This window comes from Eucalyptus grandis, chromosome 2, assembly GCF_016545825.1.
Source record: "Eucalyptus grandis isolate ANBG69807.140 chromosome 2, ASM1654582v1, whole genome shotgun sequence".
In the NCBI taxonomy this organism is placed as follows: Eukaryota; Viridiplantae; Streptophyta; class Magnoliopsida; order Myrtales; family Myrtaceae; genus Eucalyptus; species Eucalyptus grandis.
Window position 1 is genome coordinate 41341882 of NC_052613.1, and position 69063 is coordinate 41410944.

At 40.8% G+C, this 69063-nt stretch overlaps 6 protein-coding genes, 1 non-coding gene and 1 pseudogene across 11 annotated transcripts; 5 read left to right on the forward strand and 3 right to left on the reverse strand.

Annotated features, from left to right (window-relative positions):
* The first annotated feature begins 1562 nt into the window (after positions 1–1562).
* On the forward strand, positions 1563–5778 carry LOC104432849 (E3 SUMO-protein ligase SIZ1). 3 transcript variants are annotated; one of them, XR_005548746.1, is made up of 7 exons: positions 1567–1933; positions 2127–2235; positions 3534–3613; positions 3963–4005; positions 4560–4629; positions 4723–4837; positions 5488–5778. XR_005548746.1 is itself a non-coding variant. In XM_039307838.1 (5 exons), the coding sequence occupies exons 3-5, from the start codon at positions 4568–4570 to the stop codon at positions 5680–5682; spliced, it is 420 nt and encodes a 139-aa protein (XP_039163772.1). In that variant the 5' UTR covers positions 1563–1933; positions 2127–2235; positions 4560–4567; the 3' UTR covers positions 5683–5778. The 3 variants fall into 3 exon arrangements, 1 of the variants encoding a protein (XP_039163772.1); XR_005548745.1 differs by having other exon boundaries at positions 1569–1933; positions 4723–4885; XM_039307838.1 differs by lacking the exons at positions 3534–3613; positions 3963–4005 and having other exon boundaries at positions 1563–1933; positions 4723–4885.
* A 16302-nt stretch (positions 5779–22080) lies between these two features.
* Positions 22081–22650, forward strand: LOC120290720 (glutamic acid-rich protein-like). The gene is made up of 2 exons (XM_039307095.1): positions 22081–22377; positions 22483–22650. Exons 1-2 carry the CDS (start codon positions 22081–22083, stop codon positions 22648–22650), a joined length of 465 nt encoding a protein of 154 aa, XP_039163029.1.
* Positions 22651–23684: 1034 nt separating this feature from the next.
* On the forward strand, positions 23685–26147 carry LOC120290721 (annotated as a pseudogene).
* A 1405-nt stretch (positions 26148–27552) lies between these two features.
* Positions 27553–38975, forward strand: LOC104432848 (E3 SUMO-protein ligase SIZ1). Of its 2 annotated transcripts, none has more exons than XM_010045405.3 (18): positions 27553–27923; positions 28122–28229; positions 29539–29619; positions 29969–30011; positions 30568–30637; positions 30731–30893; positions 31496–31614; positions 33244–33312; positions 33760–33847; positions 33949–34024; positions 34349–34422; positions 34620–34727; positions 35175–35330; positions 36023–36127; positions 36205–36285; positions 36372–37587; positions 37910–38280; positions 38360–38975. In XM_010045405.3, exons 2-17 carry the CDS (start codon positions 28206–28208, stop codon positions 38053–38055), a joined length of 2619 nt encoding a protein of 872 aa, XP_010043707.1. In that variant the 5' UTR covers positions 27553–27923; positions 28122–28205; the 3' UTR covers positions 38056–38280; positions 38360–38975. The 2 variants fall into 2 exon arrangements, with proteins under 2 accessions (XP_010043707.1, XP_010043708.1); XM_010045406.3 differs by having other exon boundaries at positions 30731–30845.
* A 495-nt stretch (positions 38976–39470) lies between these two features.
* TRNAK-CUU lies at positions 39471–39543 on the reverse strand. The gene has a single exon. It is a non-coding gene; the product is annotated as a tRNA-Lys (tRNA).
* Positions 39544–41904: 2361 nt separating this feature from the next.
* On the forward strand, positions 41905–46534 carry LOC104432853 (isovaleryl-CoA dehydrogenase, mitochondrial). Its single transcript, XM_010045414.3, has 15 exons — positions 41905–42015; positions 42362–42445; positions 42540–42597; positions 42857–42981; positions 43058–43102; positions 43498–43546; positions 43649–43758; positions 43949–44025; positions 44590–44640; positions 44733–44797; positions 45404–45558; positions 45638–45678; positions 45782–45836; positions 46044–46100; positions 46202–46534. The coding sequence occupies exons 1-15, from the start codon at positions 41905–41907 to the stop codon at positions 46346–46348; spliced, it is 1230 nt and encodes a 409-aa protein (XP_010043716.2). The 3' UTR covers positions 46349–46534.
* Positions 46535–46850: 316 nt separating this feature from the next.
* On the reverse strand, positions 46851–52914 carry LOC104432854 (auxin response factor 4). Of its 2 annotated transcripts, XM_010045416.3 has the most exons (12): positions 52155–52906; positions 52009–52065; positions 51601–51786; positions 51419–51503; positions 51252–51342; positions 50911–51075; positions 49746–49865; positions 49570–49645; positions 48748–48901; positions 47925–48658; positions 47653–47843; positions 46851–47310 (listed from the first exon to the last, which is right to left on the reverse strand). In XM_010045416.3, the coding sequence occupies exons 1-12, from the start codon at positions 52503–52505 to the stop codon at positions 47127–47129; spliced, it is 2394 nt and encodes a 797-aa protein (XP_010043718.1). In that variant the 5' UTR covers positions 52506–52906; the 3' UTR covers positions 46851–47126. The 2 variants fall into 2 exon arrangements, with proteins under 2 accessions (XP_010043718.1, XP_039161401.1); XM_039305467.1 differs by lacking the exon at positions 46851–47310 and having other exon boundaries at positions 47663–47843; positions 47945–48658; positions 52155–52914.
* Positions 52915–60639: 7725 nt separating this feature from the next.
* On the reverse strand, positions 60640–66024 carry LOC104432855 (MLO-like protein 3). Its single transcript, XM_010045417.3, has 15 exons — positions 65637–66024; positions 65421–65478; positions 64698–64975; positions 64411–64527; positions 63701–63761; positions 62821–62909; positions 62657–62731; positions 62416–62504; positions 62256–62305; positions 62119–62159; positions 61847–62020; positions 61712–61747; positions 61540–61607; positions 61381–61441; positions 60640–61133 (listed from the first exon to the last, which is right to left on the reverse strand). The coding sequence occupies exons 1-15, from the start codon at positions 65784–65786 to the stop codon at positions 60786–60788; spliced, it is 1695 nt and encodes a 564-aa protein (XP_010043719.2). The 5' UTR covers positions 65787–66024; the 3' UTR covers positions 60640–60785.
* Positions 66025–69063: the final 3039 nt, after the last annotated feature.

Sequence of the window (69063 nt, forward strand, 5' to 3'; positions counted from 1 at the left end):
GAATGATGTATTATAGCATGGTAGGTTAAGTCTGGTTCATTTTCGTTTTCCATGAAAATGGGGGTCAATCAAGCATTTCGATCATCGTTTGTTGTAGCTTTCTCATTCTTAATCGAAAGGTTCGCCCTAAATTTTTTTAAACATGGAGTATGGTTTGAAGTTGGTTTGGTCTTGTCAGTAACTTAATAAGATATGTTGTGCGGCAAAGAACGCCGCTCTAGCTATGGAAGTTGTTGGGGGATGAGTATGACGAGATTGTTTGTGTTGTCCGAAAGAGAAGATGTTTAGCAACTAGTCTAGGACTCGCCGCATTTGTTGAAAGCTTGGTGAGGAACGTTAGCTACTTAAATCACGCACTAATTTCTCTAGGCACGTAGGTGGACTTTTACCGATTCCGCCCGCATCCGAAGAAGAATGGTCTAAATGTCGTTAAGTGTAGAGAACGGGAAGAGGAGCCGATGAAGTCCACTATATTTCCCTTTTCTTCTCTCGGGGCTGTTTCGAATGGTTCTTTTTTAGTTGTCTCGTGCTATTAGTATATAAGACCCTGTCAAAGGAGATCTTTTGATGACTAATACAAGGTAGGGTGTTAGAGCATGGTAGGTTAAGTCTTGTTCATTTTCATATTCCATGAAAATGGGGGTCAACTGTTGAAGCATTTCGATCATCGTTTGTTGTAGCTTTCTCATTCTTAATCGAAAGGTTCGCCCTAAATTTTTTTAAACATGGAGTATGGTTTGAAGTTGGTTTGGTCTTGCTTTGTAACTTAATAAGATCTTTGTGCAGCAGGATGAGATGTTAAGACGGAGATTTATGGTTTATAATGGAGTTAGCTCAATTGATACGTCGCAATAGCTACCGAGTACATGCCTACGTGTAAATGGCTTCAAAGATAGACTCCAAGCTCATGAAGTGATGATGCTGAGCACCGAGATTGAAGATGGGATCAATTTAGATGACCGAGAAGTGAAGAACAGAGTTCCTTGTATAGCATTAGGTTGAGTAAAATTTTGGAGTTTTCCTTTGTGTATTTCGTCCTTTACTTCTTCAAGGAAAGTTAGATTGTATGCGGAGAAAAACGGAAAGGGAAAATCAAATCGTAAGTCTTTGAAGTCTTTCTCGATCTTTACTAGTTATGAGCGAACTAAAATCCTTTCTTGAGCCATATGTTAAACTTGATATAGCCGGTGAAGTTTGCTTATTGCAATTTACTAGCAAGATGTGAAATGTGCACGTTCGTAAAATTTTGCAAAACAGGTTCTAATATAAACGGGGTTGACTCTGTTCCCTGACCAGAAAACAGGGTGGGTCGGGAATACGTGGCCCAACGTCAAACAGGGTAGAACAAGGCCCAAAAAAGAGACCTGGTATAACGGGGTTTAAGGAGAATGCGGGCCCGCGCTTCTGCACTACCCACCCCTGACGATCACCCCTATGTGCCAGCCACCCCCACCACCAGCGTTTTGACCCTTATTTGATCTCATCAGTGACGTGGCGAGATCTGGGCCGCGAATCCACCTGATGCCGTGATCACCTTCGCCTCCTGTCGCTACGGCAGGAGAGAGAGGGAGAGAGGGGTCTTTCCCCGTGCGTGCCGCGATGGAGGGACGGGGGCGAGTGGCGAGAGACCAAAAACCCTGCACGTGGATGCAGCGAAACTAAACCCGGATTTGTTCCACGGTCGATAAGCTGGATTTCATAAACCGCCGATACGTCCGAGGCATTTTGTGGGGAACTTAGGGAAGGGAAGGATTCCGAGTTTTTGGTTTTTGGTTTCTTTGGTCAAAGAGGAGGATCCGCAGGGAGGAAGGAGGGCATCAGCGTCGCCATAGCCGCACCAAGCAGCCCAAGCGCAAGCGCACGACCTGAAGGAGGAGGAGGAGGCCGGAGGATTCGCCTCTCCCCGCGCGCCATCGACCTCGATCCATCGCGCGTAAGTCTGGCTTCTTCCTCCGGCGGCGGCGGCGGCGGCTCGCTCCGGCGATGCTTTGATTAGGGAGACCGTCTCGGTCGTCGCCATTTATTTATTGTTTTTTTTTTTTTTTGGTTTTGTGTTTTTTGTGGGGTCCAGTAATTTTGGTTCATTACCTGTGTTTGGTGAGCTCGTCGTTGATGTGTTTTCGCAGTTTTTGATCGGATCACCTGGAATTCGCGGCCACCTAGTCCGGACACTGCGGGTGCTCTCCCTTGCTTCTGCTGACGGAGGTGGAAATGGATTTGGTCTCTAGTTGCAAGGTAGTGTCATTTAAGGGCGGCGTTGGTGTTTGCAGTCCTTGAGAGTCTTGCGTTGTGATAGCCGAGACTGATTAGGCATCGGCCTTGTTCATCTCGGTCTTTGTATGCATTAATGCTCTTGCATCCATGGATGTCTGTTGTCGCGTCGCGAGTGGTATCAAGGAGCGATGGTCGGTCGGTGTTTCTGGAGGATGTGCTATTCTTAATAACATGAGCGACCTGACCTTTCATTGCCGTTCAATTGCATCGTGAATTCATGTTTGCATTCATTGCATGTATTCCGTTTTAATAGCTTTGACTCGTGTGGCATTGGGCGAATTTGGTAATGCTATTTGTCTATCAGAAAGGGATGTGGCTTGTGATCAAGCTTCAGCCAATTTCTGTTTACCGAGACCTCATTTGTATGTACTCAGCAGTTGATGTCGGTGGAAATAAAATATTTGAAAGAAGTTTTAACTTTTGTTTAAGCACGATCTCATCAGTCCTCTCATTCTTGCTGCTTCTGCGATTGAGCGATCCTTTGGATTTTTGCATGTCAGTGCGAGATGGGCCGGCTATTGCGCTGTATTTGCACCTGCATTGTCATACATTTCTAATGACTAATTGGGAAATTAGGAATGACAGGTTATACTGTTTGACTTAATTGTGCTTGTAGTAAGTGACCATCTTCTTGATTGGGTATTTGATTTTATGAATCCTTTTGGCGTGTCACTTGAAGGTCATGGGGAAGGATGAGCAGATTACTTCAGGAAATGACCTGAAGTCGTCCTAGTCCTTCTCCATTGCCTCTCCCCAATTCTATTTGCATTTAGCATCGTGCTTTGCTATGAAAATGATCTGGTCTTTCACATTGCTTAAACAATCTTTGTGTCTTTCATCGGTACAAGAAAGAGTGCATAGAATAATTGAATCCGTAAGTTCCATCCGTGCTAGTTGCTGCACAGAAAAAATTGCATATCGATGCTTTGCTTGCATGATTGATATTCTGGTGGTTCTTTCTCCTTGTCGGCTGCTTGCACCAATATAACAATATTATTTAAAAAAAAAAGAGGGTAGTATGCTTGATCATACCTTATTTGCATGAGTATCATATTTTACTCTTGTGGGAAGACATAAGTTCATAATAACCTTTTCTGTAATTGTTCCTCTGTGAAATTCCTTGACTCCCTTATGCAAGGAGCAGCAAGTTGTATCTGGAGGCCTGTCTAACTTTAGCTATTGTTGTATCAACCAATATTCCATTTGAGGTTAATCCCGGCTGTCCCGTTGCTGTAACTGATAGATCCTGTCATGTACAGGACAAATTAGCGTATTTTCGAATAAAGGAACTGAAGGATGTCTTGACGCGTTAGGACTTTCAAAGCAAGGGAGGAAGCAGGTTAGATCTTAAGTTGATACTAATGTTGCTGTTTGCATGCATCTCATTTATGAGCTTTTAGAGCTGTTGCAGTTCGTGATGCACTCATACTGTGCGGATTGGGTTACGACTGTTTTTCTTCACATGGAACTTTGTCTTGTACTTGTAAGTTGTTCTGCAAATAATTTTTTGAATCATTTGGTCCTGTGGAAGATGGCTGTTTCCTTTTCTGTCACACATTGGGATCCATGTTGTTCGACTATTTTCATTGCTGTTCTTGGCTTGGCTACTTCACTAGCTTGACATTTTCTTCAAGTAAATTCTAATGGGGAAACTGTTGGATTTCATTTTTTTTTCTTGGTTCATGTAGGATCTTGTAGAACGGATATTATCAGCTCTTTCAGATGAACAAGGTATGTGATGAATTTCTTTGCCAGTTGTACATTGTTTCTAGTTCTTTCAATTGACAAATATGATCGTTTGGGCTTTATTCACCCCTCTGAGTTTTGACGCAATCTTGTGTGTTGTAATATATGAATTCATGGGAATTTACATTAAAGTGTTATTTTATTTGTCATTTACTGATTTTCTGTGACTGTGCATTCTTTTACCTGTTTTTAAAGAAATGTCCACAAGTCAAATTAGCGTATAGCTTAGACTTTGTGCCTCTTATCAAAGATATTTTCTTATGTTGATATATGCCGCTTCTGACAGAGGTATGAAGTTGTCGGAATCTTTGTTTGTGTCGGTGCTTCTCTTACCATAAGCTGATTTTCGAGTTCTTCTCTCCTCCTTGTCAGTTGTCTTTCAAAGAGAGTGAACAATATTAGTGGATAACATGATTACTGAAGGCTCATCTCTCATAGTTGGGCTTATTGTGCTTTAATTGGTCAGAATGGGTCACATCTATTAATGCGTGATTTTCATGCAGCGTGGACTAAAATGTTAATTCTTGGTTTTTTTATAGTGTCCAAGATGTGGGCAAAGAAGAACGTGGGGAAGGAAGATGTCGCAAAACTAGTTGATGACATTTACAGGTCTTTTCTTGTTTATTGCTCTGTATCTGTATCATTTGTCATGATTTGCACTCTGCCTTCTATCTGATGTATGTTTCTGGGTTGAGCTTACAGAAAAATGCAGGTTTCTGGGGCCACTGATTTAGCTTCAAATGGTCAGGGAGCCTCAGATTGCAGTAATGTCAAAGTTAAAGGAGAGTCGATTGACCCATATCGGTCAGATGCAAAGGTCAGATGTCCTTGTGGAAGTTCTTTGGAAATAGAGGCAATGATCATGGTATGGATTGTACGAAGTGTTTGCATTTGGATACATCCTCATTTTGTCCTAGTTGTTGGCAAAAAGAAAAAAGTGCTTTTAGTTTTTACTTGGTTTTCATGCATCCTAAAGTGAACCAATCTTGGTTTGTCACAGTTGTTGAAATTGTTACTTTTACCATACAGTTAAATTGGTTTTTGAGAAACCTTGAAGCCAGCACTTGCACCTCGGCATGTTCACCCTTAATCCACCCTCTTGTGTTTTGATTTTCCTTTAAGAGTTTCTTCTGTTATGTTGAAGTTGTTACTCATGTTTGTTTTAGTGTCCAATCTCCCTTCTTTTGTGGTACGATATTTGTGTGAAAAATTACCTATGCTTTGAATGTGGCTAGAAAGTGATGTGAGTTGTCACTCATCATTAGTAGTCCACGGACTTGGTAGAACCTGCAAGTGTCCCTTTTGAAATTAATGGATTTCATTCTTGAAAAATAAAGGAACTGTGAGTAGTTTCATGTCATACCATCATTTCCGCTTTCGTTGACATATTTTTTATTTTACGTGCTTACCTATTTTCTTTATTCTTTTTTAAAATTATGTTTTGTTCTTTTATCTTTTGGTTGGCAGTGTGAGGACCCAAGATGCCATGTCTGGCAACACATGAGTTGTGTCATCTTTCCTGAAAAACCTGGGGAGGCTCCTGAAAATTTTTATTGTGAGCTGTGTCGTCTTAGTTGTGCTGATCCGTACGCATCTCATAGTAGCAAACCTTCGCATTTCATCAATATATCAACTGGGAAATGTGACGTTCGGTCTTCATAGACATGGCTTTTTGTATGGAATGATGATATTGACATCCCTCTTGAGAAATTTTATTTATTATTCCATGCGAAACGATGACCTAACTTCTCAGTTTTAGTTAGTTTCATCTGATCTTTAAATTGATCACTGGAAGTGCTATAGAGAAGGTGTTCTTATAAATTGAATCGATATTGGATAATTGACCTAAATTGTCATGGACAGACCAAGAGTATTACAAAGTAAGTAAATTGCATTAGTATAAGGATAGATGACTTACTTCACCAAGACAAATCGATGACAATCATATAGATATGCGCATGGTAAGTGGTTCGATTTCTTGTCTATAAGGCTTATCAAGGTGGAGCCACAAGGATGATCAGACTAGCCACAGGCTTGTGGACTATGTTGGGTCCTCATGACTCTGGCTTGGTCAAAGAGCCGACTCGAGTCGTGAGCATGCGGACCGAGATGGGGACTCTTGACACCATGAAAATTCTTCGGGATTGAGATGGGTGACTCGTACCGCGAGCATGCGGTCGGAGTGGTATCAATCTTAATACCATCCTAAATGATCTTATGCGGCCCAGGTCTGGCGGTAGGCTATGTGTGTAAGAGTGTAGTGCAAATGCAAGGCATGCACAATAGTTTATGTCAAACAACACTTCAATAATTCGAATCTAAAACATTTATTCTCAACTCCAACCCGCAAGACAAGGTTAGCAATCACTACTCCCTTTATACCTCACAATCTGCAAGAACATTTAACACCTAAATGTTAGGGATGTACCTGTGATTCTCACTGCAAAAAAAATATAAGAAAATTGGCTTAAGTCCACTAAGGTTTCAACTTAAGTCTCCAGCGGAATCGCCAAGCTGTTGCGATCAATTTTTCGGGTGAATCACCTAGGGTTTGGTTAATGGATTACTAAGCCTAAACTTAGCTCAGGCTCTCTCAAGTCCATATCAATTCACGACTTAGGTTCAAATTCTTTAACATGTAATTGATTCTTAATTAGGAGTCGTCACTAATTAGTTTATGGTAGGTCGATTAGACACCTGAGTAAAATAATAGGAGAATTATTTTACTCCTACGAACCAGAGAGTTTGGGTACGGGGATTTGATTACACTAGATTTCTCTAATGCCATTTCAGTACCATTCTTTTATTTTCAAAAATGCTTTTGCAGACAATTTTGATTAATTTTAAATTTATTTCCTTAACATATGAGGTGATCATACGGGTGCGCAAATTACCAATTTAACACTTAAGAAAGCGATGAATAAGTTACAGAACTTACCTCAAAGCAATGAAAGTATTTGCAATGTTAAATCAGAATTCATATCAACAACCCTAAATATGATTTTTAATTAACACGCAATTATTTGTTTTTTTTTTCACTTTTTTAATGCAATGTAATATAATTAAATGACCTAATTCTAATAACATGCAATTTCTAATTAAATGGACCTAATAACAATCTATAAATAACGTGCATTTCATGAATCTAATCATATATGACATTTACATGACTTTTTTTATTTTTCCTAAAATATGCAATCTATCGTAATATGCAATGACGTGCAAAGAATGCCATAATTCTAATTTTTTTCTTTTTTTATTACGAAATTCGAAATGAAAATTGTCAAATAATTAAACATGCAATTCAAATTTAAAACTAACATCCTAAATGATTGCATTTTTTTTTTTTGGATTTTTTTTTAAGGAATTCGAAATAAATAAATTTCCTATTCTAAACAAGCAAAATATATTCTAACATGAACCTAATCTAACTCAAATATATATTTTTGGGTTTTTCTTTTACGGGAGCAATCAAATAAAGGCATCAAGAAAGCACGGCACCAAATCAAGCAAGATATCATCCATGTCCATTTAATTTTGGGAAATAAATTGACAAATCGTATCTTGCGCATAAGATCGGATTGGCCAATTTTTAAATAACATCACAAATCATATCTCGAGCGTGAGATCGGATTGGTGATTTTTCCGTATGATTGCGGGTGGTATTTCGAGCATGAAATCGGACCGTTAATCATATGTACGTTGCATAATTAGGAATATTTCCCAATTTAAAAAGATACTCGATATTTTGTGAATACGATAGCATCGTTTAAAGATTCATACGAGATAGCAATTTCACAAATTAGGCAATAAAAATATACGAAGATCAATTTGATGAAAATTATTACTTAAATTGCAATATCGCTCAGATACTGTTTCCAAATTTGAATGATGGAAGGCTCGCAAGGGGTGATTGGGATTGCAACCAGCTCCACAATGTGGCATGACCAGCAGTGAGAGAAATGGCTCACGTCGGGGACGTCATGGTGGAGATCGTGTGTGAGGTGGGTTTTGCTTCATTATCGTCGAAGAGAGAGAACCGCCAACGTGGGAACTAGACTTGCGACTGAAACCTAATAATAGATTTTGGCGACGGACGTGCTCTTGATTTGCAAACGTCACGTTGCTTAATGCAACTGAGATCTCCAATTTCCACCTTCCTTGATGTTGTCATTTTCTTTGGAATTCATTGCTCTGGATCACGTGGCCATGAATTTCAATTGAAGCTCCTTATTTTGGCCAACATGTTGTGATAATGGAACAAAATTCGTCTCCTGTGACTCACGATGATTCAGCATAGGCACAACCAATCTTTCTTCTTTTCTTTTAATTGGCCTTCACTGTTGGCTCCATGAATCCACAAGCTCAACAAAGCTTTTCCTCGTAGAACCTTTGATCGTGTGCTCTTGTTGTGGCTGCCCCAAAGAAGTAATTCTTGCTCGTCCATGTGTTGGTCTGGCGAAGTGGACTTTTGCTTTGTTGGGTGATGGTCAGCAAACTTTAGCGATGAAGGCGTGAGGGGATGAATCTGTTGGTCGTTCCGTCGGGCACAATTGCGAGGCACCAAAAGGATGTGATGAGCGCGAGAATTGCTGACTATGAGCAAGAACGTTGGTCTCTGTGTCAACGAGGGCACGATAGCAAGAACTGGTTGCAGCGCTGGATCTTCACTAGTGCAGGTCGACTTTGAGGCAAGAGGAAGCAGCCGGGGTACTCGATGAGGGACGGTAGATGTGATGGAAGAACTAAGTTTTGAAACTTCTCTGGATGTTCTCCCTTCTTCTCAATGGGATACCTCTCGCTATGGTGTTTCACATTTGGCCGTGTATTCAATCTGTGTGGCCTTCTGAAACCCTACAAGAAAAACCTTTTTATAGGTTGAAGATTAGGGTTTTAATTTCCTTTTCAAATTAACATCCGTGAATATTTCTTTTTCGCACGCAATATCACTTTTTTTATTTTCTACATCTCCTGATTTTATCGCCTAAAGATAATATTGCAACCCGATTTTCTTAAATTTCAAAAAAATCCATCGTAATATCATTTCAAATCTCCATTTAGATAATTTTTGTCATTAAAAGAAAACGGGCTCGGGCCAATTTATTTGCTTCGTGGGCTTAGTCCAACCTATCAAATTAAAGCTTAGAACCATTAAATCAAACTCATTTGTCACCAACCCAATGTAAATGCAAATTAAATAAATGCACCTAAAACTATATGTTATGCAATTAATTAATTAACTAATACTTTTTTAGAGGTTAAAATTAATCTCTAATTTTTTAATACGATAAATGACTAAACGGGTTACCAAAATTTAGGTGTCAACAAATATATTCTAAGAAGAAATATTGTAATATCAATCTCATCGATCTCATAAGTATCATACCAAATCCCATCCATTGAATCACTTTTTCAAAAAAGACGAGACATCTAAGTCATACAAATAAAGAGATCTATTCATTGATAAGAAAAAGAAAAAATGTGAACGGTGATTGGATTGATGATAAAATAGAATCCTGGGTCGTGAACAATGATTCGATTGATGATAAAGAAAGAGAATTATTGGTTCAATTTTCCACCTTAATGACAGAAAAAAAGGATTGATCAAATTCTATTGAGTTTGACTCATAGTGATCATTTAACAAAGAATGACTCTAGTTATCAAATGATTGAACAACCGGGAGCAATTTACTTATGATACTTAGTTGACATTCATAAAAAGTATCTAATGAATTATGAGTTCAATACATTCTGTTTAGCAGAAAGACGGATATTCCTTGCTCATTATCAGACAATCACTTATTCACAAACCTCATGTGGGACTAATAGTTTTCATTTTACATCTCATGGAAAACCCTTTTCGCTCCGCTTAGCCCTATCCACTTTGACCAACGGGATGGTCTTGGTGTGCAAAACCTGCTCCTTGCGGTCCACGATCTGAACCGGGCTTTCAATGTACGACACCCTGTTATCCACGTCTAATTCCTCAAAATTTAGAACGTGTGTCGGATCTAGTTCATACTTCCTTAACATCGACACGTGAAAGACATCATGCACTTGTGCCAACATCGGCGGTAGTGCAAGACGATACGCCAGTCCCTATTTTTTCCAAAATCTCAAAGGGACCTATGTACCTCGGACTCAATTTCCCCTTTTTGCCAAAGCGGGAAGTACCTCTCATCGAACACCTTCGAAAGACGTGCTCATCAACTTGGAACTCCAATGGCCTTCGACGCTTATCGGCATAACTTTTCTGACAGCTCTGAGCAGTTTTTAATCTGTTTCTGATGACTGCAACTACCTCCACTGACTGTGACATCCTGAAATTCGACCCCGTTTCGATAAAATGAAATGTGCATTTCTTCGACGTGCCTATGGTCCTTTTTCTCTGAGTTGATCACTCACGACTTAGCTAATCTATTGGGTGAAGCCGTTAAGGGATATAACCGCGGTAAAATCCCTAAAAGCTACCTAATTGGTTGAATTTGACTAAAATCGCGTCCGGTCGATTTTAACCATGAAATTTAATTCGGTCTTGGGAAATCGAATATTCAAGCGTGTCACAATTCATTTTTAGGACCGTCTCATCGTCTGTCAATTTATTGACGAGTCCGAAATTTCAAGAAAGAAATTATCGGAGGAATAATCGAAGACCGGAAGAAAATAAAAGGGAATGAGAAAAGGAAAATAATATAAATAAGAAAATTGGGTTTTCTTATTAAAGTGTTATTTTCTTTCCTTTTCTTTTCTCTTTTCTCTCTTCTTTCTCTCTCTCTTCTCTCTCTCTCCCCTCCCCCTCGTGCGAATTCCCTTCCCCTTTTCCACCGAAGTGTGGGCTATCACCCACTTGCCTTTCCTCTCTCCCTTTGACCATTCAAACCCATCTTTTCTCTCTCTTATCTCTTCTTCTTTCTCCTCTCTCTTCTCCCTCTCTCCCTCGTAACCGACTTCTTCTTCTTCCTTCTTGTCTGTGCGAACCAGCGAACCAGAAACGGGAGAAGCTGAGACAGCAGCCAGCCGCTGCCGTCACCGCCCATGCACCGCCGCAGCTCGCCCGCCTCGCGCTCCGCCTCGCTCATCCGTCGCTCGCCGCCGCCTTCCCCGCGCGATCCAGCGTCGTTCGGCCTCTGTTCAGCCACCGTGAGCGGCCGAGCAAGCCACCGGAGCCGCCGTGCAGCCTCGTCAAACCACCGCCTAACTTCCCAACCCCTTGTTGCCCCCAACCGTCTCTCTTTCTCTCTGTTTTGCAGCCGAACCAGCAAACCCGCGAGTGGGTTTCTAGCCGGTTTGTGGGCCGTTTTGGGCCGTTTCCGGGCCCCGAACCCGAGCCGTGCTTTGAAAAGAATTGTTCCTCGCGTCGCCCCCGTCGGATTGATCCGATTTGCGCGCGATTTGGTGAGTAATCTCACTAATCCCGGATTAGTTGGCTAATTATGCTTAAGGTTGGTTTAGTTTTAATTAATTATGTTTAGGTTGTTAGATTAGAATAAATTAGTCAATTGTGATGCGATTTAGATAAATTGAATGTGTAATTAGCAAGTAGACGTGGTCTACTATTTATTGGAAGTGTCTCGGGATTTTTCCCGACCCTTAGTGGGCTTCAATTAGGCTTTTCGGGCCTAAGTGGAATTTTTGTATTTAAATATTAATTTTCGGAATTTAATTAATTAATTAATTATTTTCCGAAAATTCAACTGGGATGGCCAGTGATCGGAATATTATGCTGATGACTATGGTGAAGTAAATAATGCCCTTATTTTGAGCTAAACAGAATTTTTAATATTTAATAATTAATTTTCGAAATTAATTAATTAATTAATTAATTAATTATTTTTCGGAAATTAAGATTGAGATGGCTGACGACCGAAATTTCATGCCGATCGTCGTGGCGCAGTCCATTTATTTATTTGAGCTTTAATTTGTGCTGAATTGATTTAATTGTGGATTTTTAGGATATGTTCCTAAATTGATTATTTGGGTAAATTGAGTATGAATTAAGGTTGTGGATAATTACTTTAGAAATGGAATGAATCATCATGAAAGGCACGTGGCTCGGTGAATAGTACATCATCTCGGAGAATGCACGTGGCTCGGTGATTTGGTATACCGCTTCGGAGAATGCATGTGGCTCGATGATTAGTACGTCGCCTTGGAGAATGCACGGGGCTTGATGATTAGATATATCACCTCGGAGAATGCACATGGCTCGGTGACGAAATATGTCGCCTTGGAGAATGCATGTGGCTCGGTGATTAAGTGTGGCATCTTGAAAGAGACGTGGGCTCGGTAATTTGATGCATTACCTCGGAGAATGCACGTGGTCTTAATGAGTACATTTGGCATCTTGAAGAGACACGTGGACTCGGTGACTTGATGCATCACCTCGGAGAATGCACGTGGGCTCGCTGATTCAGAATGGCATTTTAAAGGGCACGTGGGCTCGGTAAAGTAATGCATTAACTCGGAGAATGCACGTGGCTCGATGATCGGTTCCATCACCTCAGAGAATGCACGTGGCTTGGTGATAAATAATATCGCCTCGGAGAATGCACGTGGCTCGGTGATTGGTTTTATCAATTGAGATTGTAAAGCAATGACTAGAATGATCTAGAGATAGTCCGTCTGACATGTAATCAATTAGGTCGATTGATCATTACTTTGATTTGACGTTGTGAATTAATTGACTGAATGGAAATGACTGTGAGTGGTCTTGTTGGAATATAATCGACTAGGTCGATTTGATCGATGCTTCGATCGGTGATATGATTGCTTGGGTGCCTATTATGAATTGTACTACTTGCAGGTGAGATCCGAGGCCAAGGTAAGTCCTCTCGCCCCCGTGCGTGTTTAGGCAGCCTGTAGTATAATAGTTTACTAATCTGGCCTTAGTGGGGTAGAACTCGCTGAGACGTAGTTTCATCCCGGTTTGGGGAAATCATTTTAGGACCCCGCTGAGGAGATGAGGAGGAGGAGTCTGAGAAGGATTTTTGGGAGAATAAGATAATTCCGAGAGGGGCCTTGAGCACGGCCCGGGTGAACTAAAATTCTATCTTCTTTTGAGATCTCCATTTTGATGTATAGAGATAGAGTAAAAAGTTGTGAAGTACTCTCTGGTTTATGTTTTGTATAAAAGTTTAGTTATAAGTTTCAATATGAAAAATATGGCCCTGCTTTTCTATCCCATCGTTTTATTGTCTGGGGATTTTAACTGCTTCTGCATGTGCTTAATAAATGAAAAGGTCGGCGATACATAGTCCTGGGATATCGCATTATAAAATCGACCAAAGGAGAAGGATCTGTGTGTGCTCGAGGATCGGGGCGTGACACTGACCGCTGAACCAACTCTGGACCGGTGATCTTTCTTTCCCCTACTTCATCCCAACACACTGGCGTTCTGCATGCTCTGCCATACAACACTTCAAAAGGAGCCATTTGAATAATCTACTAATAACTGTTGTTGTAGGCAAACTCGACCAGATGAAGCTATTCTTCCCAGTTTCCTTTGAAGTCCAAGACGCAAGCTCGCAGCATATCCTAAAGAGTCTGAATTGTCCTCTCAGACTGGCCATCAATCTGCGGGTGATAAGCTGTACTGTATTGCAGCTTCGTTCCTAAAGCGGATTGTAAGCTCTTCCAAAAAGCGGCGGTGAACCTCGGGTCTCTGTCTGAAGTAATTGTAATCGACACTCCATGCATACGAACTATCTGACGTACATACAGATCTGCAAGTCTATCCAAACTCAAGTCCTTTTGAACTGCAATGAAGTGAGCTGACTTTGTCAGCTTGTTGACTACTACCCAAATCGAATCATTTACTCTCTGGCTCCTCGGTAATCCCGTCACGAAGTCCATCGTGATATGCTCCCATTTCCATTATGAAATCTCGAGGGGTTGCAAAAGTCCTCCCGGTTTGCAATGCTGAGCTTTCACTTGCTGACACGTCAAAACATTTGGCGACATGCTTGGCAATGTTCGTCTTCATGCCACGCCACCAGTAGTGTTGACGCAGATTCTGATACATTTTAGTACTACCAGGATGAATGCTGTAACTACTACGATGCGCTTTTGATAAAATCTCCTCTCTAAGCTTCACATCATCAGGTACAACCAATCGCCCTTGGAACCTCAACGTTCCATCTTCATAAATCTGGAAGTCAGCCTTCCTCTTCTCAGTATCCTCTTGCAGGATTTTCTGAACATCCGGATTCGTCTGCTGAAGCGTTCTGATTTTGACCTGCACTTCCAGCTCAATTCTAAGGGTGGCCATAAGATTTGAAAGGTGGCCCACCTCAAATTTGAAATCTGAATCTCGTGCTCTCTTAATTAGACCCCATTTCTTGAGTACCATCTGAGTAACTGAAGACTTTCTACTCAGTGCATCGGCGACCTTGTTCGCCTTCCTAGGTGATCCAAAATCTCATAGTCATAGTCCTTTAAGAGCTCCATCCATCGACGATGTCTCATATTCAACTCCTTCTGAGAGAATAAGTACTTGAGACTCTGATGGTCAGTGAAGATCTGGAATATTTCTCTGTACAGATAATGCCTCCAAATCTTCAGGGCAAAGATGATCGCTGCAAGTTCTAAGTCATGCGTCGGATAATTCAACTCGTGAGGTCTTAACTAACGGACGCATACGCAACAACCCTACCATGCTGCATCAATACGCAACACAATCCTTTAAACGACGCATCACTGTAGATCTCAAACCCTCTTGGACCAGATGGAATAGTAAGCACATGTGCGGTAGTTAGCTTCTGCTTAAGCTCTTAGAAACTACTCTCGCACTTATCCGTCCACATAAATTTTTCTTCCTTCTTCATCAGTCTCATCATTGGTGATGCTAACACTGAAAACCCTTCTACAAACCGTTTGTAATACCCTGCTAAACCCAGAAAACTTCTGATTTCTGTCACTGTAGTCGGTCTCGGTCAGTTGATCATTGCTTCAATCTTGGCTGGATCCACTAAGATTCCCTCTCCGAAGATGACATGACTTAGGAAAGCCACACGAGTTAGCAAAAACTTGCACTTACTAAACTTGACGTATAGCTCGTGATCTCTCAAAGTCTAAAGCATTATCCTTAAGTGCCTTTTATGATCCTCAATACTTCTTGAATACACCAGGATGACGTCGATGAAAACAATTACAAACTGATCTAAGTACTCTTTGAACACCCGATTCATTAGATCCATGAAAGTAGCTGGGGCATTTATCAACCCAAACGGCATCACAGTAAACTCATAATGGCCGTATCGGGTGCGAAACGCCGACTTTGGTATGTTTTCCTTCTTAATCCTTAACTGATGATACCTTGTTCTCAAGTCGATCTTAGAAAATATCGACGCTCCCTGAAGCTGATCAAACAAGTCATCAATCCTCAGCAATGGATACTTGTTCTTAATCGTCACCTGATTGAGTTAACGATAGTCGATGCACAAGCGCAAGGAACCATCCTTCTTCTTTACGAACAGAACTAGCGCTTTACAAGGTGATGCACTAGGACGAATAAATCATTTATCCAACAACTCTTGCATCTGCACCTCTAGTTCCTTAAGTTCTGATAAGGCCATCCAATAAGAAGCTTTAGAGATCAGCTCTGTCTCGAGGGCTAATTCAATCACAAACTCTATCTCTCTCTCTAGCGGCAAACCTGGCAACTCTTCCAGGAACACGTTTGGGAACTCTTGTACCACTGCGATATCTTCAATCTTCGACTCCTCCACTGTCGTGTCTACGACAGTCGCCAGGTAACCTTGGCAACCCTTGCATAGCAAGCAAGTTGCTTCGAGCGATGAGATTAAGGAAACCGAGGGTCCTCCTCGACTCCCAATAAATTCGAAACTCTCACCCCCTAACGGGTTAAACTGAATCGCCTTGCGATAACAGTCTATTTTAGCTCGTTGCTTAGTGAGCTAGTCCATACCAATTATCACATCAAAATCAAACATGGCTAGGACTATCAAGTCTATCCTCCCCTTTCGCTCACCAATCACTAACTTGCAACCAAGACAACCCACTGTAGCTAACACCTTATCCTTCAACGACGTAGATACGCTAATCACAGACTCCAACAACTCAGGAATTAATTCTACCAACTTAACATATATTTCAGCTATAAATGAATGAGAAGCTCCAGGATCAAATAAAGCATAAGCAAGTTGGTCGTTCAGTAAGACCATACATGTGATCACGTTAGGCGCTTCCTCCGCCTGTCCTCTGGTGATTGCATAAGCCCTTCCTTGAGCTGGAGGTCGGTTCAATCGACCTTGTGGCATGATCTGCGGCGTGATTCCTCTGTTCTGACCCAACAGTGTCAACGGCGGCAACTGACACTGTCCCATCTGATTCCTAGGGCAATTCCTAGATATATGACCCTGGTGGCCACACTCATAACATGCACCTGTCCTAGAGAGACACGGGGCTGAACCATGTCGTCTTCCACATGAAAGACACACTCCATGATGGTTTGGTGATGGTTTCCCTATCCCACCCTTCCTGTTGAGTGGAACAAGATATCTTCCTCCAGACATCAGCCTCTTTCCAAATTGATTACCTTCTCTATTCGAATTAAATCGCAATCCAGATGCGGCAGCTCTCTCATTCTGGTCTTTCTCAATCAACTAGGCCCGTTTATAAAGGTCCTTATACTTCTTCAAATCTAATGGTACCAAAAAGCTCCTCACCTCTGGTCGGAGCCCATCTCTAAACCTTCGAGCTCGGTTTGACGGTCTCTAAACTAACTCTAGGGCATACTACGACAGCTCAGCGAACTTCGCTTCATACTGATTGATTGTCATCGTACCTTGACGAAAGTGTTGAAACTCCGCCATCTTCATCTCTCTAGCACAATAAAAAAAGTACTTCTCATTGAAGACCTCAAGAAAAACATTCCACTCTGGAGCTACACCTTCAGGGAATACTATCCCTTTAGTAGTCTTCCACCAGGTAGCTGCGATCCCCCTCAACTGATAGGTTGCTAGAACGACCTTATCTGCTTCGGTGCACATCAGCAACTCAAAGGCATTCTCTAACTCCTGAACCCATAGTGTTGCAGCTTTGGGATCTCCCACTCCCGTGAATGTTGGCGGATTCAACCTCAGAAAATGTTGTACCAACTTTTACCTAGGCCTCCTAGTGGCCACATTCTCAGGTGGAATTTCAACAGGATCCACTTCAGGTTCCAACGACCGGTACGGCGGCAGCTACGGCAGCTACGGCAGCAGCAGCAGCATTGGCGACATTAGCAGCATTAGTGGTAGCGGCGATAGCGGCGGCTGAAGCGGCGGCCTGTTGGTCCAGTCTGTCACCCATCAACTCAAACATCTGCAAGATTCCAACAAACCTCGAATCCTCAGGGGCTACTGCATCATCTAGAGGCGATGCTGCACCACTCACACTGGCTTTAACCTGCACTCTCCTCAGGGCACCTCGGGCACCGACCCTTATCGACGACCCTCCCCAAAACACGAGGCCTACTGCTCTCTTCCTAGCAGCTCTCGGCACTCGGTCACTCATGCTATAAGCTCAATATAGATGCCTATTTGCAAATTCTAATACCACATTAGAATCTGAGTGACCTCGCAACAAGTTAACAAACAATTACAATCACTTGCATCAGTATAATAAAAGCCTTTCCTACCAACTATCCCATGACTCCCACGCACCTTATCACTCCATACATGAACCTGGCTCTGATACCACTTAAACGGGGTTGTCACACCCCGAACCCCGAGACACGTGCACAACTCGCCATGGTCATGTATATGCGACATTCCCAAGTAGTGTCGCCAACCCCATTCAATTATTATGCACATACGGAACGTGTTAAGAAACCCCTGACAAAACATACGGGATAGGACAGCAGGAAAATCAATTCAAAATCAAACAAACATACTTTCATATATCATCATTCCAGGGTTTACATACACCAACAGGATCCAGAGACTATATGCACCAAAAATGAGTCAGAGTTTATGTGCATAAAAAAGGGGTCAGTCTACACAAACATGGATCGGTCCACCAAAAAAAGGAACAGTCCTATGACTATTGGTCGGCCTCGTTCGTCGATCCCACATCCTCCACATTTGACTGCACTGGGTCCGGAGACGATGGGTTATCCACCCTACCATCAAGAAGGTCAGCTACACCTTCACCCAGAATAGCATCCATCACGGCCAGTGGAATATCAAAATTATCGAGTGGACCAATCCTAAAGCCATTGGCCCCAAAACGGAACCAAGCCCTAAACCTATGCGGTACCTTAACATCCTCGATCTCCTAAATCCATACGGTGGTCTTGATCAGCTCGTAGACCCAATGGCTCCCAAGATCAGGAAGGTTGTGCACCTGCTCGATGATCTGCACTAGGATGCCCATTCTTCTCCGGAGGTCTTGCCATCTACGACCCTGTAATATTTTTCCCACAACGAGGTGAGACATTGTCTCAGCAAGTTCACCCCTCCTAAACCCATATTAGAAAGAAAATACGCTCTAGAGTTGTCTAGCCACAAAGCACAGAAGACTTACCTTGCCTTTTTGCCTTCCTGCAGATTAGTACAATTCATATCACTCAATCAGAGGTAATAATAGGAACTTAAACCATTGGAACACAATCAATTTCACTTAATTTCGCAATCACAACAAGCGTTTCAAAATTATTATTCACCGCCACACAAGGGCATAGCCTACTTGCAGTTCGGCTATCTACTGATATATAGCCAAGCATCGTGTGACATCCTGTGACATCCTGAATTTCTCAACCTGTTTTCTATTGAATTAATCGGGCATTTTGTTGATGCGTTTATAGGACTATTCTCATAGCCGATCACTCTTGAGATAATTAGATTGTCTTGGTAAGTAATTAAGAAAATTTAAGGCAATAAACTTGAGAGTTCGATCAAGAATCGGCTTTTCAACCGTGCTCATCTTTAGAAGCCATTGCGGTATAGTTAAAAATCGATTTAAGATCAGAGATAGGTCTGTTCGACTGAGATGTATGGCCGATCGTGGGTGACTCCACTAAATTGGAAAATTCTCGTCAACCGACACTAATTTGATTTTACTGTCGTTTTGGTACCCTGTATCCGTAATTGAATCATCGAGATTTTCACGACAATCGAGAATCGCCATTGAGTCGAATAGGTTTATAGTGGTTCGAAGAAAATCGACCACGGGTTATTTGCCTTAAAAAGTTCTGAAAACCACCCGGTAGCCTAGGTTATGCTAAAAACGCGCCAAATGGAAATTAACCGTCGATTCAAGTCTCGATTTCGAAATTGAAGGTTCTCATGTCACAATAAATTCTAGGATCCACGACTCGCCTCGAAGATTTTTCTGACAACCAAGACTTTTTGGGAAAAAGTCAGGTTAAGACCGTTTTCGTTCAGTTGAAGCCGCGGATTAATTTTGATGGTGAAATTGAGGAGTGTGAGGGATTCTTGGATAAAGAAAATAATCAATTTGATAATGGAAATATCAATTGATTTTAGAAGAGTTATTTGAGAGAAATTTAAGAGGGATTTTGGATGCAATGGCAAGTGGGGACCAAGAAATCCAAGTTAATATTTCTCTTGAGTTTCTATGAGCCAATTTAAAAGAAATTAGGATTAGGATTTTCTATTTGAGGAAATCCTTTTATTTTTGTGATATTCCCATTTCTTTTCCCTTTGTAGCCAAACACACCTTTTTCCCCTTTTCTCTCACTTTCTTTCTTTCTTTTTCTTTCTCTCTCTCTCCCTCTCACGGTTTGAGCAGAAAACAGAAGACAAAAGCAGAAACTGCACAAAGACAAGAGCCGCTCGCTGCCGCTCGCGCTCAGCCACCCGCGTGCCGCTCGCGTTGTGCCGTCCGCCGCTCACACCTCGCCTCCGCCTCTCCCGCACCACCTTTCAACCGCTGTCAAAGCTCTCTTTCTCCCCCTCTCTGTTTCATGTGAAGCCCCGATGGAAGTAGCGAGTAGCACCGCCGAAGAAGCAGCAGCCAACCGCTTGGACACCGTCGAATCGAAGCTGCCGCACCGCCGCCCACGCGACGCCACGTGCTCCGTCACCTCACGCCCGCGTCTGCCGTCCTAGTTGTGCGCCATTCAGCCTCGTTCGGTCTTTGTCCATCTCGGACCGACCGCCTCCAGCCGCCGCCCAACTCTGACCGGTCGCCGTGCAGCCTACCCGGAGCTCCGCCCATCCTTCCTGACCCTTGCTGCCCCCATCCCTCTCTCTTTCTCTCTATTTTGCAGCCGATCCAGCATCCCCGCCGTGTGGGTATCCAGCTGGTTCGTGGGTGGTTTTGGGCCGTTTTCGAGCCCTGAACCCAAGCCGTGCTTTGGAAGGAATCGTTCCTCATGTTATGCTTTGCACGCGATTCCGGTGAATAATCTCACTAATCCTTGCTTAGTGGACTAATTACGCTTAATGGTTGTTTAGTTTTATTTAATTAGGGTTAGGTGGTTAGATTAGTGTTTATTAGTTAATTGTGATGCAAATTAGACAAATTGAATGTGTATCTAGCAAGTAGACATGGGCTACTATTTATTGAAGGTAGCTCGGAAATTTTCCGACCCCTAATCGGGCTTCAATTTGTCGATTCGGGCCTAAGTGGAATTTTTGGCATTTAAATATTATTTTTCAGAATTAATTAATTATTTATTTATTTTCCGAAAATTCAATTGAGATGGCTAATGACCAGAATATTATGTTGATGACCGTGGTGAAGTTCGTTTATTTAATTGGGCTTTAATTTAAGCTAAATTGAATTTTTAATATTAATTATTTAATTTTCGAAATTAATTATTTAATTATTTATTTTCCGAAAATTCAACTGGGATGGCTAGTGACCAGAAGATTATGCTGATGACCATGGTGAAGTCCATTTATTTAATCGGGCTTTATTTTGAGCTAAAATGAATTTTTAATATTAATTATTTAATTTTCGAAATTAATTAATTATTTAATTATTTTTCGGAAATTAAGATTGAGATGGCCAATGACCAAAATTTCGTGTTGATTGTCGTGGTACAGTCCGTTTATTTAATTGAGTTCTACGTTGTGCTGAATTAATTTAATTGTGGATTTTTAGGGATTTTTCCTAAATCGAATTAATTTGAGTAATTGACTGGTGAATAATTGGGTATTGGTTGCCAGTGATAAAGGTATTGTGGTAGACTACCGATCATACTGGAAATTGTGAAAATGAAAGTGGGTATGTAAGATGTATGCTGACCTGATGACTCGGCATGTCATCTAGGGATTGGGTCATGTATATAGTGGATCCATGATAAATTCTATGTCACCTTGGAGAAGGCATGTACACTCGGTGAATTGGTCTATCACCTGGGAGAACGTACGTGGGCTTAGTAATTAAGTGTGGCATCTTGAAGAGACACGTGGGCTTGGTAATTTGATGCATTACCTCGGAGAATGCACGTGGTCTCAATGAGTACATTTGGCATCTTGAAGAGACACGTGGGCTCGGTGACTTGATGCATCGCCTTGGAGAATGCACGTGGGCTCGCTGATTCAAAATGGCATTTTAAAGGGCACGTGGGCTCGGTAAATTAATGCATTACCTCGGAGAATGCACATGACTCGATGATTGGTTCCATCACCTCAGAGAATGTACGTGGCTCGGTGATAAGGGATATCGCCTCGGAGAATGCACGTGGCTTGGTGATTGGTTTTATCAGTTGAGACTGTAGAGCAATGACTAGACTGACCTAGGAAATGGTTAGAGTGTCACGTAATCGACTAAGTCGATTAGTCTTTGCTTTGATTCGATGTTGTGAATTGATTAACTGAATGGAAATGACCGTGAGTGGTCTTGTTAGCATGTAATCGACTAGGTCGATTTGATCGATGCTTCGATCTGTGATGTGATTGCTTGGGTGTCTATTTGATCTATGCTAACATGCAGGTGGGATCTAAGGCCAAGGTAAGTCTTCTAACTCGTGCTGTGTTTAGGCAGCTATGTGGTGTATTGGTTCCCTAATTGAGTCTTAGTGGAGTAGAACTTGCTGAGACGTAATTTCATCCCGATTGTGGGATATCATTTCAAGCCCTTAGAATGGCAGGACCTCCACCTCCTCGTCCTCGTATGCACTACGGTGTTCCAGAACATATTTCAAAGTTTGAGACCAATTTCCACGTCCACCCTCATCCGGAAGGATTGGTGTACGTATTAGTTCAATCGACCATCTGGGTCAATGTGGGGGAAGAAGACCAAAGGGCCCACAAGTATCGGTCGTGGTACTGTGATTACTTTGATAGGCGCAGAGAAGGTCCTATTCCGGAAGAGGATGTGCCTTTTGACGTGATGGAAAAGGCATTTGGAGAGGGAACAGCCGATCAAGTGGATGGATCGGTAGTGGATGCGAGGGACCTGCAGTAGGAGGCCGGGATTAGCACTCCCGTATATTCGACCGAGGAGGACAATGGGCATGAAGGTAATTGTGAGATGCCGCAGTAGGAGGTGGAAGCACCGGAGGAGGATGAAGACTGGGGAGCAGCTGAGGAGATGCTTGAAGATGAGCCGGCGTCTGAAGCCGAGGATGAAGCTGAAGAAGAGAATGATCTAAGTGAAGAGGAGTCAGAGGAGGATCAGGAAGATCCAGAGTATGACCCAGATGAGGATTGAAATCCCATCTCTTTGTGAACCCTTTGTATATGTGTAGATAGAGTGAGATTTTGAAGTTGTGAATAGTTTATGAAGTGCTCTGTCTAATGCCATGTATAAAGGTTTGGTTGTAAATTTCAATATGAAAAATATAGCTTGTTTTTTTATCTCATTGTTTTATTGTTTGGGGATTTATAACTGCTTTCGCATATGCTTAATAAATGAAAGGGTCAGCGATACATAGTCTTGAGATATCGCATTCTAAAATCGACCAAGTAGAAGGATGTGTGCATATCCGAGGATTGGGGCGTGACACATCGCCTCCCCACCTTGGAGCGCGGTTTCATCAGTACATCGACGGCGTTCCCGAAGGAGCATGGGCCCAGAATCAACTGAGACCCGCATCCGTTGCATGGGGCATCCCATATAGGGACAATTCCAGCTCAATAGCTCAAGACAATTCCTCTTAATTATCATACAATAATCTCATAATCAACTCAAGGCACTTTGCACATCACTCACATACTTCAATTACAATATTAATCTTTAAAAATCCAATTTCGATGCCAAACCCAACATTTGGGATTTTCTAAATAAAACCCATATTTTCCATAATTAACACTCAATTTGCATTAATCAACCATAAATTTCAAATTCTAAATATACAGCAGCGATCAGCACGAAATTCTGAACAATTGAGATCAAAAATAATTTTTCGATTTTTTTTAAATGATAATATTTTAATAATTTTCGGAATATAATATATTATTAAATAATTCAATAATTTCAAAACATTTATTTAAATTAGAAACAAATCCCTTTAAGTCACATCAAGGCTTATATTAAAATAAACGTATTTAACCTTTAAACTAAACATACTTTATCTTAATTAATCACCTTAATCTAATCCACAACAAAATAAACAAATCTAACCACCTAATCTCAATCAACCTAAGCTAAACACACTTAAGGCATCATTAACCCTTTAATCAAGGCTTAGTGAGCTAAACTCACCGAAATCGCTTTCCGACAAGTCTCCGGCGAAAAGCATGACAATGTCGACGACAACTCTACACGGAGCAACACCAAAGGAGGTCGGGAAGAGCTTGGAAACGCTCCTCGAAGATCCGAATCTTGCTGGCCGAAGGTTGTTGCTCACGGTCGGAATGGAGGCGCGCCGGCGACTACTTGGATGGAGAAGGATCGATGGAAGCAGCTACGGCTCGGGACGGCAACTAGCGGTGGCGATGGAGGCTTCGGCGAGGTGCTACAACATCAAGCAGCAGCTATGGGATGGCGGACGACGGGCTGGAACTCGCGGCGAAGGCGGAGCAGCTCGCACGCGGGACGGTGCGCGATCGTGCGCGGACAAGTGGCGACAGCGAGCTCCGGCGACGAGCGAGCGAGCGAAGGGCGACGAACAGGGTCGGGTTCGCTAGTTCAAAACAACCGCTCCTCCTTTCTCTCTCCTCCAAGCTTGAAGATGATGAAGACAAGAGGGAAGTGACATCCCACCTTTTTGGGATTCAATCTCCACCCTCCAAGTATCACCACCCTAGCCCATCTTGCCCCACCCCATGACATCACTTGTGATGTCACGATCCACTAACACCAACCTCCCACAACCTTAGTCAAATAGGTTCAATTTCATTTTCCGCCGGGGCATAGAATCGTGTGTGCTAATTTCTTCAATTCAATTCGATCCTCTTCCAATTGAATCCAATTAAAGTCCATAAATTAATCCAATGTTCCTAATAAGATTTGTGACACACCATGACTTCCAATTTCAGAATTCGATCTCAATTTCACGGTTAATTTCACTTTGGTACGATACTAGCGCATCCTGATCTGCCAGGTAGCTTATAGAAATTTTTATGCATTTGACATGTGGTTGATCAATTCAAGCCACAATGTACATCTTTGACACATTGGCAACTTTCGATTGTCGGGGTAATCTCAAGATTTCAAATACAGGCACAAGGTACCTAATCGATAGAAAAGTCGGTCTAGTGCCGATTGACAAGAATTGTGCGATCTGGTGGAATCACCCACACCTGATCACATGTCTCTGTCGAGTTGACCTATCTCCGATCTCTAATCGATTTTTATTTGTGCCGTAATGACCCTTGCAGATTATCTCGGTCGAAAGGTCGCTTCCTGATCAAATTCTCAAGTCTAATGCATTAGAATCTCTTAACGGCTTCATCTGATAGACTAGCTTTCACATGAGTAGCCGACTCAAGGAAATGAACTATATGCGTGCCAACGAAATGCCCCGTCTCAATTTATTGAAATTAGAATTGGAAAATTGGAATGTCACATAGACTGCCGGTGATAAACCGGAGGAAGATGAGGATGACGTCAAATCGTCATGCCCCTTATGCCTTGGGCGACACACGTGCTACAATGGCTAGGACAAAAGGTCGCGATCCCGCGAGGGTGAGCTAACTCTAAAAACCTGTCCTCATATTGGATTGCAGGCTGCAATTCGCCTGCATGAAGTTGGAATTGCTAATAATCGTCAGTCAGCCATACGACAGTGAATTCGTTCTTGGGCCTTGTACACACCGCCCGTCACACTATGGGAGCTGGCCATGCCCGAAGTCGTTATCTTAACCGCAAGGAGGGGGATGCTGAAAGCATGGCTAGTGACTGGAGTGAAGTCGTAACAAGGGAGCCGTACTGGAAGGTGCGGCTGGATCCCCTCCTTTTCAAGGAGAGCTAATGCTTGTTGGGTATTTTGGTTTGACATTGCTTTACACCCAAAAATAGGCGAGCTACATCTGAGTTCAACTTGGAGATGGAAGTCCTCTTTTGTTTCTGGACGGTGAAGTAAGACCAAGCTCATGAGCTTATTATCTTAGGTCGAAACAAGTTGATAGGATCCCCTTTTTGACGTCCCCATGCCCCTCCCGCGTGGCGACATGGAGGCGAAAAAGGGAAAGAGGGGGATGGGGTTTCTCTCGCTTTTGACATAGTGGGCCTCAACGGGAGGCCCGCACGACAGGCTATTAGCTCAGTGGTAGAGCGCACCCCTGATAATTGCATCCTTGTGCCTAGGCTGTGAGGTCTCTCAGCCACATGGATAGTTCAATGTGCTCATCAGCACCTGACCCTGAGATGTGGATCATCCAAGGCACATTAGCATTTCTCCTATTCGAACCGGGTTTGAAACCAAACCTCTCCTCAAGAGGATAGATTGGGCGATTTAGGTGAGATCCAATGTAGATCCAACTTTCTATTCACTCGTGGGATTCGGCCAATCCGGGGGGACCCCCATGGCTCCTCTCTTCTCGAGAATTAATACATCCCTTATCAGTGTATGGATAGCTATCTCTCAAGCATAGGTTTAGGTTCAGCCTCAATGGGAAAATAAAATTGAGCACCTAACAACGTATCTTCACAAACCAAGAACTACGAGATCGCCCCTTTCATCCTGGGGTGACGGAAGGATCGTATCATTCGAGCCATTTTTTTCATGCTTTTCCCGGAGGTCTGGAGAAAGCTGCAATCAATAGGATTTTCTTAATCCTCCCTTCTCGAAAGGAAGAACGTGAAATTCTTTTTCCTTTTCGCAGGGACCGAGAGATTGGATCTAGCTGTAAGAAGAATGGTTGGATGATACCGGACTCAAAGGTAGGGCATTTTCCATTTTTATAGGAACTTCTGTACCAGAAACGATGGTATCTCCAAACTCTTTTTATTGGAAACTTTCCTTTAATGAATTCCCTGGGAACTTCTATAGTAAATGGAATATACAAAATTGTGATCAATCAAATATTGCAAAGTCTCGGTATCTATTACTAGTCATAATTGGACCATAACAGAATTTCAGTCTATACCAAGACCATAATATCAAATTGGAGAGGAAGATTAGAATTAGAGATTGATCGAAAAGCAAGGATATGGGCTCGTGTGAGTAGGAAACAGAAAATATCTATTCTAGTTCTATCATCAGCTATGGGTTCGAATCTAAGAGAAATTCTACCTCTCAATGCTCTAATGCCCACACCGAATATGGACTGGACCGTCTCACGACATTCTGAACCCAGCTTGCGTACCACTTTAATGGGCAAAAAGATAATGCAGATATGTAGAATTTCGATATTCTATATAAAATGGGTTGCCTGAGACTCGAACCTGGAACTAGTCGAATGGAGTAGATAATTTCTTTGTTAAATTCCCAAAATGAAGGAATTATGGCATCCAACAAAAAAAAAAAAACATCTTTTAGTTAAAAACAAATTGATTTTTGTCAAGGGGTGATTTACATAGGTGAATGTAAGGCGTAAATGTATTGCGTCTTGACACTAGGCCATGTTCTATAAATACATTAATTATATGTCTTTTTTTTTTAGTAAAAAACATTCATTATTTGTTCGCTTGTCCTATTGCCAATATAATTATTAGTTATGGAAACATGACTCAATATGAAACCAGACTTTTAGGATAAGGAAACAACAAGAAGTGACGTAGCAATGGCAAATGATTTAATTTGATTTTGCCTAAGGAGGAAAACTAAAATCAATTCAGTCGATAGTCTACTTCGCGCTAGAAAATAAACGAATCACTTGATCTTCTAAATTTTCTAGCATTTGTCGAAGTTCGAAATTTTCTATCTTTCGACGGTAATGAGAAAAGGAAGAAGAAAAACTGACAAAAAGGGGGGAAATTTCGTTCGTGCCCACTTTCCATTTCCAAGCCCCGAAGCATATGCGACCGGAGGTGCCCGACCCCACAGTAATAAAATAATCGCTAAAAACTTTCCACGCGAACGAGAAAAAAGCAAAGTAGCGGTGCCAGCCGCCCCCACCACCAGCGTTTTGACCCTTATTTGATCTCATCAGTGACGTGGCGAGATCTGGGCCGCGAATCCACCTGATGCCGTGATCACCTTCGCCTCCTGTCGCTACGGCAGGAGAGAGAGGGAGAGAGGGGTCTTTCCCCGTGCGTGCCGCGATGGAGGGACGGGGGCGAGTGGCGAGAGACCAAAAACCCTGCACGTGGATGCAGCGAAACTAAACCCGGATTTGTTCCACGGTCGATAAGCTGGATTTCATAAACCGCCGATACGTCCGAGGCATTTTGTGGGGAACTTAGGGAAGGGAAGGATTCCGAGTTTTTTGGTTTTTGGTTTCTTTGGTCAAAGAGGAGGATCCGCAGGGAGGAAGGAGGGCATCAGCGTCGCCATAGCCGCACCAAGCAGCCCAAGCGCAAGCGCACGACCTGAAGGAGGAGGAGGAGGCCGGAGGATTCGCCTCTCCCCGCGCGCCATCGACCTCGATCCATCGCGCGTAAGTCTGGCTTCTTCCTCCGGCGGCGGCGGCGGCGGCTCGCTCCGGCGATGCTTTGATTAGGAGACCGTCTCGGTCGTCGCCATTTATTTATTGTTTTTTTTTTTTTTTTTTTTTTGGTTTTGTGTTTTTGTGGGGTCCAGTAATTTTGGTTCATTACCTGTGTTTGGTGAGCTCGTCGTTGATGTGTTTTCGCAGTTTTTGATCGGATCACCTGGAATTCGCGGCCACCTAGTCCGGACACTGCGGGTGCTCTCCTTGCTTCTGCTGACGGAGGTGGAAATGGATTTGGTCTCTAGTTGCAAGGTAGTGTCATTTAAGGGCGGCGTTGGTGTTTGCAGTCCTTGAGAGTCTTGCGTTGTGATAGCCGAGACTGATTAGGCATCGGCCTTGTTCATCTCGGTCTTTGTATGCATTAATGCTCTTGCATCCATGGATGTCTGTTGTCGCGTCGCGAGTGGTATCAAGGAGCGATGGTCGGTCGGTGTTTCTGGAGGATGTGCTATTCTTAATAACATGAGCGACCTGACCTTTCATTGCCGTTCAATTGCATCGTGAATTCATGTTTGCATTCATTGCATGTATTCCGTTTTAATAGCTTTGACTCGTGTGGCATTGGGCGAATTTGGTAATGCTATTTGTCTATCAGAAAGGGATGTGGCTTGTGATCAAGCTTCAGCCAATTTCTGTTTACCGAGACCTCATTTGTATGTACTCAGCAGTTGATGTCGGTGGAAATAAAATATTTGAAAGAAGTTTTAACTTTTGTTTAAGCACGATCTCATCAGTCCTCTCATTCTTGCTGCTTCTGCGATTGAGCGATCCTTTGGATTTTTGCATGTCAGTGCGAGATGGGCCGGCTATTGCGCTGTATTTGCACCTGCATTGTCATACATTTCTAATGACTAATTGGGAAATTAGGAATGACAGGTTATACTGTTTGACTTAATTGTGCTTGTAGTAAGTGACCATCTTCTTGATTGGGTATTTGATTTTATGAATCCTTTTGGCGTGTCACTTGAAGGTCATGGGGGAAGGATGAGCAGATTACTTCAGGAAATGACCTGAAGTCGTCCTAGTCCTTCTCCATTGCCTCTCCCCAATTCTATTTGCATTTAGCATCGTGCTTTGCTATGAAAAATGATCTGGTCTTTCACATTGCTTAAACAATCTTTGTGTCTTTCATTGGTACAAGAAAGAGTGCATAGAATAATTGAATCCGTAAGTTCCATCCGTGCTAGTTGCTGCACAGAAAAAATTGCATATCAATGCTTTTCTTGCATGATTGATATTCTGGTGGTTCTTTCTCCTTGTCGGCTGCTTGCACCAATATAACAATATTATTTAAAAAAAAAAAAAAAAAAGAGGGTAGTATGCTTGATCATACCTTATTTGCATGAGTATCATATTTTACTCTTGTGGGAAGACATAAGTTCATAATAACCTTTTCTGTAATTGTTCCTCTGTGAAATTCCTTGACTCCCTTATGCAAGGAGCAGCAAAGTTGTATCTGGAGGCCTGTCTAACTTTAGCTATTGTTGTATCAACCAATATTCCATTTGAGGTTAATCCCAGCTGTCCCGTTGCTGTAACTGATAGATCCTGTCATGTACAGGACAAATTAGCGTATTTTCGAATAAAGGAACTGAAGGATGTCTTGACGCAGTTAGGACTTTCAAAGCAAGGGAGGAAGCAGGTTAGATCTTAAGTTGATACTAATGTTGCTGTTTGCATGCATCTCATTTATGAGCTTTTAGAGCTGTTGCAGTTCGTGATGCACTCATACTGTGCGGATTGGGTTACGACTGTTTTTCTTCACATGGAACTTTGTCTTGTACTTGTAAGTTGTTCTGCAAATAGTTTTTTGAATCACTTGGTCCTGTGGAAGATGGCTGTTTCCTTTTCTGTCACACATTGGGATCCATGTTGTTCGACTATTTTCATTGCTGTTCTTGGCTTGGCTACTTCACTAGCTTGACATTTTCTTCAAGTAAATTCTAATGGGGAAACTGTTGGATTTCATTTTTTTTTCTTGGTTCATGTAGGATCTTGTAGAACGGATATTATCAGCTCTTTCAGATGAACAAGGTATGTGATGAATTTCCTTGCCAGTTGTACATTGTTTCTAGTTCTTTCAATAGACAAATATGATCGTTTGGGCTTTATTCACCCCTCTGAGTTTTGACGCAATCTTGTGTGTTGTAATATATGAATTCATGGGAATTTACATTAAAGTGTTATTTTATTCGTCATTTACTGATTTTCTGTGACGGTGCATTCTTTTACCTGTTTTTTAAAGAAATGTCCACCTAAGTCAAATTAGCGTATAGCTTAGACTTTGTGCCTCTTATCAAAGATATTTCTTTATGTTGATATATGCCGCTTCTGACAGAGGTATGAAGTTGTTGGAATCTTTGTTTGCGTCAGTGCTTCTCTTACCATAAGCTGATTTTCGAGTTCTTCTCTCCTTCCTGTCAGTTGTCTTTCAAAGAGAGTGGACAATATTAGTGGATAACATGATTACTGAAGGCTCATCTCTCATAGTTGGGCTTATTGTGCTTTAATTGGTCAGAATGGGTCACATCTATTAATGCGTGATTTTCATGCAGCGTGGACTAAAATGTTGTCCTTGGTTTTTTTATAGTGTCCAAGATGTGGGCAAAGAAGCACGTGGGGAAGGAAGATGTCGCAAAACTAGTTGATGACATTTACAGGTCTCTTCTTGTTTATTGCTCTGTATCTGTATCATTTGTCATGATTTGCACTCTGCCTTCTATCTGATGTATGTTTCTGGGTTGAGCTTACAGAAAAATGCAGGTTTCTGGGGCCCCTGATTTAGCTTCAAATGGTCAGGGAGCCTCAGATTGCAGTAATGTCAAAGTTAAAGGAGAGTCGATTGACCCATATCGGTCAGATGCAAAGGTCAGATGTCCTTGTGGAAATTCTTTGGAAACAGAGACAATGATCATGGTATGGATTGTACGAAGTGTTTGCATTTGGATACATTCTCATTTTGTCCTAGTTGTTGGCAAAAAGAAAAAAGTGCTTTTAGTTTTTACTTGGTTTTCATGCATCCTAAAGTGAACCAATCTTGGTTTGTCACAGTTGTTGAAATTGTTACTTTTACCATACAGTTAAATTGGTTTTTGAGAAACCTTGAAGCCAGCACTTGCACCTTGGCATGTTCACCCTTAATCCACCCTCTTGTGTTTTGATTTTCCTTTAAGAGTTTCTTCTGTTATGTTGAAGTTGTTACTCATGTTTGTTTTAGTGTCCAATCTCCCTTCTTTTGTGGTACGATATCTGGGTGAAAAATTACCTATGCTTTGAATGTGGCTAGAAAGTGATGTGAGTTGTCACTCATCATTAGTAGTCCACGGACTTGGTAGAACCTGCAAGTGTCCCTTTTGAAATTAATGGATTTCATTCTTGAAAAATAAAGGAACTGTGAGTAGTTTCATGTCATACCATCATTTCTGCTTTCGTTGACATATTTTTTATTTTACGTGCTTACCTATTTTCTTTATTCTTTTTAAAAATTATGTTTTGTTCTTTTATCTTTTGGTTGGCAGTGTGAGGACCCAAGATGCCATGTCTGGCAACACATGAGTTGTGTCATCTTTCCTGAAAAACCTGAGGAGGCTCCTGAAAATTTTTATTGTGAGCTGTGCCGTCTTAGTCGTGCTGATCCGTACGTATCTCATAGTAGCAAACCTTCGCATTTCATCAATATATCAACTGGGAAATGTGACGTTCGGTCTTCATAGACATGGCTTTTTGTATGGAATGATGATATTGACATCCCTCTTGAGAAATTTTATTTATTATTCCATGCGAAACGATGACCTAACTTCTCAGTTGTTTTAGTTAGTTTCATCTGATCTTTAAATTGATCACTGGAAGTGCTATAGAGAAGGTGTTCTTATAAATTGGATCGACACTGGATAATTAGAAGCAAAATTTCATTAGGTCAAATGACAAGCATTACCTGCTTTGATATTATTCTGCTTGTTACTGACATAATTGGCTTCGCCTTCATATTTTGAAAAGGAAGAAGCTGAACTTAGTGCCGTTGTTTTTGTCCTTGGGACACAATGTCTTATGGCAGAAGCACATCTCTTGGCCTCCCAAAATGGAGGTTTAAGAAGTAGATCCTATGGATGTAGAAAAAGTTTCTGGTTTGGATGAATTGGAAACATCTCTTTTCCATTTCTATTTACCGAACCTGAAAAGTACGTCTTCATGTTAAATATGGCTGGAGGCAGTTTAGTGTTAGGCCCATATACATACATGCACGTGTGTAGTGAATGTTGAAGGAAAATTTCTTTAGGTCAAATGATAAGCGTTACCTGCTTTGATATTATTCTGCTTGTGACTGACATAATTAGGTTTGCCTTCATATTTTGAAAAGGAAGAAGCTGAACTTAGCACCGTTGTTTTTGTCCTTGGGACACAATGTCTTATGGCAGAAGCACATCTTTTGGCCTCCTAAAATGGAGGTTTAAGAACCTGAAAAGTTCGTCTTCATGTTAAATATGGATGGAGGCAGTTTAGTGTTAGGCCCATATACATACATGCACGTGTGAGGTGCGTGTCGATGCAGGAGCACATGGATTCTTTAATGGCACACAATTAAGAAGTCCTAGTTTTTAGATATTTCAACTTTAATAAAGCAAGGATGGCACTTAAAGAGAATAGAGCATCCGCGTTGTCCATTCTTGAATCTTTTATTATCTTTGAGAGAGAAGGCGCTATTTCTTTTTTATACCATGATCCATAGAGCAGGTTGGGTGTCTTATACTTTGTTTACATTCCTTGTGTTTATTCCATGGGAGATTTTCTCCCTCCTTTTTTGTATGCTAAGTTGTAGCTTGTGCCCTTACCTTGTGTTAGGAACAGTAACCATGCATGAAGAGCTGTGGGGAAAAAATTCTACTTACGAAAAGTTGGTTATTCATATAAAGTAGACGTTTTGTCCAGCTAATACCGTATTGTTAGTCCTTCAATTGGATTGAGATTTGCTTCCCCCCTTTTTATTTAAAGAAAATGATGCAGCTAAGCAGAAATGCACTTTTAACTGCTGGCGTCAGCCCTGTGCTTCTTAGCTTTTTTGTATGAGTTTGCTTTCAGTGTGAGCACTGCAGCTCTAATGGTTATGGGGGGCAATTATCTTGTTTAATTTATTATTAACTTGCCATTGGTTTCTTTTGGTTTCCTTATTTGAATTTTTGAATTGGATTCAATTCTTTGTATACTTTTCAGAAAGGAAAAAGTAAAAGCTCTTTTCTTCACTAAGTTCTGATCCTATCTTTTTTCATAGGTTTTGGGTTTCAGTGGGACATCCTCTGCAGCCTGTGAAGATGGTTACTACGAATATTCCAGCTGATGGGTGAGTTCTTTTGGCTTTGCATAAGTTTACTTGATGGTTATTCTTTTTCTATGTTGCATTGTTATTAGCTCTTCTGGGTTTACTTGGAATGGTTTATTTTCCCCGGTGCATTAGTGATGTTTATTTTTCTGGTTAAAAGGCTTGTTATCTAACTGCTTTTATCTGTGAAATATGCAAGTATCTTGTTTGTACAATTTCATTTCTATGCTAACAAGCAATGATGCTTTCCTGTTTGTGGTGATGGTGGTTCCAACTCCCTCCCCCTTCCCCCCTTTCTTTTTCCCCTTGTATAAGGTGATTTGGACTTATTCCGGGCATTGATGAATTTCCAATATTTTATAATCTATTGGCATTTGTCATATGCTTTGCAATGAGCAAAGAAATTTTTGAGGATGATTTTTTTACTTGCCATTCTTATCACGTCCTAATGAATGTGTGCATGCACAGTACTAATCCCATACAGAGTGTTGAGAGAACTTTTCAACTGACAAGGGCAGACAGAGACCTTTTAGTGAAGCAAGAGTTTGGTCTTCAGGTTAGTTTAACTACTTTCAGGCTTATGTGCAAGAAGTAGGATTTGGGTTTAATTTGATTACTCAAGCTTGATGATTTGTGTGGGATAATATCTTCGTGAAGGCGTGGTGCATGCTTCTCAGTGACAAGGTTTCATATAGGATGCATTGGCCTCAATATGCAGACCTACAGATCAATGGTAAGTTGTGAAGGTATTTCTACTTTAATACTAGTAGGGAGACACTTTGTGGGCCACATTTTTTATGAAATAATCGCAAGCACTTAACCTGAAGCATAGATAATTTTTTCCTCTTAAGGCCCCCGTCCAGATTTTGCTTTTTTGGGAACTGAAGCACTTAATGTTCTTTGTTTCTTGTTTGCATTGATCATTGAAATGCTGTTTCCCAGTTAGGGTTTTGAAATTGTTATTTTTTAGGGTCAGTTATGCTCATGTCATGCCCAGGCTATGGACCTATGGTTTTGGAAACAGTCTTTTGTTAATTTCCTTTTTGTTGTTCCACAGGTTCGCCTGTTCGTGCTATTAATAGGCCTGGCTCACAGCTGCTGGGGGCTAATGGTCGTGATGATGGTCCCATTGTGAGTTAAACCTTCAAAAATTTTCAATTGTCTCCTTTATGATGAATGCATTTTCTGTGCTTAGCAGTACTTACATATTTATTGCTTGTCTGTATGACTCTTTAAGCGCCTGATGCGTATATCACTTATAGTGTTTTCCTTTTGTGAGCTTGGGTGTGTCTGGTATATTTTCTTAGGTTTTTGGTTTTCTGTGGCAGATAACACAGATTGTGAAAGATGGCATCAATAAGATCAGCTTAACGGGGTGTGATGCTCGCATTTTCTGTTTGGGAGTCAGAATTGTGAAAAGGCGCAATGTTCAACAGGTAGCTAAGAAAATTATTGGTAGCTGTTATTAGAATTTCTTTAGCAACTCTAGTGCTGTCCTGAAGTTTAATTATTCATCTTGTTTCTTATTTTCCTAATGAAAGCTGGAGGACATGCTTGTGTTAAAATATGCTTCTATTTGATGTCTATGTGACTGCCCAGCTCGTCTTATCATCATTGTCCAGGATTGCATGAGATACTTGGAACAGTTTTAACTGTTGCTTAATTTGCTTTTAGCTGCGACAGAGTTACCACTGTATTTTTTATAGTTGTGAAACCTGAGCCTTTTTCTTTTTTGTGTGTACTAAGAGAATGTGGACTTTGCTGCTTTGCTATGACTTTTGTAGTTAAAATTTACAGGGGTAACACCCACTGAAATGGAGGAAAAGATGCATAGTAGAAATCAGAGTTTTGTTGTACTAATGCTCCTTTACTCTGTTGTATAGATTCTCAATCTGATTCCAAAAGAATCTGATGGTGAACGTTTTGAAGATGCTCTTGCTCGTGTTTGTCGCTGCGTTGGGGGTGGAGCAACCGAAGCTGATAGCGACAGTGATCTGGAAGTGGTAGCAGATTCCTTTGCTGTTAATCTACGATGCCCTGTAAGTTGCATCATGGAATTTCTGAAATCCAAGCCGTCTTGTATCTCCTCTTTATCTTTTGAACCAAATTCTGTGTAAGCGTGAGGAAAAGTCTGGTAAAGATATTTTCTATGATGGCTTCTCTTTGATTAGTTAATAATTCTGTGAAGTGGTTACCATTAGCCAACTGGTTGCGTCCACCTTTGGTCCTTTAACTAACCAGTATTCCACTTCCTTCTTCTTACTTATTTGAAAGTAAGTTATTTAACTTGTCCAGTCTGGGGAATGGAATCCTTCTGCCACTGACTGCAACTCTCTGTTAAATTGCTGACGTGAAATATGTCATGATGATTGACACGTTCTATGAGGCATGTCAACAATTTAATGGAGTCAGCAATGGGAGGTGACTAAAGGCCTTAGATTGCACAAATTGAGCAGATGAAAGGACTTGATTTTTCAAAAAAGAAGTGACTGGTTATAAGCTAAGAGGGTCTAATCTCAAGTTAACCCTATCAGTGATTAAACTGATAAATGCTACTATTACCTCATTTGGTCTTCCATGGAGGAGCCATTTTTCTTTTTCCTTTTTTATCATAGGCTGGTTTAAGCAAAAGGCTTTGGATGGCAGAAAATTATTTCCTTTTTGTAATTGAAACTGCAGGTACTCATTTCTGGTTTTAATTTGTTTTCACCTTTCTAATTATGGACTGCAGATGAGTGGTTCGAGAATGAAGGTTGCTGGTAGATTTAAACCTTGTCTTCACATGGGATGTTTTGATCTGGAGGTATATGTGGAAATGAATCAGAGATCCAGGAAGGTAATGAACTGTGGAGGAAATTTCCCTTTTGGCTTTAGCTATTTTCTGTCAGTAAACTTGAGCTATTGTCATTGCAGTGGCAGTGTCCTGTATGTATGAAAAATTACTCGCTGGAGAATATCATTATTGACCCTTACTTTAATCGCGTGACATCTCTGGTATTTCCTCTGCCTTGTAAATTGTATTGTTCATTAGTTGTCAGTTTTTTTCTGTATATTTAAAATATTTTGTTTGTGTGATTCAGATGAGGAATTGTGGAGAAGACGTGACAGAAATTGAGGTCAAGCCTGATGGTTCTTGGCGTGTTAAGACCAAAACCGAAAGTGAACGGAGAGATCTGGGCAATCTTTCTCAATGGCACCTTCCTGATAGTACACTTTGTCTCTTGACAGAAGAGAATTCTCCACCTAATGCAGAGTATTTGAAGCAGATTAAGCAAGAAGGTGTTTCGGACAGCCATACTGGTTTGAAACTTGGAATTAGGAAAAACCGCGATGGAATTTGGGAAGTCAGCAAACCGGATGAGTTGAATAACTCTTCCAGTAACAGATTGCTCGATAAATTTGGAGACCATGAACTGAAAGTCATTCCAATGAGCAGCAGTGCCACTGGAAGTGGTAGGGATGGGGAAGATCCTAGTGTTAATCAGGAAGGTGGGGGGAATTTCGATTTCTCTACCCACAATGGAATTGAACTTGATTCAATTACTTTGAATGTAGACCCCTCTTTTGGATACACTGATCAAATTCCTTCTGCTCCAATGGGTGATGCAGAAATTATTGTTCTTAGTGACTCGGATGAAGAGAATGACATTTTAGTATCTCCTAGAAGTATCTACAAGAATGATCATTCTGAGCCTAGTGGGATTAACTTTTCCATGCCTCATGCTGGGATTGCTGATACATTTGAAGATCCTGCTCTTGGTACTGGGGCAAATTCGTGTTTGGGGCTTTTTAATAGCAACACTGATGATTTTGAAAATATGCACCTCTGGTCATTACCACCAGGAACTCAAGGTGGTCCTGCCTTTCAGTTATTTGGTTCAGATGGTGATGTTTCCGATGCTCTGGCTGATTTGCAGCATGGTTCAATGAATTGTACCTCTTCGACAAATGGCTACGCTTTGGCACCAGTGACTATGACGGAAGCCCCTGCTCTAGTTCCAGATCCTTCAGTTGGTCATGCTGATGATAGTTTAAATGATAATTTAGTTGATAATCCCTTGGCACTCGGCCGGGTTGACCCTTCCCTTCAGCTATTCCCCTCTGCTGCGTCATTGCAGCCTAACATAAGGGATCAATCTGACATGTCAAATGCCCCACGTACAGAGGATTGGATATCTCTGAGACTTGGGGATGGTGCCACTGGTGGTCATTGTGAACCTCCTACTGCCAATGGATTCACCCCAGGACAGCAAATTCCTTCTGGAGAAGGGTCCATGGAGACTTTGGCCGACACAGGTTTGTACTCCTATTCTTGTGTAAATTAATGTTTGGCTTTTAGTCCAAATGAAAACTTAGATCACATTATTGCTAGTTAGATGGATTGTAATGTATCAGTCATTGTCTTCAAAGAGAACAATTTTCTGTTTCTTGTAAAAATAGTGGGAAGGTTTTCCTTTCCTTGAGGATACTCAATTAATCCTTCTATTGAGTTTGATTTCCGGTCGTTTTTCTCTGGCCTTGCAAATTAGTTTGTTCCAGATCATATTTTTTCTTTGTTGCAACTAGTGATGAATCTTTCCTTGGTCTAACTTCCAAGATGTTCTTCCATCTCATGTAGCTTCTTTGCTTCTGGGAATGAATGATGGTAGATCCGAGAAGGCAAGTAGGCAGAGATCAGGTAGCCCCTTATCATTTCCTCGACAAAAACGTTCTGTGAGACCAAGACCAAGATTGTACCTTTCTATTGAATCAGATTCTGAATAGAAGGATTCTCACTCCTCTTGGACGGTTTCGGCCATACAAAATTTGCTGAAGAATTGTGTTGAAGGATCTCTAGCGATCCAATTTAGTCCTCAATAACTTGAATAGTGCTAGCACTTTCATATTTGTATTTTGCTGGTTTGGGCTGAGGCATACGACAGAGCTAGGCAAATGCTGAAGCCGTTCTGACTAAATTTTTGCTCGCAACTGACAAGTACCTTTAAATTGGTGAGTTGTGGGACCTTTCTGTTATTCTTGAAGTCCTTCTTATTCTAGCCTTTAGTGATAAAATTTGTTTGTGGCACAGGTTTCCTGCATATACCAACGAGATCTGCAGTTCATATTCGGGTAAACTGTACAGTGGACACTCATTTAAATCCGATACTTTCTGGTACCATCCATTGAGGTTATAGGATGTAGCGCGCAACATAAATGTTTTGCCTTTTACTTAGTGATGAAAGCCGGTTAGCTTTGTAAATGTTTCTCCAGTCGGTTAGTAATAGAAAAAGATAAAGAACGACTTATGCTGCCTGTACTGCCCGTTCGTTTTTGGCCATGTGTTGTCCTTTATGAATTGGATGCGATTGCTTAGTTTTTGTTTTGCTCTAGAAAAGTGGTGTCGGTGCACAAGAGGAGTGTTGTTGCTCAATGGCTCCGTGGCTAGTTGATCATAGTAGTCATATAGCAAGCCGGACCAAGAGTTCAGCAATGAAGGTCTTGATGAAAGTTGATGGCAATGAGAGGAATCTTTTTTTGTCCTCTCTCTATCTCTCTCTCTCATATGCAAGTACATGTGTGTGTATAGGGAGCGTTGGTTCACATTTTATGAGAACATTAGTAAGGATGTATGTAAATCAGCACATTATTTATCGCATTGGATGTTCAATGCCAGAGTTACGGGTGACCCCACTCTTTCTTTTCTGCGTCGATGGCTTCTTACACCAGGTAATGAACAGTTGCGGTAGCAGAAACCGAGTTCATCGAAGCAAAATTCTTGTCAGAAGAGCATTTAACTTCTTGAAATGGATCCTGCTCGTACCTTGCTTGCCAAAGTCAAAATCGCCAGGGCACAGTTGTTTCGTCATATTTTATACCTTCGCTTCTAACCAACGATTCCGTTGCATGTCCACATGCTTAAGAAGAGAAAATTCATTCAATATTCGTGCGCTCTTGCAATGAACCGTTGGCGCATTGAGTGCGGGAATTGAAGTTGGAGAATTGCATCAGTGATCTTGCTTGCTGGATTAAACGTGTGTCATTTGAATAAATGTCCAGTACACCGAAAGAGACAATAAAAAAAAGCTATTTTCCACCTTCGGAGTGAGAATGATGGATTGAAAAGATGAGGATGTTCGGATTCGTAAGGGTGACTTAGGTCCAAAAAGGTCTACCCTCATAGCGCTTAAAAAGTCAAAGGTCGCCCACCGTGGGGCTCGAACCCACGACCACAAGGTTAAGAGCCTTGCGCTCTACCAACTGAGCTAGACGGGCTTGTTGATGTAGCATATAGACATGATAAATCTAGTCATTTTGCCCAAGAAACAAAATGCTTTCAATTTTGCTTACATTCTGTTTTCTTCCTTCTTGTTCGTCGAAAATGGAGTCTTAAATATTGAAAATCAGTTCCATAATGTTCACACACTTAGCCGCGTAGAGATTGGAATGGATCCTCTTAAATATTCATCAATAACTTGATCTAAAGTAGTCATGTCACACGTATGCAACAAGCAAAGCTTCTTTGTTACTTTCTCTTGCATATATGTATGTATTTTGTGTATATGTATGGGGGAATGAGACACTTCAAAGTTAATAATGCGATACCTATATAGTTAATTTTTTTTATTGCATTTTGCATATAAGGTTTGAATAGGTAGGTCCCTCCCCTTTGCAAATTAGGTTGGCATTTATTGTATTCGTAAGTATAATGTTTAGTTTAAGACATCAACAAAGTGCTAATTACTTAGTGGATGAGTCTATCATCGTAATTTCATTTAGCATGAATGTTGAAACTCAAAATTGATAGTATATTTATATTCGTACCCTTCTTTTATAGGTATATAAAAGTTTTTTGAGATGGACACTATTTTGTGAAATCAAAATTGCGAGATTCGGATTGCAAATCGAGTCTTCCGCCATTGGACTAAATGATTGGTGGGTGAAAAGACATGTTGCTTCTTTCCCAGAGAGACGTGTGGAATAATTGTAACTTGCGCGGATCATGGAGGACGTGATCACCCACGTGGGAACCCTATCACGAGCTCTTCAAACTGGGTGAGGATGCTGACTCCTCAAGTCATTTTGACTTATCCTTGCCCAAGTTCCCGAACTGAAGACTCAAACATTGGATTTTCCCCACCTTCAAATCACCGATTGATTTTCTTCGAATGGTCACGCTTGATGAATTTTTCAAATGTTAATTGCCACTCTTGCGGGAACTACATTCAATAAAGTTTCTTCTTGATTATTAGTACGAGACATGCTAACTAGTTTTATATTCATCAAAATCTACTTAGGCTCGACATCCATTTTTCTTCAAATAAGTTAGAGTATCGATTTACATTACACGAAAGGTTTGAGTGAAAATATCCTAATCATTAATTAAACATGAGATTCATGCCACATAAAATTTTTGAAATACGAATAATTTCTCATTATCTTTTCTATTTCGTTATAATTCGCATAAAGATCTGTTAAGTCATTATAGCTATCGAGAGAGAATCTTACAATGATGGTAGGAGATAATAGTGAAAAATGCTTTAAAATGACTAAAATTTTCTTTTGACCATTCAAGCCATTAATTAAACGCTTAGAAACGTGGGCTGTTGTCGTCATCTTTCTATGAGCAACTTCCACGTGCAGTTGTATAAAGGAAAGCTTAGCTCACACCAAATAGTCTTAATAATGAGAACCTGATTTAGGACCTGTAGATATTCGTACAACATCTCCTATTCATAGATGTGCGCCCGCCTTTATCCAGTTAGATATAAAATTATCTATTTTTGAAACGGGAATTAAAGTAGTAGATCTTTTAGCCCCTTATCGGCGTGGAGGAAAAATAGGACTATTCGGGGGGCTGGAGTGGGTAAAACAGTACTCATCATGGAATTGATCAACAACATTGCTAAAGCTCATGGGGGTATCTGTATTTGGAGGAGTAGGTGAACCTTAACGACCAATGGTTAACAATGGCTCTGATGGGTGGTTTTGCTAGAATAGGCAATAATGAGATCACTATTTTAGTAAATGACGCCGAAAAGGGTAGTGATATTAATCCACAAGAAGCTCAGGAAACTCTTGAACTAGCAGAAGCTAACTTAAGAAAAGCCGAAGGTAGGAGACAAACAATTGAGGCAAATCTAGCTCTCAGACGAGCTCGTCTAGGACACGAGTCGAGGCTATCAAAAATATAATTCTTTTACTTTAGCCTAATTTATTAAATATCATCTTTAAACTTCGGTATATGTTCAATATAGTCTTTAGACTTAAAAAAAATATTCAATATTATCCTTTTAATAATTCAATTTAAGGGATAATATTACACAATTTTATATAATTTATGGACTATATTGAATATTTACCATAAACTCATGAATTATATTAAAAAAATTAAAAATTCAATAATCGCGTTGCAAAATTCAATTACTAGATATATAATAATTATCCCAATTGTCTTTTATCCATGGTGGCTACGGATAAAGAACAAGCAATTACTAGCTCCCCGGCATTTATAGGGAGGAACGGAACTCCGGCTCGGCGGCATGCACTTGAATCGCAGCTTCACTCCCTCCCCCATTCCCTCTCCTTCTCTTTCTCCTTCTCCTTTTCCTTCTCCTTCTTCTTCCGCGCTAAAGCATGCAGAGGCTGTTAGCAGCGACGTCCCTCTCTTCTTCCTCTCCGTTCAGAGGACAGAGCCGGCGAGCTCGCTTCTTCTCGTCCCTCCTCTTCGACGACACCCATCTCCAGGTTTCCCGCTCCCTCCCTTTTCCTTAATTTTCCTCGACGAATCCACGGCTCGCTGCCTCTCTCGTGCGGGGCCTTGTGGCGACGATTTTCTCGTCGCGTTGACCTCGTTTGCTTTGGAGTGTTGGACGGAGCTCGATTGCGAGGGATGGGGAAACGAGTGGAAATCGAGATGAAATTTCGCTCCTTTAGCCCCCGTTCGCCGATTTCGATTGCTCTTCTTTTTTGGTTTTTTTTGGCGATTCAGTACTTGAATGATTAGTACCGTTTTTTTTTTTTTCAAGAAAAAAATGATTAGTACCGTTTTGTTCTTCGCTGACGACGGCTCCGTGCTTCGAATGTTCGACAGTTCAAAGAGAGCGTATCGCAATTCGCAAGCGAACATATCGCCCCTCATGCTGCGAAGATTGACCACTCAAATTCTTTCCCGAAGGTGGTGATCAATCACTGCTCTCTCTCTCTCTCTCTCTCTCGGTAATTTTGTGTTGGTGCAGCGGTGATGATTGCTTTTCGCTTTCTTGTTGCAGGAGGTGAACTTGTGGAAGCTCATGGGAGACTTTAACCTCCATGGGATTACAGCGCCAGGTAAATTTCAAACGTAGATTTTGTTATTTTCCCCTTTTTGAACAGAACAGATATTTGTATGGATTGAAAGGCTGAATTTGTTGGATCCTTTTCGTGAAGCTTTTGCACTTAAACTCTTCGTGTTCTATAGTACAGTCCCTTTATTGTTGGAGTGATATGTCTCTAGTCCCTCGCTCTCTTTCAAATTCGCTGTAGATTCTTGTTCATTACCTAAGTTAATCTCACGCTGTCCCAAACATTGGCTCTGGATTGTTTCTAGAGGAGTACGGGGGACTTGGTCTCGGGTATTTGTATCACTGTATAGCCATGGAAGAAATTAGCCGTGCTTCGGGGTCGGTTGGCCTCTCCTATGGAGCTCATTCTAACTTGTGCATTAATCAATTGGTAAGAATAGAACCAAGCAATTGTCATAACGCATCATAATCTGCTCTCTGTTTACCCATCAGTTATGGTTTTGTAGGCGAGGAATGGAAGTCCTGCTCAGAAACAGAAGTACCTGCCAAAGGTCCAAGCTTCTTTTCCCTGTCACCGCAAAATGGAAAATGATCATTTTCATAAGGATCGTGGTGAAAAAGTGCCCCCAGGGCAAGAAGTCTTTTAATGGAAGTGTGGAATTTTTTACTGCATTATTTTTCTCGTATATGTGAAACCAACGCTCTGTGAATCGAAACATTCCCCATTACATATAAAATGCTCTGGGTTATTCATTAAGAAGACCCTTCTTATAATTGTTTTATGTTAATTAGAAAACAATCCTTTCCTCTGGCTTCTGTGTTCTTCTGTTGGGTTTGGCTTATAGCTATCTCAAAATGATGCTTCCTTGAGTTCCATTTAGAGGTCAGAGGATTTTTTTTTTTTTTGGTGGTAATCTCCGCTGATTAAGTTTTTCTTTTTGTGAAGCTTATCAGCGGTGAACATGTTGGAGCTCTTGCAATGAGTGAACCCAATGGTATCTTCTCATGTCTCTCTTGACATGTGCATTAGTATTTAAGCTCGTCAAGGATAATGTTTCTTGAGATTAGTCGTGATCTTGTTAGTATGATTTTTGCAGCTGGCTCAGATGTTGTCAGTATGAAATGCAAAGCTGATCGTGTGGATGGAGGCTATATTATCAATGGAAATAAGATGTGGTGCACAAATGGTCCTGTTGCTCAGACGCTGGTATACCTGTACATTGTTGATTCTCTTCTTTTTTTTTTCCTTTTCTTTTCCTTCCGTTTTGAACCATTTTGCTGTTGTGTCTCCGTCGAATGCCACTTTTGGCCTGGTTATTCCCGACCATGCTCATATGATCTTGTGTGAATTAGGTTTCTTTCATATCTTATTAACTGATATGTCAACCTTTGGTCAGGTTGTGTATGCCAAAACAGACATTGCAGCTGGATCAAAAGGCATTACAGCTTTTATCATCGAGAAGGGGATGCCTGGGTACTTTTGTTGAAGCATATCAGTTGAATCATATTTTAAGAAGTGCCGAAGGCACAAAATTATAATGTGGAAGTTCTTAGGGAATCTGGAAATGAAAAGAGCATAATGTCATCATTCAACATAATATGGTTTTTCATGTGGAACTTTGCTAATTGATCAATTTATTGTCTGAGAATTCCAGCTTGTACAACATTTCTTGCAGATGCCATTAGGAGTAATGACAAAACAATATGCATCAGTACTTCACCTTTGGATGCATGCATCATAGAACATTAAGTGCATGGTCCAATTGCGTGATGGTTTGGTTTGGCTGCTTGCGTATGGTAGGAAGGATGTTTAATGCAACTAAGCCAGTGAAAAATCATTCAATGCGACTAAGCCAGTGAAAATCATTCAATGCGACTAAGCCAGTGAAAAATCATTCAGTTTGTTATATAGCATTCTTTTAAACAGAAAAAGGTACCTAAATTAGCTGTTCACTTTGAGGAATGGTAGGTGCTGGAGAAATAGGTTCAGAAGACCTGTGATCATCATTCTTTAAGAAGCTTTTATCTAATGCTGCAGGTTTAGCACAGCCCAGAAATTGGACAAGCTTGGGATGCGTGGAAGCGACACGTAAGTATGCATTCTTAAACTGGAATTTCTCTTTAATTGTACCTTTTTCTCCTATTCTGTGCTTCTTCTGATGACACAGATGCTTTGAACAGGTGTGAACTTGTATTTGAGAATTGCTTTGTTCCAGAAGAAAACATTCTTGGGCAGGAAGGAAAAGGTTGCTAAACTTGGTTATAAACAATTGTTCTTTAATAGGAAATGGCAGGATTTACTTCGTGGATTACTAGTTGGATTGAACACAGATGCTTCTTGTGAGAGATCTTTAGTTATTAATGGCAGGATTAAGCAATCTGAATCTGAAGAACAATTAGTTGAAATCATCATCTGAAGCTGATCAAATTGTCAATGAGTTGCACGAGGTGATTTTGCTTAAAGAATTAGAATGGTATAAATTTAGGCTGTGTGTGTCATGAGAATGGCTTCTAAAGACCTTGAAACATCAGATGAACTTGTAGTTTCTCCTTGACATATTCTTTTTTCCTTTACCTTCATCAGAACCTTGTGCTTCTAGAGAGACTAAAAATTCTTGAACTTGTAATTTTAGATTGATTTATAAGTCTATTGCTATAACGAAAGCTAAACTATCCAGCTTAAGTATTGAGATGATCAAGAATAGCAGTAGGTTCTCCTTTTTGGTCTATTCTGAACTTTCAAATTGCTATATAATGTTTGGATCTTGGTTCATATGTTCAGAAGAAATAATTTCTTCATCTTGCACGTCCCTGATGTTGCATTATTTTGGCAATTTCCTCGATACTTTCAGGTGTATATGTTATGATGTCCGGTCTAGATCTGGAGAGGCTTGTTTTGGCAGCAGGACCTCTAGGCATAATGCAGGCATGTCTTGATGTTGTTCTTCCTTATGTCAGACAGCGAGAGCAGTTTGGCCGTCCAATCGGGGAATTTCAGTTTATACAGGTCTGGTTTTGTTTCATTCCTTTTCTGAATGATTTGCAGAATTTGATTCTCCTATGCTGAATTGCATATGGAATTACAGGGAAAAATGGCTGATATGTATACTTCTTTGCAATCTTCAAGGTAAGTATTCTGGTTCATTTGTCCACTTTGGTAAATTCCAGTGGCAAAGCGCTATGGATTTCATGTTCTCTTGGCCCCAATTTTTTTAAAATTATTTTCTCAGGTCTTATGTATATTCTGTGGCGACAAGCTGTGACAGTGGAAAAATTGATCCCAAGGTGCATCACTTCCTTTATGTTTGTCATACTTTGTGACCTTTATCATGCCCAATCACTGGTATTCTTTGAGTAATAACTCTTTCAGCTGTGACGGGGATCGATTGGTCTTTCTTTGCCAAATCCTGTTAAATGGAAGATTTTCAAGCTAGTATCATGTAATGCTCTCACTTTATAAGAATTATAAAGTATGTTCAAAAAAACTTTCAGGATTGTGCTGGAGTTATACTTTGCGCTGCCGAAAGAGCCACACAAGTTGCTTTGCAGGTGAGGTGATCCCGCTGAATTTGTCATTCACGTCAATCCCTTTTTGGTTGAATAGACTTGGGAACAAAGAAGCCTATGATAGAGATTGCTGTCTTTTGCAGGCAATACAATGTCTAGGTGGTAATGGGTATGTAAATGAGTACACGACTGGCCGTCTACTTCGAGATGCCAAATTGTATGAGATTGGCGCAGGGACTAGCGAGATTAGAAGAATAATCATTGGCCGCGAGCTCTTCAAGGAACAATGAGGAAAATGTTATGTTCCGATTTTTTTTCCCTGGGTTGGTGGAGGCTGGGGGAACGTTCTCCCCTCCCATTTGAAGTTACACCTCTCTCTCAAAGGAAAAGCTTGCCTTGATGTTTATCATCGTTGTGGACGGGCTTATCGATTGTTAATAAATGGTATTTTTCAAGAATAACAGTTGATTCACCAATGCCAATGCTTACATTATACTAGAAGTCCTGATACGGCAGGCTGAGAAATCTTTGCCCGGGGGTTTTGTAGTATATGAGATCACAAACAAACAAACAAATCTCGGTCATTAATATAAGATTTTTAAGTTTTTAAGTTCATAAAGAAATTAGTGCAAAATGCAGCACATCAATCAAGCCCAAAGTTTAAGGCAAGGCTCTCAGGGTCGGGACCGACTTGTTCATTAAAAATCATGTCCAAGAATGTCTCGGCAGAAATTGACGTTCTTCGAGCTAAATCAGTAATCATGTCCAAGAATGTCTCAGCAGAAATTGACGTTCTTCGAGCTAAATCAGTGGGCATTACTTGTCGCGCATTGTGCATGTTGGCTGATTTGATAGGGCAATAGTCGATAAGAACTGCTTTTACAAAAGATGCACACACACACAAACAGCGAGCCTAAATGGCTCCAAGTACCTCGACATATTCAGGAGGCTGAATCGAGTTTTTGGTCCAGAACTCGACATGTTGTATTGTGCAGATGCCGCCACAGGGTCAGCATCTCAAGCTTATTCTAGTTAAGGGATACGTTGGAAGACAGCAAACCTTGGACATTAAAGCCTAACGACAGTAGGTGAACCATCTGGCTGGCCCACGGAAGATGACTTGGATGCTTCCATCATCAGCGGCGCCTGATCCAGACAGCTCTGAGTATCGTCGCTGATCATCCCTGTGGTCATCTTTTCCACTTCTTCCTGGGTGTAGATGTGTATTTTCGTCACCACATCGCAAAACTCACTGCACAGAAAAGAACGCTATTTACAAGACTGACAGATTTAGAGGACAGGAGGCTGTTATCATTTCATATTTGTCGATTTCCTCAGCATGTCATTAATATTGTCTATCACCTTCTTTTGTAAGTGATTCCTTGGAATCAAATCCACATCCTCTCGTCATACATGTGCAGTGGATTTGTTTTGAAGCATCCTAAGAGTTCTAGAAACTTTTGACAACAATCAGGGCAGGAAAATTCTCAGGTGTGAAATTTCTAATGCTGAATCAGCAGGTAATGGAGGCAAATAATGCATCTCAATAACATTATGACACAAAGTGACATCTAACAGGAGTGAGTGTCCTTACTGCCATGGGATATCCCCGAGAACCATCACATCATTCTCGCTGTCGGTGTACAAGATTCGCCAACCTTTGTCATGATCTCTCAGGAGCCCCTCCATGCTGAACAGTCGCTCCAGGTCATTTAGCAGGTCTTGGTAACTATTCAGCCTTGAGAGATCAATGGCTCGTCCCACCAAATTTCCTTGCTTGTGAACCTTTAAAAATTAATTCATGTCATTAGCAAGAATATTCAATTGAAAGCCACATTACAAAATCAATGTTAAAAAACATCTTACCTTGGTACAACTCCTCTTACCAGAATTTTGCAGAGTAGAAGTAGGCGCTTCTGCAGTCAAGGGATAACCGAATAATTTGCAACCACTTAAGAGGCTGTCAATACTCCCATTTGCCTGAGCTCTTTGACTGTCCCCAAAATTGGGAGAAGTGCATATGCTCTCCAGATTCCTGACGTCAACTTTGGTTCTTTCAATCGCTTCATTCTGAACCCTCAATGACCTAACGGAGGCAACCTCTCGGAGGAAGTTGGTTGAATCGGAACACCTTGTGCGATCTTGGCTGGATTTAAGAATGTCATTATATGGAAAGTACACTTTCTGAAGGCTTTCGGATGATTTCACTTGGTCGAAATGGTACTTGGGTGCCTGATGCACACCGAAAGAACTGCACGAAAGACTGGATTTCCCCCAGGTCCCTAGGTTGTACTCAGGTTTAGTCGTCAAAGACTTCAGTGTGCATATTTCTTGACCTTGCAAGACCCTTGGGAATCTATCGGATTCCACAAAGCCTGCATAACTAGGGGCATTAGCCCTCATGTACTCATTGATATTGTTGGCCTTTTCTACTACAACAGATGCTAGACCCTGATGTGCAGGGGATTGTTCGAAATCGACCTGACAGTTTAGGGTGTCACGTCCATAGACAGGTGACACCAAATGCAACTTTTCTTGACCTTGCAAGACCTTAGAGGATCGTAAAGATTCCTCAAAGTCCAAAAGCCTGACCCCTCCACCTAGAGGCACAAAGATTATGAAGAGAGGTAAGGAAAAAACATATACAGATCATTTTTGCTATCTCAATTATTTTATTTTATTTTTTTACCAGGGACAGGCGGCATTGTTGGCAGACTAGTCCGCGGCCTTTTAAGCCTTGGAGAGGACTGAATGCTCAAAGGTGAGTGAGAAACAGATGGATCAATTTCCCAGGGTGAGACCCGATCTTGATGCCCATTCGTGATATCATCATCCCATTGAACCTGTTGAATCATTAAACATTATCATCTCATGAGACTACAAGTTCAGCAGATTTTTCATATCCTAGTGCGAGCACATAATGTTTGGACCTGGTTTCCAGGAAAGTCAACTTCTTGGATACAAGAACACATACCGAATGCTCTAGCAATTCAAATTCCACGTAGAGCAGAAGCTTGCCACATTATCAAACAAGAGAAACTGAAGTTTGCTAAGAAAAAAAATTGGCCTCAAAGCTACTGATGAAAAGGTTAGAGCGGATCGAACTCTAATGTTCGAGGAGAATTACTTTTCACAGTGATTGTAGGCAAGTTTATGAGTTGTGACATATTAGGCGTGCCACCGGCGTGCAGCCAGTGGAAAACTCTTTTAGCCCAAAGGCCTTTGCATTTTCCCAAAGACATTTCCCAAAATTGAACCATACACACCCTATTTAGAGATATTTTAGCAGATATCATCTGTGTTCTTCAACTAATAAAGCAGCAGAAGTAGCTATGTAACGAAAGGAAGAATGAAAGAGTGGAACTTGAAGAGGAGCCAGAAGTAAAAAAGTTGAGATAACTTAAAAATGGCAATATCACATCACCAAAAAGAACAACTGACATGGCAATCCCTACAAAGGAAGCAAACTTTGATGTTTCAGCTAACCATATCTCTGGCAGAAAATGCTTACCATCAGGCATCTCCATTTTGAGTTGGGCCACCTATAAGGATCCAAGTCGCCTATCCTAGTCACTACACCAGTACACCTAAAAAACAACCAAACAGGATATGCATTCAGATAGACAAGGTGGCATGAAAAGGAAGAACAGAGATTATTTCCGCCATGTGATATAGCCATAAACAAACCTCTTTTCTGGTGCATCATCTACGTCAACTCTCATTTTGAACCTTGTCCCAATGCATATCACGTTGTTGATGCTTTTGAGATACTTCTGATAGGGAACGACAAACTCTGCATGGCTTGCCCTGCATTTTGCCATTTTATCAGAAAGCAAATATAGCTGCCTGGAAAGGAAGTATACCATTCAAGTTTTGCGCCTGCCTATTTACAAGTCAAGTGTTCTCTAAGGTCAATGCATTTAGGCGAGTGTAAATGAAGAGAGAATTGATTTCGAGGACAGGTTCCCGTTATGATAATTCTGGAACATGAAACCCTTATACAGTCAATGGCAGAGTTATAGGCCTAAAGCCAAGTAAGGCATGTCACTAGAATGATAAGACATGGAAATCCTGTCAAGTAATACTTATAATTTATTGATTCAACTACACTGAGAAAGATCAACCACAGTCTCCAATCCATGTCCATGAGACCACAAAGGAACTTATGTGACGAACTATTCCAGGCACAGACTTCAGGCATTGACCACATGCCGTGAGATCTCTCACCCTCAGGATTCTCAGTTGAAAGTGGAACACACAGCCATGGTTGATGCTGTAAATTCATCGACTGCTACTATTTCTCTCAAAAAAATTATAATCAGCCACTGCCATATTGGCAACACTATGAAGTTCTTGCAATGGTCAAAAGTTAATATAACACATAAAATCTTAGCAGTTTCATTTAACTGTTGAGTGACTCTCAACCTGAAACACACTGTACTGCTGTGACAAGTACAATCCCTATAATCTTGAATAGTACATAACTCCATAATCTTCCTTTACTTTTTATTGCTTGATCTTTTTCTTTGGCTGAGGTTGGAGTAGACTCATGGGATCAAACCCTAACCCATTGTTCAACCATCATTTCAGAAAGAGCAACATCCCATAATACAATTCTCACACAGTCGACAATGAAACCCTTTTGATATTTTTCCTATTGTACTCACTTTTAGCATCACAACAACATTTTAGACTGCATATGCATGTGATTAATTTCGTTCTCTATTTCTTGATAAGAAGCTGGTCTAATGTGAGTTAAATCTTGTACAGTTTTGATTGAAGAGCTGATACAAACAGGTCCAGGGTCATGACTACAAAATTAACAAATCCATCATTTCTAAATTACAATTACCTTGGACTGTAGAATACATGAAAAACGCTTTTGGTGGATACAGCACTAGCGACAGCTGAAAGAACGGCAGGGCACATATTCTGCTCACCGACAGTTGAACCAGGAAGAACATTTCTTGGTCGATGCGCTCTTCTTATCCCTAATCTCAGTTCACCATCTTCTCCCCTAAAATGATTCAGTGGACATATAGTCAAAAGACAGGACCTCGATTATTTTTATAAGCTAACTATTCGGAAAGTTTTTACTGGACATTTCATTTATTCTACAAGTGATGGTAACATGACTATTGCTCAGTATTCTGTCCAAACAATTCAGTAATACAAGAGAATTAACATATGCACCTCAAGAAAAGCACTGCATCCCCAGAAACAAGATTCTTTTGGCTCACAAAAACACTCCATCCTGTGGTAAGCAGATGCCTTCTTGGCTGACCTGAGGAATAGCAAACACCCATCTTTAACAACTTGGATATCAAATCGATTTTACACCTTGCGATTTGAGACATTACCTCTATAAATATGGCGAAACCTCCATTCGACTCCATGCAAATCCTTGGCGACAAGTTCCTGAGAAGGCCTTTGCTGCTTATAGTCCTGCAACCTAAAGACTTTAGCTTCTGTACAAGGAGCTCCTATTAAAAGACAGAGGAACCTAGTAACAAAGAAGGTAAGGCAGAACATCATGTAATACCAGAGGGGGAAAGCAATCTTCAGCTGCTCGACGTGGGACAGAAAACCCTCCGTGGGTGCTAGTATCAGAAGCTGTGAGTGTCTTACAGAACATGTGAGGAGTTGATCTTGGAGGAGATCCTCCGATATCATTCTCATCTACCCCCAGCTCCTCAAGAGCTCTGCCTTCAGAATCCAACCCTACCAGCTACAAAGTTAATGAAAGTGTCATCATCTACATTAGAAACAAAATTTGTGCCATACCAAAGAGAGCAATACATTTGTTCTTAATCCCTGAAACAAAAATTCTTCCCTGAAAGCCAACTATAGAGCCAACTATAGTGTACCCATACATCGTATACCCTACCTTCAAGTATATGAAAAGTAAATGACACACGATAACCGAATGGGTCGCTTAAGAAACACATACCTCTAGTTGAGGAAGCAGTGTGACTTTTGTGTATACCTCATCATTGTCCTTATTAGCCTGTGTAACATAAAGTGCAATTGGCAAGGGGCACATGAAGAAGCAAAGTTTAGCAGCTGCCAGAGAACTTCAGAAACAGGAGCACTCACCAGTAGCTGAACATTCACAACTCTGCAAAAGATTTGTGGCTGAAGATCAAAGGTGGGCATCTCCATGGGCGAATAAGGAGAAGCTGAGGCAACTTGTTCCAAGTGGCCCTGTGGGAAGTACAGGACCACATTTCCTTTCTTGGGCAGTGAGGTGAGTCGTCCAGCACAAGCATGCCACAGCTCAGAGTAGATTGAGCAAGGCACAGCGGATGAGGAGGATGATGATGAAGAGTTGGAAGAAGTGGAAGACAAACAGTGGAGACAACCATTGCCCTTCTCACAATGCCCATCACAACATGCATTGCTGGCGTTCTCTACATCACTCACTGCATGATTTAGATCAATTTCCATGAACACCCACTTTCCTTCCAATTGATGTTCCACACAAGCTCAACTAAAAATCCAGCTTTTTTGCCGAGAGGAGAGTGGAACATCAAGAAATATGAAACCTTTGAGCAATCAGGAGGGCGTGAAACTGGGAAATGAGTTCAAATCATGATTAAGAGGGATGAAGTGTTTGGACAAAAATGAGTAAGTGGAAGATGGGAAGGGAAAAAAGGAGGCGAAGCAAATAATAACGAGGAACTCATATAGTGATTCCTCCTCCATTTGCAGGTACTGTTATGAGGGAGCAGAAGTAGCAGCAGACAGACATATCTATGGGAAGCACCAAACAAAAGCCAAAAGAATTTCTTTAATTTTATAAATAAAAAGCCCAATTTGTGTGTGAGAGAGAGAGAGTGAGAGAGAGAGAGAGAGAGACTGTGTTCAGTGGGGGGACAAGCCAAGACAGTACAGAACCCACACTACTTTGCTTTGTTGCCTTAGCTTTAACTTTTTCTTTTTCATGCTCAATAACAACTTTTTTCTTTTGTTTTTTTTCCCACCCTTTTGATTGTTTCCTGTGACTATACTCATTGAGCTTTCCACAAAGACAAAACAAAAGGTTGGTTTTCGTTCAATGCAACAAAAGTGAGTTTTTTTTTTTCTTTCCATAAGTTATTCCCAGCATGAAGAAAGTCACAAATAACCAATTCTACTGGGGGAATTTATGGAACTGAAAGTATACTCTCATTTAAATAACGACCGCATCTGCATTAGAACCAACCAAACACAGCTAAAACTCCATTCTTTAGAGCCCAAAAGAAGGCATCATAGAAGTATCCACTTAAATGGCCACAAAAAGAAACTGGTCCAAGAAATGGACCATTTTGAATAAAGTCAATTGTGTGTTTTTTTCTTCTGGCCAGGCTTCAAGATATCAGAACAGAGAGACAGAGCGAGAGAGAGAGAGAGAGAGGGGAGAGAGAGTTAAATGTTAATACTGAGTACAAAAGAAAAGGTGGGGTCAAGAGGGGTTTTGGCAGCAACTAAGGTGGGGCGAGTGGGGTGGTGTTGTTAGTTGTTGGGACTCAGTGACTGAGAGCGCAAGCAGTCCATTCTCTTGCATCTCTTGTCTCATCACTCTTTGTTCCTTCTGTATATCCACAGATACCCATCTCACTCTCCCCTCCTGGCGCGTTGCTCTCTCTCTCTCTCTCTCTCTCTCTCTCTCCCCTTCCATTTTCATTATTCTCTTTTCATTCTTAATTGGTAGTCACTAATCCAGTGTGTTTCCATAATTATCAAGGATTCGAGGCCAGAGACCTGACGCAGCTGAAGCCCTGAGAGCTTCTAAGTTAGGACAGGACCAAGAATGGGAAGATAATGGAAGGAATGAGATGCCTCTGTTTTTCCATGTCCCATGACACTTTTGAAGCAATTAACAATTGGAAATAGCTGTAAACTATCATGGTTAGATGACCAAATGGAAATAATCTAATGCACGAAGATGCATCAGCAATATTTTATACATGGAAATATGATTAGCTGCATTAACTGGAGCGAGAGAGCTGTCGGACATTAAGAAGAGCCAATAGATGAAGTCGGAAGTTGGATGATATAGTAGTGGAAAAGACAATTCCCGTAATTATTTACTTGGAATCTAAAAAGATAATACTTTATTTTTCAAATAAAGCTAACAAGATGCGTTAAGGGTAGGTTTGGTTTGATTTTAGGGATGTCTCTCGAAAAATGCAAAGGCCATTAAATTAAATTAATTTTTTGAAATGCAAATAATGTTTGGTTAAAAATATATTTTAAAAACATATTGCAAAGCAACTTTGAAAAAATGTAAAGTAATTTAGCTTAAAGACTTTTGAGGAAATGCAAGAACTATTTCGTAAATTCTGCTTTAAGAAGCAACTTTATTAGAGTAGCTGTTTAGTAGAAGCGAGTCCATTTGGGTGATTGATTTAAGCTTTTTAATGTTTAATTTGTTTATAATTGAAAAAAAAATAATGTTTGTAACTTTTTTTAATTTAAATATTGTTGAGAATGTTAAAGATGAGTTATAATAAAGTTATATAAAAAAAAATTGCACAAAAAATTCAAATGAAAAATTCACATCAAAGTGAACTTTTTCTCATTAAAAAAATAGTGTTTTTATCACAATAAATGTGGTAATATATGTCCTAAGGTAAGAAATTCATTATCTTTAAAAATTACAAATATCCTTAAACATTTCCTAAACTTCAAATTGTAGTGAAGATGAGTATAGTTAAACTCATTTTTATAAGTGCAAGACCTTGTTAAAATTCAGGCAAATGAGATCTAAAGACCGCAAACTACTCGTAAGTGAGATTTGGATATCCAACACCTACTAAGTAGTATTTGTCCACACAAAAATAATGTAAATTTAATCAACATATGACACAATAGAGGAGTCCTTTGAAGCTTTTTTTTTTTTCTCATATTCCTCTTTCTTGATCTGACTTTGAAGGAGTATCTCCAACAAAAACAACGCCCATGAAAATCCTTGTTTGATTTAGATTAATGAGCACATCTAAATTTGAACATCCTCCAAATGGATCGAGTTTCGTATAAGACTTAAATTCATAATTTAACATAATGGTCTAATTGCAAATACGTACATGGAGTGATTATGCTAATGGAGAAAACGAATGGTGACGAGGCTTTGACAAGCTTTTCACGCAAAAGCCCTGTAAAGTTCCTTACTTTTTAGCATTTTTTGGTCGTTTTATAGTCTTCTATTCAAAATCTCTCTCACTCGTGCATGTAAATGTTTTCTGTAAGAATGTATTTTTATGATCATGGTTTATTAGAACTAAATCACTTTGATGCATTAGTAGTGGGTGCATTTGTTTCACATAAAATACAAGATTTGTTCAAAAAATGATTTTTATATCGCTAAGAAAAATTAGTCAGCTAAAAATATTTTTATCGTCATTCTAAGTGATATAAGAGATTATTTTTATTTATTTTTTTAAATCTGGAGGTTTTATGAAAGAACATATTAGCTTTTTCAAAAGGAAAAAAAAGATCTAATTCAGGCATGCCGCTAGTATAAGAGATTTTTTTTGCCCAAACTTCTTTTTAACGTATATATCGAGACTAAAAAACTGTACACGTGTCAATTTGTGCAATGACTTTTTACATTGTTAGCCTATCACTGAAAGCACAAAAAAAAAAAAAAAGGAGAGAAAATAAAGAAGTAACGAGGGGAAATTATTAATAAAGGGCAAACATCACAAAATCTCCCAACTACGTCTACGGACATAAATATCTAAACTTTTTTGTGTCGCCAAAAGCATGACGCAAATAACCTCAATTTTTTATGTGCTATTTAAAAATCTGAAGTGACACCTATGTAACATACAAACTATTTATTTGGTGTATATTTCTCATAATGGGATAAATTCGAGATTTTTTATACCAAAAATTTGAGGTATTTGTATCATAATAAGTAAATTTAGGATTGTGAGCGACACAAGAAAAATTGCAGGATGACTATAGTTTTGAATTTTTTGTGGTATCAATTCTAAGTAAAAAGAAAAGGAGGGGGGTAAGAAAGAAAAGAAGAAAGCGACGAACGAATGAAGTGCACGCGAAGGAGAGGGGGGGGAAGGGAGGAGGAGTGACGTGGGCGAGCGGTCGTATCAATTCGCCTGCGCCTTTGGCGCTGCATCTCAAGCCCCACCCCCTTCATTCCTCTCTCTCTTTCTGTCCTTTCTTTTTCTATTATTTTTTTTTATGCTTTCGCCCTTATAATTTTTAGTTTTTCCAATCGACCCCCACCTCCCTTCACTCATTTCATGCGCCCCGTTCCCTTTCTCAAGCGTCCTCCGCTCCACCCCCATTAATCTACCCCTCCTAACTTTCCATCGATTCAGTATCTCGACGCCCGGAATACTAAATCTCATGCCTCGACTACTTAGGTCCAAATGTTTCACATTCGTTCTTTATTCTAAACTCAACGTTAAGTATCCCGTGGGACTAAAGTTGGGCGACAAAGACCGTCAACATGGGTATCGGATAGTTATCCTAAACAGCGAAGTTTGTAGCCGATTAGGAGGCATATACAAAATTTAGAAAAACTTCCTAGTGCGAGTTCACTTAAGACCGGTCTACATGATGTGATGATTGCAAAGAATTACATCATTCGAGAGACAAAGGTGCCTTGTTATAAGCCATTAGGAGAACCAGAAGATAACATAAACTCAAGATCTAGTTTGTCATTATCCAAGTATATATGGAAAAATCAGTTTGGTTTTCATAACACGAGGTCACGAGGGGGGGAGGAGGAAGGGGGTTTCAAATTATCATGGAGCTTCGGCTTGGCGGCATGGCCGTGCCGATACTGAAACGTCACATTGACTGAAGCGTTCGCGTCACAGAAGATAACAGCAGTTGCAGAGCACACAGCAGCCCAGCGTGTGGAGTATCTTTGAAGCGCGAGAGAGAGAGAGAGAGAGAGAGTCAAAAGGAGGTGATGTCAATGCGCGAAAACGAAACGAGAGAAAGGGGAAAAAAACAACAGGCAAAAGGATAAAAAAGGAGCTCGTGGGCCGTCGCTATTGCTCCCAAGCGTCCCTCGAGACTCATGCTGCTGCTGCTGCTGCTGCTGCTCTCTTCTCCCTCTCGTGACAAGCACCACACGAGGCTCTCGGCACATGAACACATCCACTACGAGTCCGACACGTTCAGGGCTTAAAAAAAAAAAAACAAAACAAAATAGAGAGCGCCAAACATGCATTCACTCATCATTTCACTGACAATTGCACTGATAACATAAATCGAAATTCACATGTTTTGTTCTTCTTCTTCTTATTATTATTATTATTTTTTTGCTTTTTCGTGTCGTAACGCACGGAAAATGCGAGGGCGTGGGTAAAAGTGAAAAGTGAAAGTTTCTTTCTTTGGTGTTTTTTTTTTTCCTCTTTTCCCCGAACCAAAAGGGCAAAACAGTAGCGGATTCGGATCGCCCGCGTTTGTCGTACCCTTTATTGAGCGACCGAAATATCCAAATCGAGCCCCAATCCCCGATGCGCTCTCGTGCAGGAGCGCAAGGACAGCGCTGGCCGATGCAACGCTGTACGAGCCCATGCTGGGGCCTTTCGGCTTTGCCGTACGTCTTCCTTCGCATCCCCAGCGTCACGTTTCTACTCCCTTGTTCTTGGGTATCTGTATTTGGCATGCTCTCGTCCTCGCTCCCCGCAAAATTAGCAGTGCAGTCTATGGCACAGTCGTTCAGCATGCGTTTATCAAGTCCAGCGCCTGTGTCTTGAGTTTGGGCTACAAGAGACTAGAGAGATCGTTTCGTGACTTAAGCTAGGATTTCGCTCTCACGCCGAGGGATTATGGTACGGCCATAATCAAGATTAAAGGTTGGATCTTGGCTAGCTCCATCTTCGGACTAGGGTGGATGGAACTTCAAGGGGTCATGATCGAATCTGTGTGTGGGATAGAACGTTATAGGAAATCAATTGGCTCCTCATCGACATTTCAAAGCACTTTTTTGTCTCTAAGTTAAACTTGATTACGTTCATCAATCTTCACACTCACTAGGTCATATACTAATGAATCGGAGTGAATTTACTGTCCTTAAGTCCATCTTATTTAGTTTCTGAGCACGTGTTTTACTCTTCTAAAAAAATCAATTATCATGTTCATAGCAAAGAGTAGCTTTGATGAAACATCAATATGAAATGTTTCGCGAGACATATTACATGAGGGGCTAGCAAGTAATGCCCTAGAAAGAAAAAGGTTGGTCTGCAGTGGCTTAATTCCCAAGACCCCAACTTTAGGTCCAATCTCACTTTACCCCAGATTTTTTTTCTCTAAAAAAGAAAAAAAAAATCATAGATTTTACTATAGTGCCAAATCTAAACTGAGTTAAAAAATGACTGCTAGCATCTTTAAAAATGTCAACTTTAAGGCCAATTAGAAGTTTATTATTAAAATTTGCGTTTTTGCTAATATCTTTATTTTTGCATGAAACAATAGTAACCTCCCAATATTGAAAATCTTGAAGAAATCGGCAGCGATTTTCGAACGTGGGGAGCAGATTTGGAATTAGAGCGAAAGTCGGTGATTTTTGTTAGACAAAAAGAAAGTCCGGGGGCAGAATTGAAGTTGGACATAAAGTCGGAGATTTTTCAAAGAAATTAGGTCGGCTTGAAATTGAGAACTCGGCAAACTTCCAGTGAGGGAAACAAAGAAAGAGAGAGAAAGGAAGGAACAAGGTGGGTCCGAGACGAGGAGACATATGGCATCAGCATGATTGCGAACTTACAATTTGGTTGTTCGCATCTCTGCCATTCGCCCCAACACTGCTTTTTACAAAGTCGCCCCCCTTCCCCTCATGGACGGTCTCCAAAAGCTGGGAGATGTCACATTCCTTTCCTTTCTTTCGTCGTTTTCAGTAGGATTACGCCCACCTTCGTATGCACGTCCCCGCTTAGGTCCCGTTACTACGAATTCGGGAAAAACCCCCACGACACGATTAAGGAAGGAGGAGGGGGGAGGTCTATGATTTCGCGTGTCGGTTCTGCCTCCTCTTTTGATCCTTGATTTTCTCGATTTCCTTCGCTCGAGGAAAGGCGTGCAAGCCAAGATTTGCAGACCACAAAGGTACCCTTTTTCCAAATAAGAGGAGTTTTCAAAAGGTATAAAGTAGGCATAAGCTTTTTCGATTCAAGGCAGTCGTCGTCCCCATCAAACTCGTCAAGGATGCAATTCGTCTTGCCTGGCCCATGAGACATCGAGAACGGCAGACCATCGGCGCAACTTTCTGGGTCCTCCGATCCCGATACCGAGCAGGAACCCGAATTTCTTGTCATATCGATGTTTCGTCCTAAAAATTAGAAATGGTCTCGTGTTTCGAGTCTTTCTAAGCCGGATGAGTTCAGGTATTGAACCGAATCGCTAATGGAACTGAGGGCGAGGGGCCGGTGGATGGTAGGGATCGGTCTGAAGCTCTGGCAGCATTTGGTCTCTCATGTCGCGAGGGCAACAGATCGATCCGGAATTAACCTCAATTAATGTCGATGTTTCATGCGGGTGTCTTTCATGCGGGTGTCGCCCAACTCCCACATGAAACAATGCACGGTTTTGTGTTCTGTCCCCTCGCGACCAAAAGGAAGTGGGGGAAGAGAACAGCAGGGCAGGGAAAATCTTGTCACCAGCAAAATGTGACGTGACCACTGTCTTGGGCCATGCGCGGGCGAGAGAACGATGAGACGTCGGCGGTGTTATTACGCTCGAATAATTGAGCAGCTAATTGGGCGGATCACGGTTGGAACATCTTAATCAAAGCGCTTAATGGGGTCGTGGGGAACGTCTCGCGGGATTTGACGACACGAATCGATTAGCTCCTAATCGAGGTCAAGTCCACCGTCGAAACGGGATCGCCCGACTCGTGGGGCAGCCGCGATGGGCCGGGGGAGCCATGTCGTCCTCCTCGTGCTCTCGTCCAAGTTGGGTATTTGATGGATCCGAGAGGGAGCGAGCGAGAGAGGAGGAGGGCCGACATGTTTCGATAACTTCGAGAAGGCGACGTCCAATCGCGTACGGACGTTTTTGTCGGGCGTGTTCTTTTTCTTTTTTTTTTTGCGCGAACTGATTCATAGCTAGAAAAGAGAGAAAACAAAGCAAAAGGGGGGAATCGCAAAATCAGAAAATGTTAACTGAATTCACGAAACGACACAGAAAACGAAAGCAATTTAACTTTTGCAATGGGCCGGATCCGAAGATTTCTAGGCCTGTCGAGGTTCTGTTCCTACGGGTCCATTTGGTGTTGTTGGCTTTTATATAGACTATGCTGATTTATTGCTATGTCCTAGCTTAACCACACAATAGTAATTACCAGGAGGGGTCATGTAGCAAAAAATCACACAAAAATCATTAATTCTTTCGAATTAGTGGTAATTCGGTTTCTAGCTAGAATTTGGATGTGCCTTCTGCTCTAGTTACGAGCTTTTTGGTTTGGTTTGGACTCAAGATGGTTCAAGTCAAATTGAAATGCACTTCTCCAGCGTTTTTGCACAGAAAATATTATTAAAAGTCTATCCCAATTTTCGATTACCGTACCTTTATCTTTTCTATGTAAGATCTTCCATTAGAATGCGCAATAGTAAAACTATAATTGATTGAAAATGGAAGGTTTGTTTCCACGGCGATGTATAAATTAACAAATCAATGGAAACCGTCCTTTTCCTTTGAAGAATTCGAAAAAAAAAGATATTGTTCATGCTTCATCAAAATTGGGGTATGTATACTTAATTCTATGCTCTATACCTGTGCATGGTCCTTGCTCACTTGTTGTGACAATTCTATTCGCACAAAATCAGATGGACCCTCAACCTGGCCAAGTTCACGATCGGAGCCACTTTCTTGAAATTCCTCGGTGATTTCGGCGGTGCCGGAAATCTCAGCAAACGTGGGCGCTCGATGATGGGAAGAAGACACATCCGAGTTCGTCCTCTCACTATACCGAATGGTCGATGAATAGTCCTCTCGACTGTGATTACTTGCATCTTTCTTCTGTTGCTTTCTCTTCTCTCTAACTCCCGCGTGCCATTGCTTTATCACGCTCGCTGTTTGCTCCTCCAAAACTGCACTTTTGAATTGCGATCCCATCTGGAGATCAAAAATGAAGGCGCCGTGGATGTTAAGATTGCTTCATAAATTAGTTCTACTAAATCATGGAAAACAAACTATAACCGGGTTTTCAAATAAGTGGATCTTATATTAGCTTTCAATACGAGCTTGTCATTTAACTTGGTAAACTAATTCTGCAGATCGCGAAAATATATACGTCTAAGAGATTGTTCGTTTCGTTTGTCCCTTTAGGGCATTCTTATGTTGAGATTAGGCGAAATGGTACCTGGGTTACGAGAGCATAGAGGGGAAGCGTGATGTAACTGCAAAGGACTTGGACAGTAATCCTGGAACATATTGCACAGGCTAGTTAGTTTAGACAAAAAAAATCAGTACTTCACATGTATGTAGTCATGGAAAATGGAGAGGAATTGTGGGCACTTACGCTAACACCACCCTAACAATGATTATCTCTATATGTTCATGGTAGCAAGATTTTATCCCAAATTGCAGCTGAAAGATGTAGAACTTCAGATTATCAGGCATTAGTTTTTTTACGACAAACAAATGAAGAATAACTTTACAATGTGATTAGTAGAAAGAAGAGAGTCCTGTACCGTGACCCAAATGAAGAAAGCAAGCTCAAATGCATTCTGAGAAAAAAAGAAATGAAAAATAGGGTTTCGGTCAGTGAAATGCTATTAGTATAGAATAGTCCTTCATTGAAGCCGAAATGATGGGAGTGTCTTTACCATGAACAATGTGTAGTGCAAGAGTGTCAAGACATATTTTGGATGGCTGAACCAGAAGAGCTTGTCATTGGGTTGCACCAGCGGCGTTCCTTTGATAACAGTGTTCTGGTTTTGGAGCTGAAGCGCCATCCTTGCTACAATCACCTCCAGTTTGGTCCCAAGTACCAGCACTATCTGCAACATCCAAGATTTTAGTGGTTACAGCAAAGTTTTTAGGACAAGGAATTATGAGAAGTTGAAAAGTATTAGGAGAGAAATCATAGACTAATTACCATTAGAGGCATAAATGACACCCAAAGGTACACGTACCACCCTGTTGTTTTCATTGACAGTCATCAGCAACATATAAAGGTGTTGAATATTTCGAAAAAAATGAACAAACAAAGATGTTTTTGGACATTGATCATACCATGCACGTCGACGAGCATAAAGATGACCACAATGAGCCACATGAAAGGGCTGTTCATGGATTTACATCAAAGGAGGGATAAAAACATGTTAGATTGGTTTCCATGGCAAATACAAGATCAGCAAAAATTTTCTATGTGACAAATAGGCAACCGCTCAACCTGATGCCAACGACTGCTCTGAAGTCATCCTCCAGGGATCGCTGTATATACTTTTGGAAATCGAATGATTTACTTGTAGACAGATGGGCCTATCAAAAGAACAGCGAGAGACAATATGATAGTATTCAGCAAACGGCAGCACTACGCTTTAAATTTCCAGCTTCACTTTGACCTCTCCATTCTGTGTAATTTTTAATGAAACAATAAGAGGAAGTTAAGACAAAAATGTGGGTGTGCGCACCGAAATGAATCCATGGCGCAAGGTGAGATAATCAACTTTGGCGACGGAGTGGAAGAACTGCCGGAAGAAGCATTTCTGTTCCAATAATTTCCCAAACAAGTCAATAGAAGAAAAATCAAACGGTGGTCGTTTTAGGAGGAGACCATAGGGCTCTGTATGCTCACCGTCCACAAGTGAAAGGATGTCTCTGTGAAAGCTCCCATGTGCCTACGGCCGAACGTGGTCTGCCTTGTAAATCTGAACCGATTTGGATCTACTCATAAAGACAGAAAGGAACGATTGCAACTTCATCAGCGTAAGAACCTAACATTAAAATGTCAAGGTCTGCAATTACTAAACAAATTAAATTTCGTTTTCATATCAAATAATGCTGTTTTTAACACTTTGTTTTTAGTCTCCCTTGTGAGATCATTCGCGGACAAGGTCAATATGAGTGCAACTTATGCGAACCGATCTAAGGACTCCCAATATTGTTGACCTCATGAAAAATTTAAAAGCGACATCGACGTATCCATCAATCTGCATTGTCAATTTACTATTTCTGTCGGTAAGCAGGCACTAGGAAAGTGACATTTCCTTGCGTTACCACTTTGCCTGCAAGGCACCGCAGCATTGATACTAGAGATTAGCAAACAGAATAGAAGGAAAAAAGACTGTGGTCCACAGTGACGAGCTTAGGCAGCACCGTTCATTTTGAGAGATATAGAGGGATGGCAAAACTATGAATTCGAGCGAATATCAAGTCGAAATTTTACAGTTGCTTATTAGTATGTTGATATTCCATCATTGTCACACATGACAAATGACATCAGAAAATTTGGTAACGTTGCTAGTTTAATATATAGATTAAGGACTTTAATGTCAAAATAGAAGGGTATAAAGAATCGGCTAGCAGAGACAAGATGTCATCCCATTCCTATAATAAACAATGTCAATGTGATCAGCAAGCAAAAAGCAGGAGAAGGTTGGTCCAAAAAGCAATGCGATTTTGACTTCTGAGCAGAGACAGATTTAGATTAAAAGAGAGTTCATCTGACATATTACCATTAGCTGTTTGATACTCCACCGTTTCAGTCTCTTTCTCCCAGCCTTCCCATCGCCTCATCTGCCAAGACAGTACGCAGAAACAGTTTCATTTGATCAGTGATAAAATCTGACTTTGCTTATCGAAAAAACAGAAGTTTCCTCGACGACAAAAACACGAGCGCAGCAGATGCGTGCGGTCAAGAGTGCCATAATCAAGCGAAGCAAGTGGGTATGGCAATGGTCCTACGTTCCCCAACTGTATGGACTCTGACCGATTTAATTCTCTCGACCCTCTTCTGTTTTTGAAGCGGAAATTTCAGTAACGTGCACTTGAAAAATGACAAACGCGCACAACGAATCGGACAATGGATTGATGAGGGTGTTGAGGAGTGGGGACCAGGTCTGAATATGGTCGCAATTCTTGCCGAGAGGTCAACATGTGTTTGCTTATTAAAAACCAAAATTAAGTGCAAGCGAATAACGAAAGACCGCGCATGGTTTAACCTATTATTCTTGTTATTTGGAAGAAATTCCGGATAGACAGGTTGTCTTTTTCTTTGCATATCCTTGCTTTACTCCATCCACTTTTTGCACACATTTTGACCCATGAAAAAAGAACGCTCTGCGGTCTTTGATAAAATAGATATGGATGCTTCTCAAAATCTTGATGTAAATAGTAAAAAAAAAGAAAAAAAAAGAAAGGTATTATGGAATCGTGACTGTGGTACCTTAGCTCTTCCCAAAGCCATGGTGAGAACACTGTAGACAATCTGCATGACAGCTAAAACGAAGATGAAGATGCTGAGCTGGTTGAGGCCTTCTTGTGATATAAGCGAGGTCATTCCCTGCAACATTCCAGCATAGCTAATTTGAGAAGGGTCTAGTATCCCTGAAGTGCTTACCCATTTGCCGAAAAATTGTAATGGAAATGCGGTCATAATAATAGTAAATTTCCACGGTCAAACAAATTCAATCAAATAGGGCATAAAGTACGTGATCAGAAACGCGCATGTACCTTAGCACCACAATAATCGGAGCCCTCGCCATTCTCGGCCAATCTCCGCTCCATTTGCCATGGAGCATCATCGTTCAGGACACCTTTGGCTATCCAATCTAGGGACGAATCGGCCACCAGAGTCCGGCCAAACGCAATCTTTAATTTGGTGGTTTTGGTGGGAGCACTTCTGCGGCATGGAAGCATCTTGTCGGCAACTCTAGTTGGTACGCAGATCTTTGAGATATATCTTTGGGTTACGGCCAGGATGAGAGACATGAAGCCCAGAAGCATGAGCACTGTGGCAGATTAAACAACCCCAAGCCAGGAAATGGTCAAAAAGGCGATAACTTATGGTCAGGGTTAACGTAGTAAAATGGAGTTGGTAGCATACATAGTCGAACATTATTCAATGCAGGGGGTCCAAAAGTTTTGTGGGAAACTGGCCAAAGCACACAAGAAAATCTTCCAGGGGAAAAAAGATAACTTATCTTTCTATTTGTCTGGGATTCTTGCCATGCACGCAGGTTGAAATTAAGAAATCACTCAAGCATTCACAGATTGGATTTAAACTACACTCGCCTTGCATGGACTCTCATTACTTCGCGAAAATGTTATTTGCACCGAACTCTTTCAAATTCAGACATACATAGCCAATTCGAGTAAATCAATATTTCCTTCTCGGTGTAGGTAACCTCGGATATACAGCTATTGCCTCGACACGAGTGACTGAACACGCCTTACCTGATTTGAGCTTTTCGACGGCCTCGAACAGCGCAGTCTTCCGGTGCCGTTTGAGCCACTGGAAGGACAACAGAACCATAAAAAAAAAAAAAGACAAAAAATCAATCATCACGAAGCTTTTTCAAGTCCTCTGCGAAAGTAGCTAACTCCAAATGCTTTCTCCGTTCTCATCTTCCCTCTCCTTTCTTCCCTGGTGTCCAGGATAAGTGGACTTACATGGCAGAGAAGGTGGATCGAGTGCTCGATGAAAATGGAGAAAGAGATGAAGAGGAAGCAGACGGCGGCCAAAGCCCATGTGGGTGTATCCTGCAGAGAGCGAGTGGCTGCTGCTGCTGCTGCTGCTGCTCCTTCTGCTCCTCCAGCCATAACTATCTGATTCTGATGATGAAGCTCCTTTGTTATTTGGAGACTTTTGAGGTATCTCTTTATGGTGAAGGGGGTCCGTATCTATACTTTCGTGGAGGATTTGGTCTGAAGAAACAGTGATATATTCGAGTTAAATATTGACTTGTTCGCGCGATCGAGAAGCGTTCAATCATGGGAGGAACCGAACAGCAACGAAACTCGGCCATGGCCAGAGAAGTCCACGCAAGTAGCACCGCCACCAGGTGCAGGTCTCTTCCATCAATCTGTGCGCTTTGACACGTTTCTGTCTAGTCCGCATCTGGGTCCTTTCCCGCCTCCCCGCATTAAAAGATAGATACTTACGTTTTTTAGACGCCCTAAAAATTAAAACCCTATAGGTTTATTATCGATATATGACATAAAAGGCATGAACTCACCATGCGTGGCGTAACTTCGATTTTCCGCACCGTCAGTACAGATGATTCCTTGTTAAGGCCACGGCTCGAGTTTTAACTCGCATCGTACAATGGACTATTTCGTTAGTCTAAAGTTCATTTAGAAAAAAAAAAAATGAAAAGCTTACTTGATGGAAAAATAACTGACAACAAACGCGACTCGGAAAATAAAAACCCAGGTCCAACTCGGTCTCAACGTGTGCAGGTGGGATCTAGAATTTGTGGAATTTTGAAAAGCTTGTTATCTATGCATTTCTCTTCTTGACTCGAGCAGAGGGAAATGCGCTAACTCTCGTATTGGTCGAATCAGGGTAAATGCTCATCGCAAAAGGGAAAAAGGTATGTTGGCGAAGATTCCTTTTGTCCCATAATGTTTCTGTTAATTAAGCAAATCTACTCTTGCGACATCTTTAGGCATAATAGATTTAAACTTATCGAATGCTTTTGCACGACCTTTAATGATCGGAAAAAGGATGCGAGGAAAGATTAAAGTAGGTGATTAATTGTCATTAAGGAGCTGTTGGCGGGGTCAAGGGCGGATAACTACTACGATTTCCGCAAGTATAAATAATTGGGGAATCAAGACAATGGATTATTAGTCACGTGTTGAGTTTGCTCGCAAACGTAAGGGGCTATTAAACCTCGAAATTCTGATCTAGAAAGGTCTAGAGGGGGAAACCGAAGACGTAGTAAAATGTTCAAAACCATGGTGCTCATCCAACGTCGGAGCATCGTACACGACGGCTGGATAGACAACTGGTGAGCCTGGCTGCGGGACTCGACGTTATTATTACGTCCAACCGCCTAGAAATTCTCGTTCGGTGCATTTCACTTTTAGAGGTACAAGAAAGGATTATCATTACGCATTCGCTCGGACAAAAAATACCTTGGAAAAATAAAGATAAATCATTTTCCCTCATCTATCTTTCCCTTAGACCCAGCATGTTCTCCTCCCGTGCACTCCTTTTAATTTTTTTTTAACTTTTTTTTCTTTCATTTTCTTTTTACTTCTTCCTAGATCAGCCACAACAATGGCGAGTGGCCACGAGTGAGCTCAAGCCTTGCTATATGCCTGTGGCGAGGCTTGGCGAGGCTTGAGCTTACTGATCTGGCAAAATTTGAGCTTATTTGTGATTGTTGACTAGCCAAGGAAGAAAGAAAAAAAAAGAATAAAATGTAAATAAAGAAAAAAAAGAAAAAAAATTCAATTTTTTTGATAATTATCTCTAGGATTAGATATTACGAATCAAATAGTGAAAAATAATTTTTTATTTCATTTTCAGATTTCAGTTAAATACTATGTAGTACGGACATTTTCTAAAAGTGTTCGTGTTGTGTTCGACACTCCGACACGTGTCCAACATACTCCGACACGTCCCGACACGCAGTCAACGAGTGTCGAAAAATCCGACACGTGGTCAACTCTCTCCGACACGCGAGTCCCGGAATTCGACACGCGATTCCGACACGCACGGGGTCAATTTTAAAAATTTATAATACTTGTGGGGTCAAAATATAAATATACACAAAAGAAGTAATAAAATAAGTAATAAAAATGCTATAAATATACACGCACGAGGTCAATTTTTTTTTTTTTTTTGGTTGTTTTTTTTTTAGAATTGTTTTAGTTTTTTAAAAGTCTTTTACTATAAAAGAAGTAATAAAAAAAATGCTATAAATGATAAATAAATAAATTTAAAAATATCATTTCAGCATTTTTCTTTAAACAATGTTTTTTCCTCTAAGTTTTATGTATTATTGTAACAAATTAAAATAATGAATGATATTATTTAATATTTTTCGTGTAAATTAACTCTAGGTTGTTGTTGTTGTTGTTATTATTATTATTATTATTATTATTATTATTATTATTATTATTATTATTAAATTATTATTATTATTATTATTATTATTATTATTATTTCTGCATTTATATATAAAAATATATTTAATATATAACGTGTCGAATGATAAATTCTCTATTTTTAAGAAATCACGGTCGGTGTGTCGTGTCGTGTCGTGTCGTTTCGCGTGTCGTTTGTCCGTATCGATCTTTACATCGATTAAATATCATAAAATATTATCATTTTTCTGAAAAATGATTTTCCAAAAACGTTTTCTAGAGATGATAATTTTTTTCGCAGAACAAAAAGGAACCATAACTTTTGAATTTTCATGAACGAGAAAAGGTGATGATTGTATAACTTTTTTTATAAAATTCTTCTAATGATACGCATCTTGAACTGCAAATTTCTTACATAAGCAATCGCTGCTACTTATGGGAAGCAGCTAATCCAGCATTATTTGAAAAACATATAATTTTCGATTTTTTTTTTTTTGTCGGAAATATAATTTTCGATTGAAAAGGGACGAATTCCAGCGTCATGACAAGCCGGAAAAGAAGGGCAGGTTATTGATTGTGGAGCTCTCCACGGGCCCCTGTCAAGTCTATCAATCAAAGATCTCACTTTCGCTCTTCTTTTATTATATAACTTTCGAGGGAACGACTAGCCATCCTATTTTGAACATGTCAACTGGCGTTGGATTGGATGCAAAATTGCAGATGGCTTGTATCGTTCGGTATGTCGCATCTGGGGTAAGCCTTAACTAAAGGAGAAAGTATATTTTCTGACTATTTTTCAAACCGTTGAAATTAGAGTTTATTAAACTGATTATTCAAAAACCTTAGTTTAATTCCTTCCAACCGTGTTGGCACTTTAACTAACCACAAAAGCTGGCACAAGGGTTAATTTTATATGAGTTGCCTGACCAGTTATTGCTTCCCCACCAGCAATACTATATAGTTCGTTGACTAGCTCAATTCAACTAATTTGATGGTTTAG

Bases quoted from the DNA above. Each gene is read 5' to 3' on its own strand.
- LOC104432849 (XM_039307838.1), top strand. From the start codon at position 4,568: ATGTGGGCAAAGAAGAACGTGGGGAAGGAAGATGTCGCAAAACTAGTT. The intron at 4,630-4,722 runs GTCTTTTCTTGT...TTGAGCTTACAG, and splicing joins CTAGTTGATGACATTTACAG to AAAAATGCAGGTTTCTGGGG. The intron at 4,886-5,487 runs GTATGGATTGTA...TTTGGTTGGCAG, and splicing joins AAATAGAGGCAATGATCATG to TGTGAGGACCCAAGATGCCA.
- LOC120290720 (XM_039307095.1), top strand. From the start codon at position 22,081: ATGGCAGGACCTCCACCTCCTCGTCCTCGTATGCACTACGGTGTTCCA. The intron at 22,378-22,482 runs GTAGTGGATGCG...ATGCCGCAGTAG, and splicing joins CCGATCAAGTGGATGGATCG to GAGGTGGAAGCACCGGAGGA.
- LOC104432848 (XM_010045405.3), top strand. From the start codon at position 28,206: ATGGATTTGGTCTCTAGTTGCAAG. The intron at 34,025-34,348 runs GTAAGTTGTGAA...GTTGTTCCACAG, and splicing joins TGCAGACCTACAGATCAATG to GTTCGCCTGTTCGTGCTATT. The intron at 35,331-36,022 runs GTAAGTTGCATC...TATGGACTGCAG, and splicing joins CTGTTAATCTACGATGCCCT to ATGAGTGGTTCGAGAATGAA.
- LOC104432853 (XM_010045414.3), top strand. From the start codon at position 41,905: ATGCAGAGGCTGTTAGCAGCGACGTCCCTCTCTTCTTCCTCTCCGTTC. The intron at 42,446-42,539 runs GTGGTGATCAAT...TTCTTGTTGCAG, and splicing joins ACTCAAATTCTTTCCCGAAG to GAGGTGAACTTGTGGAAGCT. The intron at 43,547-43,648 runs GTATCTTCTCAT...TGATTTTTGCAG, and splicing joins TGCAATGAGTGAACCCAATG to CTGGCTCAGATGTTGTCAGT.
- LOC104432854 (XM_010045416.3), bottom strand. From the start codon at position 52,505: ATGGAAATTGATCTAAATCATGCAGTGAGTGATGTAGAGAACGCCAGC. The intron at 51,787-52,008 runs GTATGTGTTTCT...TTAACTTTGTAG, and splicing joins CACTGCTTCCTCAACTAGAG to CTGGTAGGGTTGGATTCTGA. The intron at 49,646-49,745 runs GTTTGTTTATGG...GTTGTTTTTTAG, and splicing joins GATGATGCACCAGAAAAGAG to GTGTACTGGTGTAGTGACTA.
- LOC104432855 (XM_010045417.3), bottom strand. From the start codon at position 65,786: ATGGCTGGAGGAGCAGAAGGAGCAGCAGCAGCAGCAGCAGCAGCCACT. The intron at 62,732-62,820 runs GTGAGCATACAG...TTATTGGAACAG, and splicing joins CATCCTTTCACTTGTGGACG to AAATGCTTCTTCCGGCAGTT. The intron at 61,134-61,380 runs GTACCATTTCGC...TTTGATCTCCAG, and splicing joins TCTATGCTCTCGTAACCCAG to ATGGGATCGCAATTCAAAAG.